The sequence below is a fragment of the Mytilus edulis genome, chromosome 14 (assembly GCF_963676685.1).
Source record: "Mytilus edulis chromosome 14, xbMytEdul2.2, whole genome shotgun sequence".
In the NCBI taxonomy this organism is placed as follows: Eukaryota; Metazoa; Mollusca; class Bivalvia; order Mytilida; family Mytilidae; genus Mytilus; species Mytilus edulis.
In genome coordinates this window covers 30200180-30272268 of record NC_092357.1, presented here as the reverse complement: position 1 = coordinate 30272268, position 72089 = coordinate 30200180, and the positions used below count along the sequence as shown (strand labels likewise).

Genomic DNA, 72089 nt, shown 5'->3' with positions numbered 1-72089 from the left:
CTGAAATCCGATTCTGAATTAAATTCTGAACAAGCTAATTTCAGATAAATCTTTAACAACTTAACAGAAATATTTTCATTTCTAAGTCGACAATCGGAACACTAAATACGAAATTCTCCATAATAAAATTAATATTTCATAACGGTAGATAATGAACTAAACTGACGCTTCCACGCTAGATGGAAATGCACAGACAATTTTTCAAATCTTTAATTATTGTATAATTTCTCAAACTGTTTCCATTGCTTCTGCAAATAGAAGAAAACAATCAAAAACTTCATATATACATTTATCTAAATTAAATAAACAATAAACTTCTAAAGATAAATGCATACTACATATCTACATACATCAACTTCTAATCACACTATGTGATTCTTTATGTTACACTGTGCAACATAGCTCATGAAAGTCGATACATACATACATATCTCATATCTACATACATCAATTTCTAATCACATTGAGTGATTCTTTATGTTACACTGTGCAACATAGCCGATGACAGTCTATACATATACATATCTATATAAACATATGAAAAAACAATAGCCTTATGCGAACAAGAACTATTGTATGTTTGCCATGAATATAAACTGAATAACTGAATAAATGAATAATTCGATCATGAACTACCTCGCCACCAAAACAACAACAACCAAACAAACCTAGTAATGGGATCAACTTGAAACCTGGATCCGACCCAATGCGACAATTTGTCTCACAAGACATACTCAGACGTGTATTGTTTTAAAAACTTGCAAATTCATGTAGGGTTGTATATTCATAATATGAGTGTTACTTGAATGTTTTCCTATTTGCGCCCGGCTAGAAAGTGATAGTATCAGGGGGAAAATTCCCACTATTAAATGGTCACGTGTCTTATACTTCTAGTCACTTCAACTTATAAAAACTATACACGAATACGGTACAAACAACAATTTCTCCCTATACGAACGAAATGTAAAAAAATTTCTTCTAATCAAACTGTGATTCTTTATGTTACAATGTGCAACATAGCTCCTGAAAGCTTGTCTATACATATATACATCATGTACATCTCATATCTACATACATCAAATAATAGGAAGTATCCAAACTAATGCAGGTTTTAAATGCTGATTAGTCATATGCAAATGCATCAACGCTGGAAGTACAAGGTGTAAAATAACTTTTAAACAAATTAAAACATCTTTTTTCAACTGTCGGTAAATAAATCACAAGTGATTGAACCCCATAACAGATCAAATTATTTTAAATTAATATCTGTAACACCCAGATCAACAAAATCAAAACATTTGCTAAATTTGTCAGCTTTTATATTTTTATCTCTAAGAATCCATTCAGGTTTTGGTCGTTTCTAACTATTTACACCACTGGGTCGATGCCACTGCTAGTGGACGTCTCGTCCCCGTGGGCAACACCAGCTCGGTAGTCAGCACTTCGGTGTTGACATGAATCTATACTATTAAACGAGAAGACCTTATTTTGGGTGTCGCTTCTCCTCCTTCCACAATAAATTGATCATTGTGACTATATGTCCTATATGTACCATGCATAGTCGCATTTGTCATCCATTCTTATGATTATTCAGTTTCGGTTATTTTGGGAGAAAAACGGAAAAAAAGAAGTCCGGATATGTGTCCGTCATCAATCCGGCTTTTATTCATAGAAAACTTCCTCTTCCGTTTATATTTCCAGAAGTTTGGTAAATTTATATTACATACCCTATATTATCATGTTTTATTTAAGATTCACTGTCTGGATCGTTATATAAGAATGTTGTCCCAAGTGTAAGCAACGACCCAGGCTGTGTGAAAATAAACACAATCATTTTTGTTATTCATTGTCCGAAGTGTAAGCAACGACGCAGGCTGTGTGAAAATAAACACAATCATTTTTGTCATTCACTTATCGTCACGTAAATAACGACACAGGCATAGCCTAAATTATCATGTTTTATTTGTCACATAAATAACGACACAGGCATAGTCTATATTATCATGTTTTATTTAAGATTCATGCAAGCCATTTTCACACTTATCGTCACGTAAATAACGACACAGACATAGCCTAAATTATCATGTTTTATTTGTCACGTAAATAACCACACAGGCATAGTCTTTATTATCATGTTTTATTTAAGATTCATGCAAGCCATTTTCACATTGCCTGAATCGTTATATGTTGTCCCAAGTGTAAGCAACGACCCAGGCCGTGTGAAAATAAACACAATCATTTTTGTCATTCTCTTATCGTCACGTAAAGAACGACACAGGCATAGCCTATATTATCATGTTTTATTGTCATTCAATCACTTATCGTCACGTAAATAACGACACAGGCATAGATTTCGGGATATGCATTTTTTTAAATTCTGCATCTCAGTTTCATGGTTTTAAGCCCGGGATTTCGGGATCAGGACCCCTCCGATCGACAACCCCTCAAATTAGCCTTAGTCGGTATTAGTCATTTATACATGATTCAAATCCTACAATTGGCATGTTAATAAGGCTCTCAAAAAAAAAAGCACTGATGACTTTTCATAGAAGCATATTTTTTAGACTAATAATGGTCTATATATAAGCAGTTACATTTATTTCATGTTTGAAACGGTGCAAATTTTTAATTTGATTTGACTTTTACCAAAAGAAGCATTGTAGCAAAGGAGAAGAATAATTGTGGTCGTAGGCCAGAAACACGAATATAATTGAATTTAACAGAGAGGAAACAAATATCGGACTTTGGAAAAAGGGAGGTATACCTTCTATGTAATTCTCCATACATAATATCTTTTACAAAAAATCATCCTGCAACAGTTCACAAGCTGTATATGCCCGCGATTTCGCGGGTGTGTTCTAGTATTAATTATTTGGTCATTTTTATAAATTTCCTGTTTACAAAACTTGGAATTTCTCGAAAAACTAATGATTTTCTTATCCCAGGAATAGAATACCTTAGCCGTATTTTGCATAACTTTTTGGAATTTTGGATCCTCAATGCGCTTCAACTTCGTTCTTGTTTGGCTTTATAAATATTTTTAACAAAAGTTGCATGCTAAACAGCTGATTTTGTTATATGGTTAATGAATACAACATGGTTCATTATTGAATGTAAATTATATAACCAAATTCTATCGTATTTGAAATCAAATCAATAAAACGATTTTTCATTATATTTTAAATTCGCATTAACGTTAATAATTTGATCTCCAGACTTTATTTTTATAATTGTAAATAAAGTCAACACAATAATTAACTCCATTCATTGTACTTACATATCACATTGTTCCTCTTTCGCATCGTTCTTTTCCTCTGCTAATACCTCCAACGTCTGTACGTACAATAAACAACTGTAAATAAACCAATGTGACCAACTTCAATTCTACGCAACTGCGAGCACCTTCGATACTAATACATTTGAATGCCAAACTTTATATAGTACTATTAAAACCCGACCGAAGAAAGCGCCAAAACTTTCCTCGTGCCTTATGCAACCATAACATCAAACTTTATAAATAGTACACTGTTGTAAAACCAGTCTCAGAACTAGCTATACTGGTTCCAATCTATAAATGATTACTACAAATAGCAAACGGGAAAAGAAAAACATACTTTCAAACGAAATAAGATATATCTAAACGTTCAACAAGTGTTTTGTATATATTGCAAACGACTCAGACAAGAGGATGCTGGTGTATAATAGCTTGCAAGTTAAAGTTGGATTTCACATAGTTTTTAAAAATGCAATTGGCTTTGTATAATGCCCTAGTGACTGTATTTCTTACATTGTCCGTCTCTGATGAAGGACATGGGTAGTGCTGTAATGCTATCGGTTTTAGTATTTTGGTATGGTGTATCTGTTTTTTTCTGAGTTTTGGACCTAAACAGTTTATCATTTACATTTGTATCAAACGTTTCTTTGACATAATACTCGGACCCAAATATTATTGTTGTAAACCTTCGACGACATTCACTTGTTTTTTTCTTGGCATTTAGAGAACGGCTTCACTAATTGCTGTCGAGTTGTTGATCTCTGGAGTTCCTTGTTAATTGTGAAGTTGACATGTTAAAGCTGCTGAAATAAGCAATGTCACGGAGTAAATGCTGATTAACCAAAACTTTGTATCGGTTATAAAATGTTTATTACAATGTAGCGGTAACATGGAGGGAACTGGTGGTCGCCCCAAGACATCTAACAGTGTAGCTCCAGCATCTGTTTTGTTCGTGAAATTTATTGCCAAGAAAGTGATCATTTGAAATGGTATCTTTGAAAGGGGTGGTGGTCTGATCACATCTACATCTTCAATAGGTATATTTACAAAGGAAACTGCAGGTAAATCCTCTGACTTATCAAGATCTTCATTTTCTTATACCTGTCTAATTGGGGTCAGGTCTGGCAATGGTGTAGCTAAGTAGAAAGGAGATGATGGAACTGAGGTAATGATTGGTGAGTTTAATTCTTGTTGAATTGTATCTGATGAGATCAAATTTCGGTGTTAAACACTACTGAGGTATCTTTTCAGTCGGAGGATTCTTTATTGGCGCTGACGTTTGAGGACCATGCCTCATGAGGGATACAGTGTTTCCTAGTAGTATTTTCAAAATTTTTCCAAGTTTGCCTGTTTTGTTAAATCCCTGTCTGAATGTCTATGTTGGCAACAAACCTTTGAAAAGCTGATATGTTGAACCCTATATCAGATGGCAAGTCTGGTTGATCTAGAGATAAAACGTTTACTTGAGGTTGAGTTGAATCATTTATTGATGTGTTGGGTACTGGTACTACTGTTTTTTTCTGCGGGTGATGACCTGACAGGCTCTAGAATTGGTCCTCTACAACTAACACATCACAGTCAATAGGTATACTCAAATCAGTTTTGGTAGAGCAATCTCTTAAATTTGCGATCTTCTTCTTAATTATGTCAGTGGCCTTTTCTGAAAGTTGAAAGGTTAGTGGTTGTTTTGGATGTTCATGATTTAGAGATTGCTGTATTCTAGTTGAAGGAGAAAACACTGTGTTGACCTGGGTTTGGTTACTGTCTGGCTGCTTTACAGAATCAGATGCTGGAATTTGTGTGGAAGCAAGAACTTTTTTTTTCACCTTTATTTGATCTTGGAATTTTACTTTCGTATTAGAACTGGGGTATTAGTAGTAGAATAATGTTTGGTATTTACTGATGAAACTGATTGAAGAATTGCTTTTGTAGCTACTTTTATCAAACTTGGTCGTTTTTTTTTTAGGTTTCTGTAAAAACAAAACATAAAAACATAAATACATAGAACTTAAACATATCATGCTAATCTGTCTATATAAAATAAGAAGATGTTGTAGGGTTGAGACATTGAGACAACTCTCCATAAAAGAGCAAATGACACAGACATAATTAAGTATAGGTCACCGTATCTATAAAAGGCCTCAAAATGACAAATGTAAAACAATTCAAACAAGAAAACTAACAACCTGATTACGTACAAAATAATGGACAAGATACAAGAAAGTATGATACACAGCAAAAAACGACAACCACTGAATGACACGCTTCCAGCTATATACAGACATATACAGTATAAATTCAGTGAATTTGTAAATAAAGGTTATTTTTTTTTCATTTCATGCTTTGAAAAATTCTTTAAAAAAGTCTCTATTCAACAAACCTGAGTTAACATTTTAATCAAGTTTAACATTACTTACTAGTGATTGGGCTTCTGTGAGAATTGCTAAACAGTTTAACTCTTTTATATCACATCTTATTGTGACATGGAAATTAATTCCCTCCATGTTTTGACATGCACCGGAAACTGTAGTTGTAATGCAAGACTGGTACCTATGTCTGGCGTACTAAATTATTATCCTGGTACCTTTGATAACTACCTATGCATGTATTCAATCACACAGTGATAAATCTTTAAAAAAAATATACTTTCTGTTTTGTTTAGATCAAAATCAAATAAAAAATAAATATATGTTTAATTTATACACAAAAAACATGTAAGTATGAAGATTTTTTTGTAGAGATCGGATAAATAGTAAAAAAACAAACTGTATTCACCAAATGAAGATATCAAAATTTACGTATGTCTTGAAAACAACATACTTTTCTTGTTATCAAACATGTCATTTTGTTAGGAACATATGCTAGAAACCAGCTTGAACCCACTGATTTCAAGTTTTTGAGTCCGTCAGCTATGTTAAATGACAGGTCTTTTCGACCTTAAGTTAAACTGTCTTGCATTTGTGATTGACAATGTTTTTTGAAAATGGGGATGTTCATAAAAAAGTGGATGTACACGAACAATATATAGGTGTTTTGTCAAGAAGTAGCGCAATGATGTAACAGTTGATATCACCCAATACTCTTCAAAAATGTTTATTCAATACCACTACATAATAGTTTAAATTAGTATTATGAATTAAAACAAATATTTTCAAAATCGTTGGTTTATTTAATTTGTTTTATTAAGAAAAACATATTTCCAGTATCAAGTTTAAACTTGTAATCAGGGATTTTACAAAATCCCTAGCAATATTTTCAGTGATTCTGTATAATCCCTGAAATTTTAGGGTTAACAGGTAGTGATTTTACAAAAACGCTAATTATTTCAGGGATTTTACAAAATTACTGATTTCACAAATTCAGTGTAATATATATGTTGTGTACATTTTATTATTTTGTACAGGTTATTATTTGTACAAAATCTTTCATCATACAAGTTACTACTTGTACAAATATAATTGTACCAGTAATTACTTTTACAATTTTTGTAAAGAAAAAGATAATAATTTGTACAACACATTATCTTTAAGTTACAGTAGATATCACTTCTAACCTATCATTAAAACTGTCAGAATAATCTGTCATAAGCTGTTCTTAACTGTCCTAGAACAGTTTTACCCTAGAGCTGTTCAAAGAAAACTGTCAGAATCAGTTCTAGGTAGAACTATCTAAAACTGTCCTAGGTAAAACTTCCACATCAGTTCTAATCGTAGAACTGTCAACAAAACTGACTAAATCAGTTCTAACTGTAGAACTGTCCGCAGAACTGTCTAAAACTGATCTAGCCGTAGACTTGACCAAACATGTCAGGATTGTAGAACAATTGTAAATGACGTCAAATTAAAATGTGCTGTTCGAATCAAGTTCATCAACTATAACATGTATAAAATACTAAAAGAAAAACGCCCACTTTGCCAATGATTTATTTTGTCAATTTCTGATTTATTTAAAACACCATACTGACGTAAAAAATATTTCGAAGTGCGTAATTTGGCTTCCTTTACATTAATAAAAGAGGGACGAAAAATACCAGAGGAAAGGTTAAACTCATAAATAAAAAAAAAAACAAACTGAAAACATGGCTTAGAATGAAAGAGACAAACAGACATATAATACTACACAAGAAACAAAATAGAAAACAAAAAAATGAGCAACACGAACCCTACCAAAAAAATGGGGATGATTTCAGGTGCTCCAAAAGGGTAAGCAGATCTTGCTCCACACGTGGCACCCATCGTTTTGATAATAGTATTACAAACCCGGTATATAGTCTTATGGTGTCAGACCACCAATTACTCCCTCCAATTAAGAACGTATGTAAAAATAGCCCTACTCTGACACAAAATAGTGCTTTTGATGTCCTTGTTTACTTAAACTAACCAACAAATTTGCAGAAATGTAACTTTTGGTGAAAGAAAAATATATCAAGATCATTTTGATCCAAAATTTACTTGTCAATGAGTTTGCATTAAAAATTGAGGATTAATGCGCTCCATAGAGTACTAATTTTAAATTTCCAGAAAACCAGTTTATTTTTGGAGTACCTCTATTTGAAGGTCAGTTATTTTGTTAGAAGGCTTTAAAGGTATGGTGAAAATTAGCATGTAGAAAGCTGATACATGTACATTAAGGATATACCTGGTTTCTATGATGTTAAACTTAAGGTAAAAGAGGGACGAAAGATACCAAAGGAACAGTCAAACTCATAAATCTAAAACAAACTGACAACGCCATGGCTAAAAATGAAAAAGACAAACAAACAACAGCCCACACGACACAACATAATATAAAATAAAATATTTAGATAGCTGTGAAAATTGCAAATATTGGTTGAACAGATACGGATTTTTAATTGGTGGTCTGACACCTTTAAGAGAAAAGCGATGAAACCCAAAATTCAGAAAACAATTGATTTTTTTGGTCTTAACTGATTATTTGAAATAATAGTAGCCACATTTTAATCTTTTTTGGAGCAAAGAGTCACAAATTGCAAATTAAGAGGCTACTGACTGTGTGCTATTTTTAGCTTTTCCCACCCTGACAATATGCTTTCATATAAAAAATGTTATAAATTGTTATAAATGCACAGTAAGTTGTTTCTGTGGTGTTAAACATTTAAACATAGGTTGATTACTACCCCAAGAAAAAAAATTGTCGTCATGAAGATTTGATGAAATTATTTGATTTTTACCCCTTATATCATTGCGCCTTACCATGTATATGGCAGTTAACATAGCCTGATATAAACACTGCATAAACTCACAAAAACTTCATTTATTATCCCAAATGAAAGTTTTATACCTTAAATTTTATTGACTGATAGTAAATAAAACAGTTAAATGACCATGACTGCACTTTTGATCAGTTAATAGTCCCATTACTGACACCAGGTGTAAAAAAAGGGGGGGGGGGGTCAATATTCCTTGACCCTTCAATACCTTGGTTTTTTTTTATTAAACTCATTGTAAAAATTGTGGAAAGTCTTTAAACCGGTAAACAAAACAAGTAAAAAATCAACAAAAGCTGTTCTTGATATTGAAAGTTTATGTTCCTCTAGTCCAAAATGAGATTTTCAAGTATTTTCTATCAAAGGCTTACATTACAGACAGTTTAAATTGAGCTGTAAAATTTGTAATATGAGTCGCATTATGCTCAGAAAGGATGTTTTTAACTTCAAATTGACTAAGGATTAAGAATAAACAAAACAAAAGATTTCTGATCAACTTTTTTTGCTCTTTAGGTGTCAGACCACCAATAACTCCCTCCAATTTAGAACGTATGTAAAAGTAGCCCTACTCTGATACAAAATAATGCTTTTGATGTCCTTGTTTAGTTAAACTAACCAACAAATTTGCAGAAATGAAACTTTTGGTGAAAGAGAAATTTATCTAGATCATTTTGAGCCAAAATTTACTTGTCTATGAGTATGCATTACAAATTGAGGATTGATGTGCTCCATAGTATAATAATTTTAGATTTCCAGAAAACTAGTTTTTTTTTTGGAGTACCTCTATTTGAAGGTTAGTTATTTTGTTAGAAGACTTTAAAGGTATGGTGAAAATTGGCATGTAGAAAGCTGATACATGTACAATTAAGGATATAACTTAAGGTAAAATATTAAGAAAGCTGTGAAAATTACAAATATTGGTTGAACAGATACGGATTTTTAATTGGTGGTCTGACACCTTATTCGATAGGTCACATTCATACTAAAAAAATGAAAACAACACGTTTAATAATTCTATGCGTCCGGAGCACTTTTCTGGATTAATCTTCATCAGGAACGCTCAAAGCCAAACATTTGAAATCCGAAGATGTATAAGTACCGAAACCATTGAAAGGCTATATGACAAAAATACCCAAAACAAATAGCCAAATTTATCTAAAGTCAACTTTGCCTGAGGAAGTTGAAACCATAGTTTCTAAATAATTTTCTCTCTGTATCTAACGCATGTGAATACAAAATTGCTAGAAGATTTACTAATTTTTCATCATAATGTATTTTTTTCTAAACTGTTTTGCTTCTTTACAACTTAGTTTTGACTTTTTTAGTAATTAGTCATATATATATAAAAAAAGAAGATGTGGTATGATTGCCAATGAGACAACTGTCTACAAGAGACATGACACATATTTGTTCAACAAAAAGTACACATATGTTAAAAGTTTATACCTTTAGGTCTTAGTCATACATTATTTGTATTATATTTGTTTAAAGAGAAACGATTTGTCGAGAACATCAAATAGTCCAAGGTAGAAAAATGATTTGTACAAAGTATTATCTTTTTCTGGAAGTCCACCACTAATTCATGGTCCCATTGCTTTCTATGCTAAATTCCTCCGTTTCAAGCAGGCACACCTCTTTTGTTTTAAGTTCAAATAAAGTGGCAATCATTGCATTGCAAAGCAACACTTTATGGTGTCTTGTACTGAAAAAATCAACATACCTTTAATTGCATATAAGAAAGAACTGGTTCCCGGAACTTCGGATGTACCCAAACAGGTACTTCAGATCTGACAAACAGACAAAATGTACCCTCTTGTTAAAATTTGGTGCAGTTTTTTTAATATTCAAAATTAAAGTCCAAAAGTGTTCTAAAATGATCACCAGTCCTTCAGCTTTCATTTGATACCAGAAATACCTAAATATTCTACATATTTTGAAAGTTTCACTCATGCGTAGGAACTATTTTGTGTTAAATATGTACTACTTTCTGGTATGTGCTTTCTGGCCGGGCCCGAATTAGTGGTGTTACACCTTCTCAGTAAAAATTTTACTAGTAATTACTTGTATGAAATGTTTGTACAAGTAATAATATGTACAAAATAATAACATGTACACGACATATACATGTTTATAGGTTCGATAAATGTTAAGATGAAATCATAAAGTACCGCAGGTTATTATGATGTCAAAACTATTCATCAATAGCATTTGAACGTATAATATCGTTGTGTAATAATTAACTTTAACAATTGTTTATGTTTTAAACTGGTTGAAATTGAATAGTTGTGAAACATTATAATTTTGTTATGTAACAGATTCATGCATGTCTACGAAATATCAGTAATAATGAATAAGACGAGGAATATATAGAAAAAAATGACATGTCTTGGTATTTTCAATAAATAAAAAATCCAGGTAACTTATAGTAGAAAGTAGCCTATACAACCTCACAAACAAACTTTATTCTTATGTTGTTCTGTTATACCACTGTCTGATGTTAGGGGAGGGTTGGGATTCCACTAAAATGTTTAACCCCGCCACAATATGTATGCATGTATGTGCCTGTCAGGAGCCTGTGACATATAGTTGTTAATTTCTGTGTCAATTTGGTCTCTTGTGGACGGTTATCTCATTGACAATCATACCACATCTTCTTTTTTATATTAAAACTATATCAACCAACAGGACGCATAGCAAACAAATGGCATATTCCTGACTCGGAACAGGCATCATTTTACAAAAATAGTGGGTTTAATCTGGTTTCATGGATAGCTAATCCTTCCACGTGTATACCAGTGCTTTTTTATACATATGATGGGAACTTGTCATCAGACTGTTATTGAATTTTTAATCAAAAGAAATCTATACATATATTTAAAACATAGTATTCCGTATACTCACTAGCTCATTATATACATTGCAGACGCATCTAGAATAAGATATCAATATCATACGGAATGGTCGACTGTAATACTAAAGTGTTCACAATATATGGAATGGTTTGGACCTGCGGTACATATATTTGATTCATCAATGGTTGATATGCACAAAAGTCGTAGTGTGTGGTATGTTAATCGTTATACATCTGGACTATCTGTTTTTCGATTATTGCCTCATCACAGTAGGCTAGAAGTCACAGAACTAAAACAGATAGGAGAGCATGAACTTCGAATAAGTAATACTTCAAATTTTGATGACGGTCTTTACTTTTGCGATAATCCTGAGCTTGCTGGTTCCTACAATTATGTTCTTCAAATCGTTAGTAAGTAATTTTAATTAAAAACGTTGTTAGTAAACATGAGTATTAACAAACTGTAATTGGTAATCTACAATTTAGAGCAGAAGGAAAATGAAAATGTTTTGGCAATGTATTTATATTGATTGCTTTGTTACTGCATCTTGTCAGGACTATCGTAAATGTTGACTTTTTTTATCCTATAAAAAAGTAACATTTATCTTTTATGGTTGTAAATATAGTTAATGCATTTTGTTGCAATACTACCAAAGTAATCATTAGAGAAAATTGATAAATAATTATGAGCTGTAACGACAGTAAACCCATTTTAATGGAGTAGTTGAAATACATTATAAATTATCGTGCTAGGTTCATGTTCATACAGGTGTACTTCTTTGTGTGCTAGGTAAGAAGAAAGTAAAATCATAAAAAATACCGAACTCTGGGGAAAATTCAATTTACGGTAAGTTTCTTATCAAATGAAGAAAAAAAAAAAAACAATATCTATAATGCAATTTCCCATACGACTCCTTTTACGGCTATAACTGTACCTCTTTTACTATGAAGTTTAAAAAAAAAGTATATCCTAGAATGAAAAGTCCAAAGGCACTACTAGTTTTTAAACGTAAATATGTCCCGTACATCAATAGTTTAAACTTACACAAAAATTCTATACCGCCCCTACCTTGACTTAAGAAGCTCCACAGATTTCAATATAACTGATATACATTTGCATTGTTACTAGTTAAATTTCTAAGTTATGTCTCTACGAGATGAAACATAGAAATCATGACTGGGAACCAGTACGTAAAAAAAATAATCAACTATGAATATTGTATAGCTCCCCAAAAAAGGCGTGGTTTGAGAAACAGCTATGTTTACAAAGTGCAACCTGAATATTCGACACGTTACTGCGATTACAAGAAAATGTGCATACATGTGTTTGTACCGAATTTACAAAAAAACAGATTCGTATTGAATGGTCATTGTATTACCGACCCTGTCGTATTATTTGCACTAATAAATAAAATCGCAATAATTCCTGAATTAACAGTATTAAAATAATGTTTTTAAAAAGATATTACATTCTTTAACAGTTTGAATGCAGTAAATTTTGCAGTCTTGATTTACACCTATATAGATGCCAAACATATCGGTCATATAGCCGTTTACTTTAACAGTATAGCAAACATGTACATACATCGACTATTATACTTTCAGAAACTTTCAATTTATGGCTATTGACATCAGTCTAACCACATCATCTCTCTATTTACAGAATCAAAGACTTTTTTGCATCGATAAAACAAGAAAACATTGAGTCTTTCGATTTTTCTATTAGTTATAATACTTGTTAGAGAGTATAAATGTTCAATGCAACCACGATATTTTCTAAAGCCGTTTTGTTCATCGGCTAAGATATTATTTCTTCTAACCATGATGATAAACTTGTGTTAAGAATATCTACATTTACAGTACAGGGAATTGCCATCAGAGCTATCCCTCGATAACCTTAAGGATCACGATAATCGTTTGCATGGTTTTAATATTGGATTAATGAGTATGTTGTTCCATGTCGCAGGCACAACTCCATTATCACATGTTTACTTTACAATCTTGAATAGAATAATCACAGTTACGAAGAAATTCGGCACATATTTGGTCGAGCCAGTCAGTTTTATTAAGTTTTGCTCGATAAACAGCCTTCTACGCTATCATACAAATATCATTATTTAAAGTTTCTGATTCCTTTCATAAACGATCTGTTATTTCATTTTCTAGTTGCTGTTAGACAGTACATACAAAGTCTTCGTTGTACTTACAGTCAGTTACATTGAATACATTTTCATACTTGCGTTTCCAATTTATCATATACTGTCTTTACACACATCACCTTCTGATGTTAATACCTCCGTTGGTATCGAAGAACGTCTGTCATTCGCTATTCCTAATTTACCAAACGTCTTTCAAAAGTCTCTTGTGTTGTTCTCTGTCGAAAGCTTAAGTAGCTCTTGTTGTTGACGCATTTGATAACTTCGTTTTTCCTTCTTCAAAAGTTTATCGAACATATTTCTCGATGTAAGAAATTGTTCTCGCACACGTTTCTTTTTGGTACCACATCCTTTCAATTTCAGCCATATTTTTTCATGTTCGGAGGTTTTATCCCACATTAATTTGAGATTCTCAATCCAGCATGGTTTGTATCTTGATTTTCCTTTTGACTTCCTGTATTGGTTATCTCTTTCTGATTTTTCACCTATCTTGGATTTTACTTCATCAGATATAAGTTCAACAAAACAACCATAGGCAGCATTGACGTCTTGTGTCACTGTTAAATTATTTCCAATGTTTTGGATGACTTGTTCTACTTCTACTCAAACCGCATCGTCATTTTAGAAATTCGTTTGGTATGCTTCGAGATCTAGGTTTACTAGGAAGTTTTTGAATCTCGGAGTAAGACGCTTGCGGTGTTTTATCTTGTTGATTAGCCGATTCTCTCATAAAGAAACAGTGAGTATCGAATGGTCAGGTATTTGGTTCATGTCTTGTAATTCTTATTCATTGGTAATATCAGACATGATTTTAACATCAAAGTCAGAGCACAAAGAACTGTTTTCATAGGTTGTTATTATGAATTCAACCCCTGATGTACCTCGTTTAGATAAACACGTAACATTTTGTTTTCCTTTTCTTCCATTGAGCATGTATAAATTACAATCGACTAGGAAATATACTAATAAATCACCGTTTGCATTTTAACTACAATCAATCACCTCTCTTGGTGTTACATTATCAACTCCTTCAATGAAATCTGAAATGTCTGAGCATCTCCAGTTGAAATCACCTTCTATATACATTTGTCCAATGTTCTGACACATATATACATGATTATTAGGATCTACATAAACAGTTATTGGTCATTTGAGCGGCTTGAGCCAGTTGCTGGTAAATAACATACGCATACACAAAAAAGTATCCTGGTCATTATCGAAATTTAGCCAAAGAATGCCTTCGTCGCCTTTATCTAAAAATTTTATTTTGATCTTCTACTACTTTTAACAACTAATCCAACTCCACCTGAGCCACCCTTCGCTTTATGATGCTAAGTCAGTATGTTGTGTCCATAGAATGTATAACCGTCTATATCGAATTTGTTGTTTTCAACTAAAAAAGTTTCACACACACTGAATATATCAAAGTTCAGTTGTTCTAAAACACAATGACTAAATTTATAATTTTCACTGTCAGTGTGTTGTGACCATCCGCCAACATTCCATAAACCAAGCGTTAATTCCTGGCTTCTTTTGTATGGTTTATGATTTCTTTGGAAGTTTTTCTAGCTTTATTTGGAAAGTTTTGTAGTCGTTCATTTTTCCAATTTCTTGAAGTATAGTGCACATATTAGAGTTTTGAACCCTTGTCTCGTATGCAACATCACTCTCAATATACACGTTTCTATATTTTTTGCGTTTTCCTGAGTGCCATTTTCTTTTCAATAACTGTCGTTTTTTCCTGTTTGGAATTTAATCATGCCATTATTATCGTTTGAGTTGTTTTACATTGTCTTATCGGGGCCTTTTATAGCTGACTTGGCCGTATGGGCTTTGCTCATTGTTGAAGGCCGTACGGTGACCTATAGTTATTAATGTTTGTGTCATGTTGGTGTCATGTGGACAGTTTTCTCATTGGCAATCATACCACATCTTCTTTTTTATATTGTAAAACAAATACTAGAATAATAATTACATATTTGTACATGAAGGCAAATGTTGTGATTAAATTATACACGCAGATTATTTCTTGTAGTGAATGTTTTGTAACATATATGGACAACAACTGTTTTTGTTTGTTTATGTCGTGTAAAGTGTCACGAAAGTGGCTTTAAAGCAGATCAAGAATTCATTGCTTTATCTTTTTTAAATACTTTTTTTGGGGCTTGATTTTTGTTTGACGTGAAAGTCCTGCAAAATGGTTATTCAGGTCAGTACATATATAATTTATTAACGGGTCTACAGTTGCCCTAAAGCAAAACATATACATTTGATCTTCCTTTAGAAATTAATTCAATACTATGCATTAAGCTTTGATTATATAATACATGAAGTCAGAGATGTTATTGAAAAGTAATAACTTTATAGATGTAGTGTATATCGAAGTAGTGTTTATTTGTTTCAGCTAATGATTCATTAAAAGAACAAGAACACTCTTTGGAAATCATCGTCCTTGTGGTATTACTCGGAATAATTGTTGTGCTTGTCGTTGGAATATGATTTCTGTTTTGTAAGTAAAGAGTGTCGGCTTCATGTTTGAAATATACCGAATAACCCCTCCACCCGAAATATTAAAGATTTTGAAAGCGGTTCTAAACTAAAATATATAGAAATCATTAGGATTCATTACATCAGTCTCCATGAATGTATTGAGAATGATAATTATGTTGAATTCCCGACTTAAGAATATATTTGAGTTATAATGAAAGACGGTATTGTTTTAAATGTTAAATTTGTTTTATAGTCCCAAATGATATAATTTGATTTTTGCACGTTTGAGTTCAGTGCAACCTTGAACTGAAAGAAAAATAAAACATCAAATTGTTCGGCAAAATCTGTTAATTCAGTAAATGTAATTGTATGTTCAATGTTTTGATTTCAGTTCACCTAAAAAAGAAGAACAAACAGAGGTGCGTATCGATTTTTGTTTTATATATAAAACAGACATTATGATTAATTCCCCATTCAAACTACATGTACTATCTTTTAATTGTTGTAATGTTTTGTTAATTGATAAATACAAAATATATCCACCTATGGAGGTGCAGTATCTAGCTTTATCGTTACACAATGGAAATTGAATTCGAAAGTTGAAACGCCCAAAACCTAAAAATAAAACCAGCTGGACTCATACATGTCTTATAACATAATTTGTATCAGATTTTGGTACACCATATTAAAATTTCTATAGTAAATGTCTCCTAAGTGTTGAAAATTGTATTATGAAATGTATTCACCCATCTAACATAATTCTAGGATCATATCTACAATTAATCTTGAAACAGTCAGGGAAAATGATGTCGAAAGTGGTCATTATATGGAGATATATATGATAGATGAAAACATTTTGACTCCATTGCAAGGTATGAAGTGTAAAAAGATAACCCTTAAAACAGTAGTAGCATTGGAATATCATATGCTATTCAGATTAATGAAGACATTGTTCATAATTTGGCAATTTCAAATTAGGTGTTTCTTTCCTGAGCAGAGGACAAAGAAAATCAAAACAGTATATAACCTGTTAAAATCTGAATAACACTTTTGCAATAACTTATAGGCAGTAGTTAATTATAATACATTAGTGTAGTGGGTAAATAGCAATATTAAAGAAAGTTCCATCGAAGGTCACTCGATGTAGTGTTCCCCATTATAAAGCTGTTTGTATCATTACTTGAACCGTGTCATTTACTAACCATATGACATTAGGTATTGAGGTTAACATTCTGGTTAAAAGATGTCTTATATACTTTGTATGGATTATGCTACGAGTGTTCTGTGTATTTATTTCAATCCCAAAACTAAAATCAGAATTACGATCCGTAATATTGTGATATACCTTCTACTCCTTGATGAAATTATATCAAAGAGTTCTTTAATCTAGCGTACTGTTATATAATGCAAATGTGATTGCATTGATACTTTATGAATAAACTCGTTTTTACTTTCACGTTTAATGGCAATACACCGATCCCTATTACCACTATTTTCAAATTTATTCTTAGATATAATGACTGTATCGTTACGACCCTAAGGTTAAATGGGTCCAACCGTTTTTGTACATTTAGTTAACTACATTTGAAGAACTACATGTATATCATGAAGAAGGTAATTATCATGCCCACTGACATTTCACTACTGTACATTTAGGTATTGTTTTTCTTTCTTCAAATACTGGAAATTTTCTTATTTGCAAATTTGTATGAATATGTAAAGAAAACTGTCGAAAAATAAAACGTAATCTGAACATGGTAAAATATAATGAAACTGCATATACAAAACACTGCTGCAATCTGACATAAAAATTTTAGTTTTAAAAATATATAATTCTTCTTATGTGTTTTAAGATTTTTCCGAAAACAGTTACCCGAATGCATCAACAGTCGAAGGAACAGTTGTTGGAAACAGAGATTTAGTACTATGGTGTCTGCATGACATTCATCAACATCATCTGACAATGACAGGAATGCTCAGGTATGTTTGGAAGATGAGTATGAGCATCCATACAACACGCTGTTGCCAACAAATCGAGATGAAGATGAACATATGTATCTCAGTCCACAAATGACGTCAAACATTGAAAACGGAACTCCTTTTGAGAACGCTGCTTGTGGCTGTTCATATGAATTAACGGAACACAAGACTCCTTACCAGATCAAGCAAAAACACATTGTGAAGAAAATGATGGTGATAAAAATAATGAATCCGAAATATAATGAGATTGAATGCAAGAAAACAGATAACGATTTTCTTCAATCACACATATATTAACGGAAAAAAAAGATTACATTACTCTGTCACTAAGAAATGAGTCTATATTTAGTTCTGTGTAATTCTATATCAATTATTAAATGGGGCCTGTGTACATATGATTCAATTGTAAATACACAACTAAACTGATTGATTGACGTTATGAATTGATTTTTTAATATGTTTGATTTATTTGATATATTGATTTTTTTCATAAATCTTATCATATCATATGTATACTTTGTAAACTCAAATTTTGACTAAATTGTAGATATTTATCGACTAAAATTAAAACTAAACGACAAAATTGATGATTTCATTTTCCCATTTGTCATCCAGCAGGGCTTGCATACATGGAGTATATGTTTTTTTTTTCTTTCTTGTCGCTGCATATATATAAAGAGTTTCTAATAGATGGTCAAAGTATACCTTTTGAGATCAAGGTTATTGTATGCTGACCCTTATTATCTTTTATTTTATGTAAGTCAAGCTATAAGGCAGACTTAACAGTGTCGTTGAAATCCTTCATCTGAAGTTCGTGAAATCATTGAAAAAAAAGTTACCAATCTAGGAATTAGTCTTGAGGAGACCTATACTCAACATCGAAGAGGGAAGTCAAAGAATAATGCTAGCTTTATTTCTATTAGTTCTACATAAAACTCCTATCTCTCGTATGCAGACTTTATTATTCACTCTAGTTTGTCTACCTTTCGTTTAAAACACGTCTTTTAAACTAATATATAGATTGTCAATCCAAAACTAGTAATCAAGCGTTTTGATAATATTAGTTCTAAAGATTTATTCTCATCTAATTGGTTAGAAATTTAACAAAGTCCTTCATCTAATAGCAACTTGACGAATCATAGCACTGATTTAAGTGAAAATTGATCCCGTTATATAAGTTCTTATTAAAAAAACACAACTACGGGTAAAATCAACTAAAGGAAACATTACATCTGACAAAAACTGACAATCCCGTCAAAAGTAATATTACCGCAAAATATGTCTACTATACGAAATATGAACAAAAACACATATTTTTACTGCTCATTTGTTTTAAAAATGTACATTAGACCAACTGTTCGTAATATTTATCAATAAGCATGAATTGGTTATGCATATTAAAAGAATTAAAATCGGCCGAACGACTGGGGTATTGTGAATTAATACAGATGTCATTTAAAATGTACTTATACATTATCGGTCGGCCTTGATAGGTTTGTCTCAAAGTATATTTTCTATTATCTTTTTAATGATTATTATTATCAGGAAACGGATTTTTAAAGAAATGTATTGATTTATTTATTTAGATACGAGGTTTCTTCCGATAATTGAAAACAAAAATATTTTATTTTAGGGCAGATGTCGATTTTACTCTTCTTTATAAAAAGTCAAATAAAAACTATTGGTGATATATGGGACCATAACACGAAAATTTGTAAATTTTGCAGTGCAATACAATGACATCTAATGCATACACGTAACTGATTTTCGAAATACTCACTAAATAAACATTACCTACCACACATATTCTTGCAAATAGAAAAAAAAAAATCAAACACAAAACAAACAATGTTGTTCAACTCACTATACAAATCATGTAATTAATATTAGTTAACAGTAAGTTTCGAAATCCATGCAATGATTTGACATTTAAATACAAGCAGTCAATCACCAACAGAACTAATACCCTTTAGTTGCACACAGAATTGGAAAAGAAAATTATCGAGCACATACGCATGCATTGGGGTAAATAGCTGAATGTCAGTAAAAAACTCTTCATAGATACCAGGATGGAAATTGTATATTAACGCCAGACGCGCATTCCGTCTACGAAAGACTCATCAGTGACGCTCGAATAAAAAAATTTAAGAAGGCTAAGTAAAGTACGAAGATGGAGAGCACTGAGGACCAACAATCCCTAAAATGTTTGCCAAATACAGCTAAGGTAATCTACTCCTGAGGTAGAAAAGCCTTAGTATTCCAAAAGTTTTGTTAACAGTTAATTTTTAATCATGAGCATATCAATGATAAAATTACATATAAGTTTAAAAGTAAAAGACTTTTTATGGAAATTGACACATCGAAAACATACTTCAAATAATGCATAAAATGGAACTTGTCACTTATATGATCAAAATAACAATACGGATCATTTATCAATGTAAAACCATGTTAAAAATAGTTCTAAGAAAAACTTACAACTTTGTTACTTATAAATGATGAAATACTTGTTGAAAGAGATACTCTATTAGGAACCTATACAGGAAATCCAAATAATACAATCGTTAATACAATATCAATGTTTCTTAATTTGGAAATGATTTTGGAAAATATGTTATAAATATAAATCGTTATTGTTTGGAAATGTATGAATGAAGTCTCTCTTTCTCTCTCCTTCGAGATAGATTTTGTGAACTTATTTGTTCAAAATTACAATTTTTCAATTGATGGATTGAATGTAAGTGTTCACTTTATTTTATTCACTATAAACATTATCCTAGCAGCCTGAAATTCTTATTGGTAAGACATCGGAATGCCCGGAGAAAGAACACCTTCCCCTGTCAGAAAAGTTCCTGGTTTGTTTGTTATATCTTTTTTTAAATTTTAAAATACCAATATAGATCAACATACTTATGAATCTTGAGTGACTTCATAAGAAGGGTTAATAAGTTAGGTCTAAAGCGGGAAACCACTTACACTTACACTGACACTTCACAATCAATTCGACCTTAACCTTTTATGTCTATTTCCTTTACAAGTTGGAACGTGTCATTAGGTTGAAACAACATTTTATTCATTAAATCATTTAAGTTTTTTCATTGTAGAAACAAACCAAGATTGCTCATTCTAATATATCTCCGAAAACTCGTCATTTCAACTGAAAATTAGAAAATAACAAAACGGCGAGGTGGACTACGGAATCTTGTGTGAATAAATAATTAGGCATTTAATAAAAAAACAAACTGATGAGTATGTTAAAATTATTCTTATAAGTAGATCATGTTTTAACGATGTATATATAAATCTAACCATTGGTAAAGTGACATGCTTGAATACAATCGATGTTGATACAAGTTTATTGAAAATTCAATTAAGCGAATGGGGAAATAATTAATATTCGTTTATATTCTTCATTATATTGATAACAAATAACATCATAAGATACACCATTAAACAAATAAAAACAAATAGTATATGTATTTAAAACAAATAGATTTCACAGAATTAGGAATACATTTGTCACTGGTTTACACATTATTTTCCAAATTCGGTGCAAAAGACACGAAGGAGGATAGTGTTAAATTTATTAAAAGGTCAACTTTACATTTGAAAATTCATTCAAACAGGAAATTGTATCATTATTTGTTTTTTAATTACTGGTGTATCATTTGAACTGCCATTTGCTTAAATAAGAGGAAATAATTGGCAAAGTTTATGCAAGCTTAGTATTATATGGTAAGTTGATGTGTGATGTGCAACTTTAAACAATTAAAGAATATGACTTACCTTTGTGATAAGTTCAAATCAGATTTCTTTTAAATGTGGAACATGAGGTCAATCTTATTCCTTTCCTGAAGTAAATGTTAAAAAATAGGTAGATCGAATTAAAGCCGGTATTTTTTTGTGTTTTAATGGTCTATGTTCAAGTGTTCACGACACGTATTTACTAACAAAGCTTCGTTGGTCATGTTAGATTTAAAATAATTTGAAAGTTTTAATTATTTAAAATAATATGATGCATCAAGTCGTTTGATATCTTTCAAAAGAGTTACTGATTGCATTTAAAAAGATCTAGACTGGATTTACTTTTTATCTGTTAAATTTACATTTAACTTGGAGTAATATAAAATATTTGGTGGAAAAAACGTTTCTTTCTATAACTTTTAAGTGTCATCGTGTTAAAGTATAAAAGATAACAATAATTGATTAAATTTGCTGGAAGTAGTGTTCTTGATTTATCTTCACCAGGACCACTCCTCGGCAAATAGTTTGGAGATAGCGACAAGTGCTGAGCTATATTATAAAAGGAACTATACATACAAGCTAAGTCGACATGCTTGAGAGAGTTTCTAAATAATTCATCAATCTATAAACAGTTCAGTATATTTCAGAAAGGCAGTTCATAAATTCTATCGTTAATACTTAACTAATGATATCCTTTGATTATCCACCAGTAGCGGGAACGAACTTGTGCTATACCTATGTAAATTACACTTCTTATACTTTATACTTCATGCTTCTTAGCATTCTGAAACTTGTCGGCTCATCAACGGACGCAAAATATACACCCCGCCGCATTTTTGCGCCTGTCCCAAGTCAGGAGCCTCTTGCCTTTGTTAGTTTTGTATTATTTTAATTTTAGTTTCTTGTGTACAATTTTGAAATTAGTATAGCGTTCATTATCACTGAACTAGTATATATTTGTTATGGGGCCAGTTGAAGGACGCCTCCGGGTGCGGGAATTTCTCGCTACATTGAAGACCTGTTGGTGACCTTCTGCTGTTGTTTTTTGTCTATGGTCGGGTTGTTGTCTCTTTGGGACATTCCCCATTTCCATTCTCAATTTTACCATATAAATTCAAACAATTATTAACATACGTTTCTTTGACGATTAAAGTCTAAAAATGTAAAAGAAAACTATATCATAAGCAATGCTTTAATACATTGTACTTGTTAATGAGAAATTATGTTTATATTGGAAAGAGTTTCAATCAAAGTACATTTCATTTGTCATAGAATCATATTCAAAACAGTGTAGCTGTGGCCATTGATTGACAACCTTGAACTTTTCAGTAACAAAGATGAAGAATTATCGCCTAGCGTGTATATCATTCTGTCATATTTTACGTCTCATAGAGTCTGGTAAGTATGAGTGTCATTTGTTGGACTGACAACGACATATATAATAGCGGACATATGAGGAAGCAGCTAATCCAAAATTTTGGGTCTTTAAGTACATTTTGATCATTGTTTATATTTGGACAAAACATCTTTCCACTTCTTTTCTATTCTTCAGCATTGTGTTTTGACTGCGGTATTTCCGTTGTGATTTCTAGTTCAATCACAACTTATAAAGACGAGAAGCTTTAATGTAGACTACCGTGTGTTATTCGAACGTTTGAATTGTGCTGTTGTTTTGTAGTGGTTTCACATGTGTACTACATATTCATGTATATTTTCATCATGTATTAGCTATATATAATGTTTTTTATTGGTGTATATTATCTTCGGTCACTATTTGAAATGTAGAAACAATCTTGCGTTTGCAACATTCACGAAACCACCTAATCATGCTAATATTAAAGATAAAAATTGGGCGTTCTGAAATTATAAGTCATAGAAATACAAACAATAGAATGCATACAGCTAGCTTCACTAGTATCACGTGTGTAGTCGTTGAAGTGATAGGTAATCATGTTGTTTGATAATTACTCATACTTATAGATTTTTTTTTAATTTTGAGTTTTTAGAAATATGAAGTACATTACCGGAGCGGTATTTTGCGAAAAAAATATTTTTGAATTTCGGTTTCTTACTGCTCTTCAAATTAGTGCCTTAGGCCACACCAATTTAATTTCTTGTTCTACGGATTTTTGGACTTCAAAAATTAGGGCGAGCGAGCGATTTGAAAATTTTAATAAAAAAATATTTATTTTGCAAATTTTTGAGGCAAAGCTTGAAAAGTAAAGGCGAGCGATTATATTTTTTTTTTGTAAACATAAAATAGTAGGTTTTGACAATATTAAAACTTGATTTATCACTTGTACTTTGTATTTCTTTAATTTATGAAGTATTTTTCCCTGTTCACCAATAAATAATTGAATAATTAGATTTGGTATATGTATGTGTGCCAATTAATGAGACAATTTTCCATCCAAGTCATAATCTGGTTGGGAACAACCCCTCAATTTTATAAATATCCTTTTTATGAGGGGTCAATATAAGTTACAATATATTTTTTTGTAAATAAAACTTTTTAGTACAAAAGACCTCATATTTTCGCAAAGAACTACATATCTATCTGGTATTAAATGGTCAAAACATGCCCAAGAATTTTGTAATATTCCTGGACTTAGGCCATGTTAACACATTTACTTTAATATTATTCAAAATAAATAATATCATAAATAATTCTCTTTAAGAATATAGTAATGTTGTTTAAAATTATTTAAATATGATGTATTTCTCCTCTCTTTTAGTAAATTTTTCTAAGTTCTTCAAAGTATTTGTATAGTAACACTATGCAAACCCTTGGTATTTCTTCAAGTTTCTTTTTTACAACAGTAAAATGACCCCATATGTGCCCTTCTGAGGGATAATAGCAAATACAGGTCATAGTACGTACGACAGAGCTTTGACCCAGACCAAACAGCAAGCTATAAGGGACCCCAAAATTATAAGTGTACACAATTCGAACAGGAAAACCAACGATCTAATTTATATATAGACAAACGGGAAAATACCAAATAATATTTATGAACATCAACGAACGATATCTAACTGCTGAACGACAGGCCCCTGAATCAATCAGGACAGGTGCATAAACATACAGGGGGTATGGATAGTTTTGTATCGCCAGCATATTGCAGTTGAAGGCATTTCTTTCCGAAGTTCTTTGAAGTTTATTTTTAACAACGAACATGTTTTGATAGGGAATCTAAGTAAGGGGGAAGGAAACCAATGTTTTGTTCTGTACAGGTATTTTCTATTTATATCGGAGCACTCCCATTCGGGATAAATGGGCTTCAGGTTGAATCAAATATTATCACAGACAATGACACAGTGTACTTGGGTGCTAATATGTTTAAAATCGTTATAAATACATGTTAGATTGTGATTATAAAAACAAGTGCAAATATCTGTTAAGGTAGCAATAAACAGTTAGGAAAAAATATTAAAATTTGCGCTCATAAATTTTACCATCCCCTTTTCATTGCTTTCTTGCAATACTAAGCTTACTGTTTGTGTCATATATGTGCATATGTATGTAATCAGAATCTTCCATAGATTTTATATCCAGTATATAAAATGGTAAAATATAATTTCTTTTGGGTGTATCCATGGCAACAATCTGCACTTATTTGCTATAAAATATTGCAAAAAGGGGGGAAAAGATGTCACATATTTCCCCAAAATTTGGCTAAAAGTAGAATTTCAATTGCTTGAAGTAATACCTTTTCTGAAACTGTGTACATATATCATTCAGTAGATCCAATGAAAATCATATGTCTTTCGTCTCATTTTTTTGTAAAATTGCGTCAAAAACTTCGTGTAGAAAAAAAGTGTTTGTAAACATTACATTAATTTCTGGACCGATGGCCGGTCAAGCTATGAAAATACGGATTGTCAAACAGAAAATAGCCCATAAAACATGTTAAAAACAATCTTGATGCTGTTATAAACCATCTTTGAAGGCTAAATTAGTATTCAGCTGTCTAAAAATGAATTTTATTACACAATAACTTTCCTATTTGAAAAATCCACAGGGGCCAAAATGCGAAACTAAACTCCTAACTGTGTATTGCTACCTAATAATATTTACCAAAAAAACGGTGCGGGAAATGGACACGATTACATATCCGGATGCGGGAAGCGGGAATATAAAAAAAAAAAAAAAAAAAGTGCGGGCGGATCCGTCGAACACGGAATTAAATTGGTGTGGCCTTATTTGATAATTTAATATTTTTGATTCGATCGTCACTGGTGAGACTTTTGTAGACGATCGCGCAATTAGCGTACAACATTTTAATCCTTATGTCTACGTTTAATTAATGAAATGTTAACTTGAATAACATAACAAAAAGTTATTTCTTTTGCAGCCAGTTATACTTTACCAAAGGAGAATATTTGTGAATGTTCCACTATCACCGTATTGCTGATTACATTTGTGGTACTAATTGCTGGAGTGGCAGCATATGTTCGTAAGTACTGTTTGTATTGTACGGAATTAAAAACATTTCGAACAACCAAAAATAGATAATTATCAATCGACTGTTGAAATAGGGCTTTGACGTAGCTCTCAGTTACAAAAACGAGTATAATTGAATCAGTAATAGGTGTTTAAGAAATTTGTCATTTGGTTTTATGCTTTCATATTTGATCTCGTGAGTCAATTTATATTTTCAACTGATTTGTATAGTTAGTTCACATATTCGTTATTATGTTACATCCCTGTTTATTAGTCGTGCAATTTCTTGTTTGTGCAATGTAAGGAGAACTGTACCACGCAAAAGTGACCATATTAATATAAGTAAAACAATCAAAGAACAACATAGCCAAATAGCAACAGGAAAATATCGAAACGACCACAAAAATAACAAAGACATTGCAGAAACATATGCAAATGGAGCAATACGAACCAAACATAAAATCATGGACTAAGTGTGTACTCCGAAATTAGTGCGCTCGACCCATTCCAAATAAAAAAAAAACGTTGTGGTAAAAAGTTATCAGACAGCTTTTCTGTACAACATAAAAAAATTAAAGCCATATACGGTTTACATCAAGTTATTCAAACGCAAACTCAAATTGACCTAGCGTAGTTTACATCTATTTCGCGGTTTGAATGAACTTTAATTTTGTATTTTTGTATCAAACCGCACTGGTGAGTTTAATTGAGACGAAACGCCCATATGGTGTATCAAATTAATTGCCTTGCATCTTGACTTCGTTAACTTCAATATATAAATATGATAAACATTTACATAGACTTCAACGATTTGCAACAAATACCAAGCTCCCGTTATAGTAATCATATATAGATATAAATCTGCATGACAAAGTTCCGAGCGTTGTTTTTATACAATTACAACATATGGCAAAGTTATTATCGTTTTGATTTACTCTCTTTTATTGTTTTTTTTTTTATTATAACAGGACATCTTAAGAGAAGCCACAAAAAGAGGTATGCAAGATATATAATAATCTTAAAAGAAACTGCATCAGTTACAATACAGATAAAATAGCTTTTCGTAGTATTTTTCAAATCGTGTCCGTTATTTTTAATTCACCATTCCAAAAATATCTATTCAAAATATGTAAAAACTACTAGCATCCTGGCATTTCTAATTATAATTGTCCTGCGTATAGAAGAATGTTTTCCATCGAACGTTTTGAAAACATTTCTTTAACTATCAATTAATTAACATTTGAATACAATCATAAACATAGAAATTTATAAGTTGTTTTATCATATGCTTGTCTGTTTAGAAAACCAAGTATTACCAAAAGTAAAATATACCTTTCTAGATTTCGTAAAAGAGCAGGCTAATGCCGCATTAATGCAGCAGTCGCACCCACAAAATTGAAAGGGATGAACATACAAATTTATTAAAATGACGATTGTAAAATCGTTTCTTGACCTTACTTGAAATTGTTTTTTTTTCTATATTTGTTGTTTTCCACTCTTTCTTGCTTAGTATTTTTTCTTTAAATAATCGTGATTTTTGCGAACTTCTTCATTTTTTCTATTAAGATGCCAGTTTCATTTCGATTTTGTTTTTCTCTTTTTCATATATTCATTTTACTTTTTAAAGATTATATTGAATTTCGTAAGTGCATCGTATAATGCATCAACAAACTTATCAGCTATTGTGATTTTTCAGCTCACCTGGCCCATAGGGCCAAGTGAGCTTTTCTCATCACTTGGCGTCCGTCGTCCGCCGTCCGTCGTCGTCGTCGTCCGTCGTTAGCTTTTACAAAAATCTTCTCCTCTGAAACTACTGGGCCAAATTAATCCAAACTTGGCCACAATCATCATTGGGGTATCTAGTTTAAAAAATATGCCCGGTGACCCCGCCAACCAACCAAGATGGCCGCCATGGCTAAAAATAGAACATAGGGGTAAAATGCAGTTTTTTTGCTTATAACTCAAAAACCAAAGTATTTAGAGAAAATCTGATATGGGGTAAAATTGTTTATCAGGTCAAGATCTATCTGCCCTGAAATTTTCAGATGAATCGGACAACCCGTTGTTGATTTGCTGTCCTTAAATTGGTAATTTTAAGGAAATTTTACTGTTTTTGGTTATTATCTTGAATATTATTATAGATAGAGATAAGGTGTAAACAGCAATAATGTTCAGCAAAGTAAGATTTACTTATAAGTCAACATGACCGAAATGGTCAGTTGACCCCTTAGGAGTTATTGCCCTTTATAGTCCATTTTCAACCATTTTACGTAAATCTTAGTAATCTTTTACAAAAATCTTCTCCTCTGAAACTACTGGGCCAAATTAAACTAAACTTGGCCACAATCATCATTTGGGTATCTAGTTTAAAAAATATGCCCGGTGACCCCGCCAACCAACCAAGATGGCCACCACAGCTAAAAATAGAACATAGGGGTAAAATGCAGTTTTTGGCTTATAACTCAAAAACCAAAGCATTTAGAGAAATTCTGATGAAATAAAATTGTGTATCATGTCAAGATCTATCTGCCCTGAAATTTTCAGATGAATCGGACAACCCGTTGTTGGGTTGCTGTCCCTAAATTGGTAATTTTAAGGAAATTTTACTGTTTTTGGTTATTATCTTGAATATTATTATAGATAGAGATAAACTGTAAACAGCAATAATGTTCAGCAAAGTAAGATTTACAAATAAGTCAACCTGACCGAAATAATCAGTTGACCCCTTTAGGAGTTATTGCCCTTTATAGTCAATTTTTAACCATTTTTGGTAAATCTTAGTAATTTTTTACAAAAATCTTCTCCTCTGAAACTACTGGGCCAAATTAATCCAAACTTGGCAACAATCATCTTTTGGGTATCTAGTTTAAAAAATGTGTCATGTGACCCGGCCATCCAACCAAGATGGCCGCCACAGCAAAAAAAAACCAACATAGGAGTAAAATGCAGTTTTTGGCTTATCAAAGCATTTAAAGGAAATCTGATGGGGTGAAATTGTTTATCAGGTCAAGATCTATCTGCCCTGAAATTTTCAGATGAATCGGACAACCCGTTGCTGGGTTGCTGCCCCTGACCTGAATTGGTAATTTTAAGGAAATTTTGCTGTTTTTGGTTATTATCTTGAATATTATTATAGATAGAGATAAATTGTAAGCAGCAATAATTTACAGCAAAGTAAGACCTTAAAATAAGTCAACATGACCCAAATGGTCAATTGACCCCATAAGGAGTTATTGTCCTTTATAGTCAATTTTTAACAATTTTCATAAAATTTGTAAATTTTTACTAACATTTTCCACTGAAACTACTGGGCCAAGTTTATTATAGATAGAGATAATTGTAAGGAGCAAGAATGTTCAGTAAAGTAAGATGTACAAACACATCCCCATCACCAAAACACAATTTTGTCATGAATCCATCTGCTTCCTTTGTTTAATATTCACATAGACCAAGGTGAGCGACACAGGCTCTTTAGAGCCTCTAGTTTTATTTCGCTTATTGTTTGATGATATTTGAACAGACTGTTTGATTTTTATGATCATAAGAGTTTCCAACATTTGACTTTCAAACATGATAGTTATTACATAGAAACGTGTCGTAGGCACAGGGATTAATATCTAACGACTCGGTCAGTGTGATTAATATCAACGCGTCTTACTTATGTTTTGTTGATGACGTATGCAATGATATGTTTATGGAAAATATTAATTTACTAAATTAGATTTGTTACTGGGTTACTAACATGGGCAACATGCCACATGCAACATGTGGAACAAGATCTGCTAACCCTCCCGGAAAACTTGATATCACAAAAAAATTTGGCGAAGTTTGGATTGCGAAGTCTTTACTTTTGTCAAATGGTTCGACGAGGATAATCTGTTATTTATAATTCTGGTACCTTTGATAACTGTTAATTCAATTTCAATTTTAGAATACGAACTTTAATGAAAAAACAGGTATCAGGGAGAGGTTCTGAAAATGCTCAATTTGTAGAAATAATTGACGGAATAGAAATGCAACCTATAATTCGAGGTATGACATTTAAAATTAACAGTAAGAGTATTGCAATTTTTTTTTAATTAAATACGGAAAAAACGATTATTGTAGCTTTGAACTTTGAGAATAAAATCATATTCAAAAATACAGAAATAAACATATCTCAAATAATATAGGACGAAGAATAGCAATTACAAAACATTACAACGAAAATTGAAGAATCATATTCGTGGGAACCATACCTGAAATGAACAAAAGTAATGTTGATGTGTACTGGTTGATTTTATAGTCTTAAATACATATTTGTTTTATCAGTTGTTATTGGCCTTGCACTAGCTGTCTTGATCTACGAGTACTTTCAGATCTGTACTTACTGTCTTAATTGTTTGTTAGGGATGAGGAATGGATATATGCCTTGCCTTGACTATGCTTTCTTTTTCTGTGTTTATTTTTGTACCGATCTGTCGAGTTAAGCCTTTTCATTAAACTCATCATAGATACCAGGACAAAATTTAGTACATACGCCAGACGCGCGTTTCGTCTACAAAAGACTCATCAGTGACGCTCGAATCCAACTAATTGTTATACTTTGATTTGTTATAAAAGGAGATGTTATTTTTTCATTTTAATTATTTCGTATATATATTTATGTCGTGGCCTTTTATAGCCTTCTATACAGTATGGGGTTTTCTTTGTTTATTAAGGACGTACTGTTGTCTCGATATGCTAAAATCCACGGTATTTGAACTTTGATGGATAGTTTTCTTGTTGGCAATCAAACAGCATTTCTTTATAATGGTGCACAACATTACTTGTTTAGTAAAAAATTAAGTCAACTTTATTCAAATAACTGTGAACTATCTCAAAAGTAACGGATGTTTTCGCAGAATCTGTATTCAAAGTAACAAAATGATTACGATATACGTATGCGAATCAGCAAGTTCCAAATGCTACAAAATTTCGTTAAAGGCCAGAGAATGACGTTTTTTTTTAGAATACAATTATTTTTTTCCCTACAAATTGACGATGAGTTATAAAATTGTACATGGTATGTATGTGTTGTTATTTTTCAATTACGATCAAAGCCGTGATTTCCCTAATTACAGATAATACAATGAAAGACGAACATGTTTACGTATCTTCCAAAACAGATAGTTCAACTGTTTCTAGATGTGTGAATGGTGCTTGTGGAAATTGCGTTGAATTCACAGAACATGATTCCAATCCGGATAAAACAGAAATTAATGTTTATGAAACTGACAGTAACATCAGAAAGAAAAATATAAAAGTGAAATATTCACCGAATAAAATAAAATGTCATGTTGATGTAAATCTTTGTGAAAAAAATACGAATCTGAAATACTTACCACATAATATAGAAACTCATTTTTATGAAAATGACGGTCAGGAAAATGTGAATCTGAAGTTTTTACCTGATACAGCAGAAGTTCATTTCTATGAAAATGACAGTTTTGAAAATATGCGACTTATGTCTTCTACGGATAAAAAAGAAACTAATTTTTATGAAAATGACGGCCAAGAAAATGTGAAACTTAATTTTTTCCCGGATATTACAAAAAATATCTGTAATAAAAATATAGAATTCTACAACGCACAAGATAATTCAGAAACTAATTTTTATGAAAATGACGGCCAAGAAAATGATATACCGTATTCCTCACCGGGTAAAGCAGAGATTCATTTTTATGAAAATGACGGTGATGAACACGTTCTCCCTTCTCCTGCTACAGATACAGCCGAAGATGCATTTTATGAAAATGTCCGTGCAGAAAATGTGTCCCATTCTTCTTCTACAGATAAAACAGAAACTCATTATGACGAAACTAAAGTTGATGAGAAACTTAATTCTACCTGTGAAAATAATTTGACACCTAGTTCTCCAGATAATACAGATATTCATTGTGCAGAAAATTACAGTGAGGAAAATGTTAAACTGAAATATGTTGAGATTGATTTCACCAAAGCAGATAACGATTTTCACCGGTCAAATATTGATCTACCACAGAATGATGAAGAATACATAAACTTGTCATTAAAACAATAGAATAAAGGTTTGACTAAAGTGAATCGTTGTCAACACCTTCATTCTTCTTTGGGTCACATTGCGCTTTGAAATAAGATTTCTTTAAATGTTGACTTACATGTTAAAACTTATGTTTTTGGAATGCATTATAAGACAAATCTTGCAATTTCCAAACTATTTCACATTTTATGACTTACATACACTTTTTGGTATTAAAAAAAAATCTTGTTTTCGTTTTAATTGATTAGAAACATTTGTCATTTCTTTTTTTTTATAGCTTGCCTTGACTATTGGTTTTTCTTATTGTTAAAGGTGATCTTGCTCATTGGTTGTTGTAAGTTGATGTGGTTCATAAGTGACCGTTAGTTGTCGTGTTTGAATTGAATTACACAGTCATTTTTGGGCCCTTTATAGCTTGTTGTTCAACTTTTAGCCAAGACTCTGTGTTGAATGCCTTACGTCGACCTTTAATTATTTATTTACTCACTGTGACTTGAACGGCGAGTTATCTCATTGAAACTCATACCACATCTTCTTTTTTATATGTGGTATAATTGCCAATGACAGAGATCAGATGACATAGAAGTGAGCTTATGTACGAAAATCAGATGCCGAAAACCTATCGTCAAAACAAGCTATATAAGGCCCTGGACAAAAGGCAAACAATTAATACGAAAATTACTCATGACCTGATTCAAGTACAAACCATTTTAGACTAGCTCTCCGTAGTGTACTTGGTGTCGTTTTGTTATTCGAATGTATAAATACCCTGCCACGTCTTTTCTGTGTTTTTGTTTGAATTGTATTGATAAGCCAAGTCCTTAAGAACCTTTTTTGTTGATTGTTCTTATTTTATACAGCTACACCACCGTCCAAGGTTAAGGGAAAATTAGCACCTCTTCAAACAATTTAACCACCACCACATTCTGTATATGACTGTCCCATGCCAGCAGCCTTCAATTCAGTGGTTATCGTTTGTTGCTGTACATCATACTTGACATTCGCTAATCATTTTGCACATAAATCAGACCGCTAGTTTTTCTCGTTCGATGTTTTTATGTGCCATTTCAGGGCCTTTTATCATTTTTATGTGGTATGGTTGAAGGTCGTTAGGTGACCTATAGTTGTTAATTTATGTGTCATTTTAATTCTTTTGGAGAATTGTCTTATTAGCAATTATACCCCATCGTCTCATTCATAAAGAATATACTTAGTAAGTATAACGGATTACTCTATCACAAAAGTCTATGGTGCTCCAACACTAACTATGGTCAATCGAAATTCCAGTAGGAATTCAAGGATACACTAAAGCAAAAACATCAAGGATAAAAGTGATAACCACGATAGTTCTGATTGTATTCAAAAAGAAAAAAGTTCAGTTTGTTCGTAGTCGTTGTGTCCAATAGTATAATCGAAGAAGTTAAAGTATGTTAGAAGATGTAAAATTGTGCCTTATTTTTATGGGAAAATCAATGTAACAAATTCCTTATGTAAACCAACTAATAAGTTTAAAAAAAATCCTAAATAATAGCCTAGTATGTGAACTTAGTATTTTTATTTAGTTTCAATAACTTAGTTTAGTGCTTGTAATTGGCGAGTAATATTTTAAACTTCAAACAATACCTACTTCAGAACAATATATTTTATATCCTTTTTTGACAGGAAAGGGTTTAAAACAATATATTGAACTGACCTCATTGATAATTCAAAAACAATACGTTCAGAACAATTTCCCATATGACAAATAGCGGGAAGTATTTGTAAATATATTGTTTTGATTAGGCTATTTGATTGATCGCTTTTGGAAACAAACAAGAGGACACGTGTGTGTTATAAATCTGTGATTAGGGTTAAAACGCTCTTAAAATTGCACACTAAGAAATATTTTGTAATGTTCCTGAAATTTCATCGAAAATAAAGCTTGCAAAGTCATTATCAAAAACTAAAATTACAAAAATATTGAGTTTCGAGGAAATCACAAAACGGAAAGATCTTTATCAAATGGCAAAATCAAAAGTTCAAACACATCAAATTAATGGATAACAATGGATAACAACTGTCATATTCCTGACTTGGTTAAGGCATTGTCTTATGTAAAAAAATGTTGGATTGGACCTGGTTTTATAGATAGCTAATCCTCTCACTTGTATATCAGTCGAATCAAATTATTTCTCAAATCATATAAGCATTGGCATGGAAACAGAGGTAGAAACAACTTACAAAATATGCAAGACCAATCATCAATATAACAATACGATGTGGTTTGATTGCCAGTGAGACTACTTTAAATCAGGGATCAAATGACATAGACGTTAATACCTATGTCACCGAACGGCTTTCAACAATGAGAAAACCCTATACCGCATAGACAGCTTTGAAAGGCCCCGAAAATACCAAACGTGCAAAAAAACAAACGAAACACAATCATGATATACAAAACAAACGACAACCGATGAGTTAAAGCTCCTGCTTTACATAATGTGACAATGTTAAACATGTTTAAAGGCCCCAAACCCTCAACTTACCTAATGAAGTATGTTGAGCACGTGACGCAATTTTCGTATACATAACAGAAAAACTCCAAATTCTATGATTTACATTTAATGAATATTTTTAAATTCAAAATCAGCAAAATCCATGAAAATTGTGGTACAAAATTTATGATGACGTATCTTTATGCCTACAATCAATTCAAATATTCATTATTAATTAATTAGCAATATTAGATAAACGTGGTCGGGATGTTAACAATGATTAGTATTAACATTAAGACAACAATTCTATCATTCTCTTAAAAAAGATAAAACAGAGAAAAAAATACAAATGGAAAATTTCAATCCAAAATGCACTCGTTAGACATCAGATTAATTTCTAACCAGACAATTAAATCAGTTGAGGTCAACCTGTGACATATTTTGAATAATTGTACTCATTGTACAAAAAATATTAACATGATAAAGGAAATAAACACTTCTACTGATTTTTTTGCACCAGAAACGAAACAAATGAATAATCAAACGTTATATTGAAAAACAAAAAAAAATTATCAATTTTATTGAACTGAAATACATTATTTATGACTCAAAGTTACAGTATTCCAATACAATAAAATTAGAGCATACTCTGTAATTATATTACACATGATCTAGCTGTTGATTGCTAGTGCCGAATTCAAAACTGTGACGTCTGGCTAATATTTTGAAAAAGTCAGATTAATTATGTATTAAACTATATATCAATTTATACTTGTACAGATACTTATATATCTGATTGTGTGATACATTCATGATAAATCAATGTAGAGTTAAGTACACATCATTAATATCATCTTACATATATATCATGAGTGTCATATCGTGTATTATTAATACAATACAATATAAGATGACTTTGGTAAATAGTACTATCTTATAAGGCCAAATAAATTATAAAAGAGGGACGACATGTTATGTTTTAAATGTCACCGAACAAACAATACGTACTTCAGAACAAAAAAGATTATTTCCTAATTTGATAAGAATGGTTAAAAACAATATATGAAACTGACTTCATTGATAATTCAAATACAATACGTTAAGTACAAAGTCCCAATTGAGAAATAATGGGAAGTACTTGTTAATTAGTTGTTTTGTTTATGCATTGTTATCGGGGGAAACGTATGTTATGTGTATGTGATTAAGGTCAAATTGATGTTAAAAGTGCAAACTATAAGTCTCATGGGATGTTCCTGAAATTTCATTGAGAATAGAGATTTCAAAGCCGTTATATGGTTGCATCATAAATTAGGAAACTTGAAAATTAACACAACCCGTTGTGCGTAATATGACTAAGGCTAATTGTACTTTTGGTTAAACAAAAAATATTTCGAATTTTGCAAAATCTATATATAAATATTGTTTTTCTAAATGAACATATCAATGATTATTAGTGCACCGGACTGATAATTTTATAAGGATAATTTGTTTTAGCATTGGCATTGAAACAGTGGTGAAAACAACTCACAAAAGATGCAAGACCAATCATCAATATGAAAATAAGATATGGTTTGAATGCCATTGAGAACTCTCAAGCAGAGTCCAAATGACATATAGATAAACAAATAAAGGTCAACATTCGGCATTCAAGACTGAGTAAAAGCCATACCACATAAACAGCTTTTAAAAGCCCCACAGATACAAATATACAACAATTTAAGCAAGAATACTTACGGCCTGTTTTCGGTACAAAACTAGGAACGCAAAACGATCTTGATATACAGCAGTATACGGCAACCACTCAATTTAAGTCTCCGTAGCTAAACATGTTGCAAAGCTCCAAAACCTTCTTTAGCTGGTGAAGTATATTTATGTCTAACACTTGATGCACGTTTCGTATACTTAAGAGTGGAACAACAATGAAATTCAAATCATTAAAGAAATTTAACAGCATTGATATATTCATAGTTATGTTTATATGTATATAAGGGACCCTATTTATCAAAAACAAATATATGTTCTCTGTCCCCATTAATTGTTCACTCATATATTTTTAAAATAGTGAAAATTAGCAAAGAAATGATTTTGAATTTTTCATTAAGATTCAAATGAATCTATTTTAGTGATTTACATTTCGATAAATATCTTTTAATTTAAAATATAAATCAACGGAATCCTTTCGAATTTTAACACAAACTAAGTGATGACATATCTTAATACATGAAATCAATGCACATGTTCTGACTTCTTGGTGTTTTTCCAACATTACAGGGTAACATATTTTGCCCCATAACACACATTTTTAAGCACTTAAACGGTGCAAAAATAAAAGCTTTTATTAGATTAATTTTCATTTGATTTGAGACATAAAAAAAACACAAAATTTATGCAAATATAGGCTAAAAGTCAGAGTCAGCCTTTTTCTGCCATTTGAAAAATCAAATATATCTGTAACACACCCAAACGTGTCCTCCCCTCAAACATGTCCAATTCCCCAAACCGTGTCTATTCTCCCCAGACGTGTCCGTAATATTCACTATTCACCAAACTTGTCCGATTCCATAACCTCCAAACGTGTCCGATAATTGTTATTCGCCAAAACGAGTCCATTATCACACGCCAGAACGTCTCACGTCTCACGTCTTTTAGCGCTAATACATGCATGTCCCAAATCAATAACGTTTACGGCAATTCTGTGATAGGGAATGTAGTTGATAAAGTGGTCATGTATTAGCATTAGTTTGTTCAATGCCAGTTGTTAATCATAAAAATTCAAAAATATTGCAAATTTAATCTGTAACATATGAATCGACTTTTCACTGACATTGATTATTGTCCAATTGCAAATATTTCATGCTCATTTAGAGCGAACATACATAGAATCTTTGTACTGTTGAATTAATCGTTTAATATGTAAATTATTTTGTACTAGTAAGCTCCGGTGATGCCTTTTATCTTAATCCAAATATTGCACATTTCCAAACAGACTTCCTTTCTTCCGACAGTTCTGATATTTAAAAAGCTCTTAAAATCATTTGGTTATCAGGTTTTTTAATAGATTTTAGGTTTCGAACATCATTAAAGACACACGAACAAGAGAAATAACGTCCAGTGCCAACTATTTTATTCATTTTTTGAAAGATATCATGTTAGCAATAAATACATTTGTCATTTCGGGGCCTTTGATAGCTGACTATGTGGTAAGGGCTTTGCTCATTGTTGAATGCGGTACGGTGACATATCTAGTAACTGTTAATTTTTGTTTCGTATGCAATCATCAACTTATAAGCAAGGACCGAAGCTCATAAACTCGGCAATCAATTCAAGGGTGTTAAACACAGGACTTCAGGAAAGTACGGAGAGTCGACAACCTTGCTTCGGAAGTTGATGCAATCATATACCACATCTTCTTATTTATACTGTAGATAGGTTATTTTATCATACCGGGAATTCAAGATTGGACCTAAATTCTAACGGTTATTCGGGATTAACACTAGTTGGGATTTTAATCTAAAAAGAATTAAGAGTTAGTAAAAACCAAGTTTTTTTTATGACTTCAGTAAGAAACGCGCTGAGAATTGGAGCTTCTCCCTACAAGAGATGTCTGATTTAATATCTTCATGTGTTTATGATATTGACACGAATGAAAATTCCAGTAAAACAAAATATGGATACATTTGGGGGATTGGACACGTTTGGGTGTTTTTTTTTTAAATAGACAAGTTTGGGCGTTTATTCAAATGACAAGCTTTGGTGCTGTTTTACAACTTGACATGTTTTGAAGTTCAGTGACGTCATGTGGACACGTTTGGGGGGGGGGGGGGGGGGGGGGGGAGGACACGTTTCTGAGTGTTGCATATCTTATCAGCTTCATAACCTATCAACATTGTTTGGTTAATTTGTTCCTTCCGACTTATCAGTTTTAAGTTCTACATTTTTTTTATATTATAGCGAGGTACATGCTAAGTTATACCAAAAACATATCTTTAATTCTCTTTAAAAAAAAGCACATAAAGTAATACAAAATAGAAAGTTTCGGTCAAAATGCACTCGTTAGACATTAAGATCATTTTGAATCAGAGTATTAATCAGTGAGGTCAAATTGTAACTTTGAACTCAAAAATATTTTTAAGAAATTGTATTCATTGTGTAAAATATATAAAGGAAATAAACACTGAACCGTTTGTACTAGAACGTAACAAATTGATAATCAAACGTAAAAATAAAAAAAACAATTACTTATTATTTTCATATAATTATAATACTTTGCTTCGGACTCAAAAAGATAGTATATTAAGTGGAAGCATGATATGTAATTATATAAACAATGACAAATAAATTGTTCGTGTCGATTTCAGACCTTAAATAATATCATTTATAAAATATTCTAAATCAGTCAGATTGGTTATGTATCTTAAAATGTTTATACTTTGTTAGTTAGTACTTGATTGTATGTGAAATAAATATGCTAAGTATAGAACTGAGAAGCTGAGTTAACATCTCAAATAACAGTAAATGTATCTCATGAGTGTAATAACGTGTACTGTGATATCTATACAATATTGTGATGTTTATGATAAATTATCACTTTACACCAAATGACAAATATTACATGCATATCAAGATGAGAATGATATAGTATAAACACCAGGGTTACAATTGTATACGACAAAAGACTCACCAAGGACCCTCAAATCATTTAAGATAAAAGATGACCAATAAAGTACAAAGTTGAAAAGTATTGATAACAAAAAATTCCGAGATGCTAAATAAAGAAATTTGCTTAGTATTAAAGAAAATGGAAAGTTTTATAAACATTGCATTTATTTTATTTCATTATCCAGTGAGACTACGATAAGGTTCATATATATTCATTGTTACTGTTTTACCATCCCGTGTTAAGAAGATGGTTGAGCTACAAAACACAAGATAAACACCAGCAAGTTTATATATGTGTCAGACCCAAGTTAAAAGCTAGTAGATTAGTAGTTGTCATATTTAGTTTCTTGTCTGGTATATTTGTTTTTCGAAAAATTATTTTGATATAAATAAGACCGTTAGTTTTCTCAATTGAATTGTCATATATTTTCATGTCGGGGGTTTCTATAGCCGACAATAAGGTATTTGATTTCTAATTTTGCAATACCGTAGTATTGTTTTCAATTGCTGAAATCCACCTCATTTGAAGTTTAATAGATAGTTTGCATTGCATTGGCAATCATGCCACATCTCCTTATTTATTTTTATGTTTGTGTACTCCTGTTTGCATTTTGTATTGTTTATATGTCGTAGTGTTGTCCGTGTTCAATAAACTTATAATTTGATATTTGCTTATTTGTACCTTTCGATCATTTTTAACAAGATGGAACTCTATTCCAAAATTTTTAAATAATAAAACTGGTCCACAGTAAATTTGTCAAATTGAATCCGACAATATATAATGATAAATACTTCCGAATAAACTTGATATTGCCTTAATATATAGTACTTTGATAGGGTATCTGTCACATTATATTACTATTGAAGGACCTATATCAATAAAGCGGAAACAAAAAGAGCAACTCAATCAATTTATGAAATGCAATTGATATCTTGATTATATAGTTTCATTGTAAAACAGTAAGTACGACGTATTTTCTGTACAACGTATGCATGACAAAGATATATCGTTGCTTGAATGATTATCTATACATTAAAACTTGTATTGTTGCACATATTACTTAATTAACAGCTTTTTTGTTGTTTTTATGTAATGAAGATGATCTTTATATTATTGCTGTCCACATTCAACCTTATAGTTGTCACAGGTTACACGGTTGTCACATTAATCAAACAAAACGCAACTTGGTCTAATTTTAGAGATTTATTATCCCTTTTATATAAAAAAATCTAATTCTGTATATAAGTGGTCACAAACAGGTGTTACAGATCAGTATGAAAAGATTTGATGTTTTTTTACACAAGAAAATATGTGCAACACAGATGGTATAAGTTTTTTTTTTGTGATGTTGTACTAAGAATAATGTGCTTTAGTAACACTCTGGTTGTAAAATGATCTGACAAAATCTAATAAAAATGCTTAGAAGTAAAGCTTATTTATTTCATCAAAACCATAGTGAAACATGTCCAACAAAAACGTTAAATTAAGGTCGACTTATCACATAAATTGCAGACAATTTACGTTGTGAACACACTTATGCAAACCAGGGTTGAGGTTAAAAAAAAAACCCAGTAAATGTACTTTTCTATATTACTATAGAGTGTCTTTTGAAAAAGCAACCGTTATTAATACTGACGTTTAAAGAGGAACGGTCATTAAAACCACAGAAAATGAGCAAAGTTGTATTACTCCATCATGTCCATCCATAGAAAACATCAAATCCTAAAGATCAGTCAAATTGTTATATGCAAATAATTTACTTTATTTATAAGATATTTAGTTATGCAAATAGAAGAATGAAGAAACCATGGGAAGTAGTTTTTATTCTGACATGGAGTTATTGTAACACTTTGACAACAGGTATTTATATTAAATTCCGATAGTAATGTTTGTACATATTATCTTTTTTGGCATTTTTCTAGTCTATAAAATAGGTGCATTTCTGATATTTTTGTTTCTACCAAGCACGTAAATTTGTGATGTTTACTCGTATTTGATGTATACACTTTGAAATAATAATATTGTTAGTAAACACTGGACGAAACCCTATAGCGAACTTGGTGTGAACTCAGTTTCTCTTGAAGGGTAAGCAGACCCGGCTCCACTTGTGGCACCGGTCATGTCGCTCATGTATGTACATACACGTGAATACGTCTAATCACGTAAGTGACATTCGAGAAAAGGGGATGGAATTGTAGTTAGGAACATATCTGCTATCATGCATCTTTGGAACTATAACGTTAATGAGGTATATGTCACCTTCTTTTGGTAATAAGTAGCTAATCATAATAGCTTTTAAAACTTACTTGAAAATGCATAAGTCATCTTCCAAAAAAAGTATGTTGTGATTTTCCAATAAACATGATAAGAAATATTGCAAAACAAAATTGACTCTTAAGGGGGCTTGCGGGTCTAAATCATTTTTTTAAATTTAAGATTTCGCTATATTTCTCTATAAATGAACTTTATCTTAAACTTAATAGAAAAATGAAATAAAAAAATGGGGTCACCGTTCATTTACACTTACAATCTGCCTTCGAAAGAAGCATATATTTTTGTTAATGTCCTTTTTTTCTGTTGGACTAATAGGAGAAATAGCGGTAATATCGAAATTAAAAAAGAAGTAAATTACAGAAATCGCTCAAATTTTACAGTTATTTATTTTATGTACAGCTTATTCGAAAACAACAATAAAAGACTTAGGTTACCGATGAGTTAAAAAAGATATTTCAATTTTAATGCCAAAAAATGGCATTTTTGCACCAAAGGGAGATAATTTGGCGAGTTTTTAATAATATCTACTTTTTAAAAGACACCTGCGGTCAAAACGAATTGATTTTTTGGAATGATTTTTGTACCATAAGATAAAGTAACAACTACTTAAGGTAACAAATAAAATTTGTAATGAAAAATAAATGTTTATCTTTTTTCTAAAAACCATACACCCGCGAGCCTCCTTAAGTATACACTAAAGTAATTTTTAAAGTTCAGTATATGTAATATAAACATATAGACCAATTTCAGTGTACACAGGAAGATAAAGTTTTCGTAAAATGTGCAATAATTCAAAGAGAGTCGAGAGATACCAATGGTATATTCAAACTAATCAGTCGAAAACAAACATAGCTGAAAAAAGAAAAAGACTAACTGTCAAACAAACAAACAACTGTAAACTTCGGGGTGATCTCAAATGAGTAAGCAGATCCTGCTCCACATTTGCACATATCGTGTTGATTATGTAGCACAAATGAGTATGAATAAAGGAATAGGCCCAATTGATAGTAAACTTCGTCAATCTTTTGGTTATATTTCATACCATATTTTGTATTCCTGAAATAGAATACCTCAGGTATGCATGTATATTTGGCAAAAACGTTCTGGATTTTGGGTTCCCGCTGCTGTTCAACTTTGAACTTAATTTGTGTCTTTTGACTGTTTCGGGTGTCACTCATGAGTCTTGTCCTTTTTCTAGAAAGGTTCATCGGAACCTTGTTGATGAATATTCCGTTTCAACTTTGAAAATACTATTTTTGGTTTTAGTATAGACTATATGTACTATCGACGCTGAGATGTTTATCATCGTAATTAAATGTAATAGTGATATTTTATTTATCATTGGAAATTTTTTACCTTTACTGTTTCCTTTTTCAAATATTATCATTTTGGTGAAGATCCTACTAATGCATCCCACCAGTTTGTTCTGCTGTGCTGTGGTAATTTTTTGTATTCTTGATTGATGTTTTTTTGTATGTGCTTTGTCTATATGCCATTTTTTTTCTTTGTCGACATTTTTTTTCAAAGTAGTTAAGATTATAGCAAAATGATGAATGCGGTACCCCTATTTTTGTTATATTTGTTTGTTTTGTCAGCATTACGGAATATTCTGTCAATCAAATGAGAGGTTCAACGAGTTTGATATTATATGTTTTATGTAACTATGAGGAGTTTATTTACTCACTAGTTATGCATTAATGAGATATGTCTGGATAATTGATCTATATATTAAAGGACAGATCGATACACTCTGATACTTAAGTACAGATATACCACTGTTGTAGTAACTCTGACGTCATAAACAAGTCGAATTTGTAAGATTCGATCTAAATATCAAGTTTACGAATACGGTTTGCACATACTGATATGAGCCAAGGATTTAATTAAAAAAATATTTTTCGTTTTAACATCGTTATAAAATACATCGTGTTCCAAAAGTTATGTTAAAGTAAAGCCAAAACTGATATATGTATATAGATTATACAAGATTCATGATGATGCTTATTTTGGACTCAATCACTTGCTGAGCTTAATGTTTTTTTCAGTCTATAAATCAAATTATAAATCCAATAATTAGGTAAAAAAAATAGACAATGACATAGTGAAAATTTTTAAATATGAAATCTCGAGTACAGTTGAATTATAGTATACGGCCAATATGGAAATAAACAAAATGTTAAAAAAAGTGTTGCAGATCTTGAAATAAACAAAATTAACTTTCGGAAAAAAAGCAGAATGTATGTTCTAGAATGTTAATATTGTGTACTTGTTTTCAATATTTCACCAGTGGACCAGTAAAAAAAATATGCTACTATAATATAAGTATAGGTGTCTATGTACAAAAAATGTATGAAAACACATGTAGATACATGTACAATGTATGTGAATGCATCTTTCTGTAAAGGTCTTTATACATGTTATATGTGTGAACATGTATGTATGTAGGTATGTAAGTTATGTATGCATGAAAGTGAAGTATAAAATTAATTTGGAAAGAAAAGGGGGATAAAGTTAAAAAAAATAAATAGTTTTTAGACAATATTCAACATGTATCCTATCATATATGTGCAACAAAGATTATGTACATTTTCATATGTTTAATGATGTTTTTCTTTTTTTTATGTGAAACTATGTGAACATATTATATATAAGAATAATAAGGATAATTCTAATGTTTACAATATAAAGGTCACAGACTGTTCACAGGTAATAAAATTTGTAAAATCAAAAATCATGACAAAGGTTATAAGAAACAAGCAAAAAGAATACTTTACTTACCATTCTTTAGTATTAACAAACACTTCCAAAGAATTGTATAAATCCAAAGGTACGAATTAACAAAAGTTAACAGAAACAGTAACCACGCTGTATCTCATTCATATATTCATATGTTTCAAAATTCTATTAAAAGAACCGATAACGGACTTTTCTCCGTAAATTTCACGACACATTGTCTGTAACATCTTTAAGTACTTCGATAAGATATTGTATGATATTATGTTTATTTATAAAGTAATGATAGAAAATAGAAATGTATTAAATGGCTATGTATAAAATAACATAAGTTTTACTGTATATTCTCCCTGGATATCAGTTATAATTGTATGTAACAGAGATACTTGATGGAATGCTGTACATTAAGTAATTTGTTAAAACAGCAAAGAGTGCAATAAAGAATTTATGAATGTTAAAAAAAAAAAGATATATGTTGAAATTGAAGTCTGGAGCTGGCATGTCAGTTAACTGCTAGTAGTCTGTTGTTATTTATGTATTATTGTCATTTTGTTTATTTTCTTTGGTTACATCTTCTGACATCAGACTCGGACTTCTCTTGAACTGAATTTTAATGTGCGTATTGTTATGCGTTTACTTTTCTACATTGGTTAGAGGTATAGGGGGAGGGTTGAGATCTCACAAACATGTTTAACCCCGCCGCATTTTTGCGCCTGTCCCAAGTCAGGAGCCTCTGGCCTTTGTTAGTCTTGTATTATTTTAATTTTAGTTTCTTGTGTACAATTTGGAAATTAGTATGGCGTTCATTATCACTGAACTAGTATATATTTGTTTAGGGGCCAGTTAAAGGACGCCTCCGGGTGCGGGAATTTCTCGCTACATTGAAGACCTGTTGGTGACCTTCTGCTGTTGTTTTTTATTTGGTCGGGTTGTTGTCTCTTTGACACATTCCCCATTTCCATTCTCAATTTTATTTTATATGTATATATTACGGATTACAAATGTGTCGAGGTTTGTCATTGGATAACAATACAGAGATGTCAGTATATCTTCAGGAAACTGCAGTGGTATATAAGACGATTTTATCACAAATTATAACCTAAAAACGTCATCATAAGACCGCTTACGATGTGACGTAGTCAAAAGGTATACAGAACACCAAGGAATTTCAGAGGCTGAAAGAGGGAAGATAATGACTTACATCATTCAATATTACATTTTCAATACAAAATCACGCAATTAACACTTGAAATACTTAAATTTAATGATAAAAGTGTTATTATGAATTATTACATAAACGATAAAATTATTTTCACAGCAAATTACAGAATCCTTCACGTATGCCGAACATATCAGGTTGGCTTTTTCAATATATGTGTTGTAAAAACCAAAGTATACAAACACAAAATATGAAATCTAAAAACTTTATTGAAAACATTTTCCTAAGGAAAAACAAATTGTTAAGATTAAAAAGATGCATTAAAATGGATTACTCAAAATATCAAGTGACAATAAACACGATGAAATAAATATCCATTCTGCATCATGAATGTTAAACAAATAGGCGTACCTGCACTGTAAAAACATTAAGACAGAGGTAATCGTAAATATACGTGTAATTCAGGTCTCAGACAGGGTATATACTGTGACATTCCAGGCTAAGGGCTTATATCCACTTCGTCTTCGGCTCAGGGGATATAAACTCTAAGCCGGGAATGTCACAGTATATACCCTGTCTGAGACCTGAATAACATATAATATTGATGTATATATATGAAAAAGTGATTGATTCAAATAAGTCTTCAGAAAAAATAGTTTTGCAGACACAATTTATTCATCTATGCTGATATTATTCCCTCTAATTTCGAATTGACGAATTAATCTTTAGTCTATTTTAATTCATAGCTCATGAGACGACTAAGTATATAAACTTTTCCGATGGAGAAACAGTTCTGCTTAAATGTATAAATAAATCTGACGAATATAGAGCAGTCTGGGATGGACCTGCACATAACAGCTCGAATCCGTCATCTATATCAGTTTCTGACCCTTTTGGAAAAGAAAAGATTTGGATGATAACAACATATACAAATAATCGGGAGATAAACCCTTTGATTCCAAACTTAAAAAGATTACGAGTTGTTGGGAATGAGGGACATTACGATCTAGAAATAAGTAATGCCTCGCTTTGTGACGAAGGGTATTATAGGTGTATGATAGATCCATACAAAGGAAATCATATTCAAGTGGTAACATACATTTTGCTATTAACAAGTAAGTGTTTTGATATAACGTAGAATATTACAAATGTCTCAGGAATGAAATGATTCTAATAGATATGTTCCATAAAGGAAGATTAATTCCATATTTTAATTTTTAATTAAAAAAAAATATAACTATCAAAAAGGAGTATATTTCATTAGCAATATGTTGCACCATTGTAAGAACATTTGTGGTGTTCGATGCTTTATAAATTGCTTTTATGTTCTTTCTATTGTTGTGACTTGATCGTTGCGGATGAGTCTTTTGCAGGCCAATTGGGTGTAACAAAGTAAAGACCATCATATTTGATGAGTTTGTTAAGAACCATTACTGCATTTACTGAAAAGAACAACAAGCAAAGTTATGAATCTATGTTTTTTTCCTTTGTAACAGATTCATTTGTTATTTGTACGTACTTTCTAAAGTATAGTATAAATAAGTTCTTATACAATGATGCTGAAGAATCAGCTAAAAACTGTATTAATCTTTTTTTAAATAAAATTAGTATTCGTCCATTTTAATAATGCCGAATGACCATCATCGATACGCAAAATATTTGCTTTGATCACTGTTCAACAGTTCTTGAAAAAATTTAATGCAGTCGTTTCTGCAAAAGGACACTAGAGGTAAAATTGTATTAAAATGTTATAAGGTCAGATATTGTATACAAATTATGATTTACAATTTAAAAACATGTACGAAGCACACATTGTTACATCGACGAGTTAAATTGGCAAATAATATCCTGCAAGATGATTTTTGTTGTGTCATAAACCTGTTAAACCTTGTCGAAATTAATACTTGTTCGACATGGTCTAGTTGATTTTATAATCAGCATTACCTTAATATGTAGATAACAGGCATAAAGTAATGAATAGAAAATTGATAATGTCATATTCAATATCGTTGCTCCTTAATACACTATATTAACAGTATTTCTGTTAAAAGGTTTAGGAACCATATTACATTTTCTGATTATGAAAATTAAAAAATCATACAGTGTCAGAAACTTATATTATTAAACATTGTTCTGACAATGAAAAGCAAACTAACAAGTTAAACTTTGTCTTTAATACCGAATACGTCCATCAAAACCATTCCCGATTTATGACAGCCGTTACTGTGTCTGTGGTATTTGATTTTAAGCTCGATGGAAAACATCCCTATAATATAGTTATCATAGGCTCCGTGTTACAGGTCGTACATTGACCTATAATGGTTTACTTTTATAAGTTGTTATTTGGATGGAGAGTTGTCTCATTGGCACTCACACCACATCTTCCTATATCTATAAAGTTTTACATTAAGAAAATGTTTTTATCGGAACGTTTAGTTAAATAATAATGATAGCTTCTGTTTCTTCAGTATAAGATGCTGCTGTATGAGGTCTGCATTATATGCAAAAAGACTCAAATCGGCAGGAAAAATGGCACAACGAAATACCATAGGAATGTCAATTGTCTCTTGGATAATTATAGGCCTGCCATGATTAATGTATATTTTGCCAAAACATAGTATTTATGAACTTTTTTTTAAATGAAACGACATGAGACCCGTTCTTTACATTTGACCTGAACTTTAAAAAGAGGAATATTAGGCTAGAAATGTGAAATATATTATGCTTTAAGGTAGATGGGGTGTCTAAATTATAATCCATAGAATCTTTTAATAATTTGCCAAAATGTAGTTCATATCCTGCTTGTTTAAAAACATTAATAAAAAGAATGGGTCACCGGACTTATTTTCACGCTACAGGTTGTTCAAAATTGTCAAGATTTTGTATAGATTATGCATGGAAAACCCATTTTTCCGCCATAAAACGCAAACCACACCATAGAATTTTGAGATAAAATATGAGAAGATAGCTTCAATATTATGCTTTCAGATAAGAAAAAGAAAAAATGGGGTCACCGGACTCGTTTTCTTGCTACATTTAAAAATGGGTAAATTCCTAACACATTCTATTGTAAAAGTAACACTATCTGGATTATCTGCCCTTGCATTTGAGTTGCCTCCCCTTATTTGACAAAGTTGGAAAAAACTGAATCAAACAAAAGAATTCTTAATTTTGTAAAATACAATCATAAATATGATCAAACATGGCATTTTCTATATTATAATGAAAATTCTTACACATGAATTACCTATTTCTATAAACATTTGCGCATTTCATCAAAGATCTAGACCTTGTTTTCTAGTATTTCAAAATCCAAGATGGAGGAAGACACCCTATCTACCTTAACACGAGGAAAGAGACGTTAACAAACCATAGACATTTAAGTATTCTAATTGGTTATGATTCACACTACATCTTTAATTGGTAGTTTAACACAATTTTGATATCAGGCTTTGATTGCTGATAAAACCAAGAGTTAACAATGTTAAAACAAGGGCATTTATGTAATTAGGTTAAATTCGAATCAAATAATATATTTTTGGAGTATTTTCTTCTTTTCAAAAGTTAAAAGGCGAAGAAAAAAAAACCCAGATCTAAACTGTTCAATGTTTTCTTATTTTCAAATACCATAGGTAGAGTTACTAATGAACTGTCACTTCTTAATCACTTTATCAAGCAGCTCATTTGTTTTGGTTAATAAGCAAAAATGAGCTGCTTGAGGCTTCGTCTACGAGACAACAACACATATTATGATAAGTAAGATAAAAGATAAACATAAAAGCTTTAAAACAAAATTCCCTAATGAATTCTTCTCTTCACCAAATGCTGTATTTAACTTACAATGTTATCTTCACTATTTTAAGAACTGCCATCAAATTTGACCATCGACAATGAAACGGATAATCACACAATCATTGGAATCGAGCACAAGTTATTACAATTATCCTGCAATGTTGTAAGTGGAATACCTCCTGAAATCATAATCTGGAAAAGAAATGGGATAATCTTGAAAATGGGCGGACCACTAAGAAATGTGTATGAATTTTATCCAGAACGAACAGATAACAATTTAAACCTAACTTGTGAAGTCATTAATGAGCTAACTAAAAAGCCGTTGACACAGACCATCCGATTGGAAATTAAATGTAATTCGTTTTAAGTATTATTTTTTCACAGTAGTCTTTTTTTATTATATATTTCACTTGTTAAATTTGTCTTTTACCAGGATGCATAATTTCCTCGTTGATAGACTTGGTAAAATTCCGACTAAATTTAAAACTCAAAATCTGAAAACTTCATATTGGATCAATTGTTCTCTAACCTGTTATTTCAAAATTAGACAATTTATCAAACAGGGCTATAAAGTATATTAATTACAAGGGTATCTTACATTTACTATTACTTTGTATTTCTATATCACAGGTATAATGTAGATGAATAGAAGTATAAACACAATGTAAAACCAATTGTTCAGAGAACGATTGAAGGTCTTTCCACCAGTAAGGATCTATTTTGATATGAAAATATTAAACTTTGGTTATGAATGTCAATTCCAGCGTCAAATGACAGCTTATTGTACGCTGATTCAAAAAAAAATATGTAAATAAGAAGAAAGTCTTCGGTTAAGTTGTCTCAGTATCAAATGCTTATAAACTGTTCGATATCATAATTTAGAAATTTTAAACGTGACCTGGACCTTAACCTTGACCTTTGACTTTGACCTCCATTTTCTCCAAATAGACCAAAAGCATCATATCAGACGACATTAACAATTTTCTATTATATTATATTTGTTTTGCCTTACATTTTCAGACAAACCTAAGGTATTCATAAACCAAGAACAAACAACGTTAGACATTGAAGGTTCAAAGAAAAAACTATGCTGTGAAGTTGAAAGTCATCCAAATATCAGTTTCATACTTTGGTTTAGGAATTACAACAGTCGTATATCGAAAACGAGTTCCTTGTGCTTACTGTTTGAACAATTGAATCCGCAAGACAGGGGCAATTATACTTGTGTTGCAGGAAATGAAATAGGAAACGGATCTTTCACGACATCATTTGTAGTATTTTGCAAGTTTATTTCGATTTTGTTGCCTTTTTTAGTTTGTTTTTTAGTCTTTACAATCACTACCTACTTAAAGTATATATGCTTTTTAACAAACAAACAAAGTAAAACAACTATATAGGTAAGGCTATCCTTACGGTTGAAATTGCATAATACTTCTTCTAATTCGAAACAAGGATGTGTTACAGGCATTTTCTTAGTTGAGACATTTTCTAAAACGACGTAAAACTTTAAGCATTTTGAAACGGGATACAGGAATCACAAATGCTGACTAATATTTTCAGTCATTTTTTGAAATGACTGGAAACTTTTAAAGGTATTTTATAATTTGCCTAAAATTCTATTATTGCAGATAAATTTACAAAAACTGAGCCTTTGAAAACAAAAATATATTCTAATACACAAATAAGAGCCAAATCTATTTTATTTTCATTAAAATCAAATTTTAGCGAAATCAACAGGATGTTGAGATCTACACAACGAATGTGATATACAAATAGCGGGAGATGCTCACCCTGCCAATGCACCAAGTCCAGTTTCTTATTGATGTCATTAAGTTCATCGATTTGGTTTCCAGAGAAACTCGATTTGTCTTACCTTTATCGATTTCTTTGCAACGCAATTAAACATGGCCTCGTGAGGTAAAACCTATGCTTAAGTGAGGAATCCGTTTGGATGTGTAAGATGTATAAATTCCTATTTTGTCTTTACGGGAACATTCAATATTAGAAATCATATTTCTGTATCTGTTCAAAATATCAACAGAATAGACAATTTTTAAAATAGTGATTACATGTTTTAGTAAGTTTACAGCGAATATGCTCCTTATGTCGTAATTTCAATGCCGTTTTTTTCACACGAATTTGACATACCGAATTATACGAATTACCGGGTTTTTACTAACATGAGCAAAATGACGGGTGGCTTATGAGGAGCAGGATCTCCTTATCCTTCCGGAGACTCTGAGATCACCCCCAGTTATAAGTTGGGTTTGTGTAGCTTAGTCGTTATTTTTCTTTGATGTGTTTAATGTACTATTGTTTGTTAATTTGTATTGTTCTTTTTTTAGACATGGCGTTGTCAGTATAGTTTCAACCTATAAATCTAAAGATTCATCTTCTTTCTTTCACCACTCTTTCACAAAATGACAAGGTAATGTTTTTTGTATTCTTGGTATGTCTTTTTTATATGAGCCTGTCAGGTTTTGGTGTTTTATAATTTTGCTGAAAATTCCGCCATTTTACAAAATACATAAGTGCAAAGGTGTAACGTGTATGGTGTAATGGCACAGGGTTATGTTGTAATAGTGTATTGTGTTAGTGGGAAGTTTATACCACCCAATGAGTGTAAGTAGATGCCTGTAACATACATGTAAAACTGAAACTGAAACTTAAAAGTATGACATAATTTTTCAGACCCACCTTTTGTATACATTACGAATAACAACATATCTATGATTGGAAACAAAAGAAAAGTTCGATGCAAAGGAGATGGATTACCTAATACTATAACATTTTTCCGTGTGGAACATAAATCCTATTTCAATGAGCATATACGGTATATAGAGGTCTCCTCGGATGGCATTGCCACACTGCCACCTGTAGACGCTTTGTTCAGGTACCAGGACACTGGTTTATACGTATGTAATGCTTCAAATAATATTCCTAATAGAGAAGGAAACAAATTTCAACAAGGTGAAGCATACCTGGTATCAGATGGTAAGTATGAAATTAATTTGATAACAATTACGGGATTTGCGTTTGTGAAGAATGGATTACAGAAATTGTTCTTTCCATTGTTGTGTTGTCTTATATGACGGGATTTGTATCAATGATAACGTAGATATAGCTTCTGGCGCTTGTTATTTATAGCGAGTTGTTTTTATTTTCATTCATAACTGTCTGAGATGAATATTAAGGAGATCAAACGTATACCTACTAACAATAAACAGGTGACAACGTTTCTGCATGTATCCCATGTATAAATGCTCTGGTTTAATCATTATATTTCAATTTAGTATTCATCTTAGACAAACAGAATGTCATCAACTGTCAGAGAAAATCATAACCATGTGCAATGCCAAATTATCGTTATCGCAATGATTAAAATGACAATAAATACCATGACACATTACACAGTTTAGTTGAATCCATTTCCATCATATATCGTGTGTAGGTGAATAGTTAAGCTAGTATCGTGATTATGTGAAACGTAGTTTAACCAGACAGTAATAACTATTAATTATATTTTCTGTCTTAAGATTTTCATGTATACATTATGATGACATTTAAAAATGTGCGTAATAAGTTAAAGGGAAATTTAACACACAAATACTTCTACATTAAAGAAAAAAATAGTATTTCATTTAGTTAATCCAAACACTTTGAATATTAAGAAATGAAAAGAATCTTTTGTACAAAGGACCACCAGTTTTTGTAGCTGACAACAAGAACCTTCAATATGGGGAAATCGGAAAACCAATGGATATAACAGTTACAGTTTACAGTACGTCAGAAATCAATTGTCTTCATTTGAATGCAATTGGAAGTCTCAATATAAAGGATATATTTAGAAAAAGTGTTCCCTTGACAATGAGTTTCCATGGTGTCAATATAACAGCAAACGGTATAGAAGTAACATTTCGTCTTGCCAAACTGCAAAGATTCCAATGGTTTAACATCACAGTGTGCAATAACTATTCCATGAACAATTTTATTTTAGAAGTAAGACAAACTGGTAAGAACACGAAAAGAACCATTAATAAGATAGAAGTTGATAGATATTTTCTGACAAATGTGACAAATGTGACAAATGTGACCAGTTGGACATAAACCACGCCATTATGTACATTGTATCGTAACAGATAATACACATTTGTATTCTGCAATTAAAAACAAAAAAGTTATATGTTCGTCAGAACTTTACTGTGACATGTAAACTTTCAGACCGAAGTGAAAACCTAATTAAAAAAGTAGAAAAATATAAGAGGAGCACAAAAAATTCCAAGAATCACAGACAGTATGACATAATAAAAACAATCTCAAGAACACGCACCAAAACAAAAAATAATACATGTTTCTAACTTTAGTAAGATTATTAGTGTAACAATGAGTATATTGTGTTTTAGCTAAAATCTCTTCAGAAGGAAAGGAAATATCTTCAGAGGGCATTGGCATCATAGTATTACTCATCCTAGTTGTGATCCTACTGGTTGTAATGGGAACATATTTGCGTAAGTAATTATTATCCTATTTACTTAAAATGAAATCTAAATTATAACCATACAAAAGACGATATGAATAATTTAATAAGAAATATCTGCAAAACTGTACGTATAAAAAAGAAGATGTGGTATGATTGCCAATGAGACAACTATCCACAAAAGACCAAAATGACACAGACATTAACAACTATAGGTCACCGTACGGCCTTCAACAATGAGCAAAGCCCATACCGCATAGTCCGATCAGACAATGTAAAACAATTCAAACGAGAAAACTAACGGCCTTATTTATGTAAAAAATGAACGAAAAACAAATATGTAACACATAAACAAACGACAGCCACTGAATTTACAGGCTCCTGACTAGGGACAGCCACATACATAAATAATGTGGCGGAGTTAAACATGTTAGCGGGATCCCAACCCTCCCCTTAACCATGGACAGTAGTATAACAGAACAATATAAGAACGAACTATAAAAACCAGTTGAAAAAGGCTTAACTCATCAGATGGACAAAAATACAAGTGGACATGGCCGGGTACTTATACATCCCGACACAAAAAGGCACAATGAACAGATCTGAGAGTACTCGCAGTTATCTGACAGCTAGTTCAAAGCAACTAACAACTAATAAAAAAAATCATGCATCTAAGACCAAACTATCAATCCGTACACATCCAACATCCAATGGATTTAGTGTAAATACGTCATAAACAGCCAGAGAAAAACATGACCTTGTGCAATGCCAAGCTACAGGTATCGACATATAGTAGATCCATGAATATGTATATAATATACTCGTAATACTTAGTTAGCTTTTAATTTACTGATAACAAAATCAATATTTATACCAATAAAAACAATATTCAATGATTTTATTACAGTGTTGAATAGGTAACCTTTTAGAATAAGTTTATTTAAAGGAGCGACAAGTTTACATAGATCATTTCTAAATTTCCGTAACATAGATTGCCAGTAAAAAAACATTGAATATCTTTGTGCATACATATATCTGTCCAAAAAAAAAAAGAGAAATCTTGGAATATAAACTCCAACATTATAGAATAAACAAAATATAACATGTCGAAATAAAAAAAATTTCGAGTTTCATGTTTAATTATGATATTTGTCTATTACAGGATACATTAAGCAAAGATATAGAAAAAGGTGTGTTACTATCTAATGCATTTTGATTGTTAGTTTTTTCAGAATTAAGAAGGTTTTTTACACATTTTAATGATTTAAAGTCTTTTAAAAACAATGCCATCACTTAATGGTATAATGAACCCAGTAGTGAGTGTTTCAATACTGACAAGATGTATGAACAAAATAGCTTACTGTATTAAAAAATACTAAGTTTGCGGACGCAAGAAAATATTAAAGTTATCAATATTTACTAGCACTGAGTCGACATCACTGCTGGTGGACTCCTTTTCATTTAGAGGTGTATAAACTCAGTAAATAGAGGTTCTGTACGGACATAATACTGGCATAATAAAGAATACCTTGACTGAAATTTTCCGTTGATTAACTAAGACAATCAAAGTGTTCTATACACCAATCTGAAAATTTTGAAAACTATTGCCACTGTCAATCCAATAAAACAAGCTTATGATTTAAATGATTCTGACATCTTCTTATGTGTACAAAAAATGGTAAGTGCCAAGGCTTTCCTTTATTGCTATACTACCAAATAATCCATTCAAACTCCCTAGTAAAACAGATACTGTACATTCAGGAAATATATAATGCTATTGTGTTTGCGATCATTTTAGGATGATAACAACCACAAATGTTCGAACAGCTAACGAGGTTGTCCATTATATCGAGATTGTTGAAGACAACAACGAACATGGTATGTTATTTCAGGGAATCCCTAACTATTATAAAACTTATAATAAATAACAGAAAAAAAATCGTGATTATATAACGGATCCTTCAAAATATTTTTTTACAAATACCTGTCAACTCTAAGCAAGCAAAAGACTGTCTATACTTGTAAAAAGCTATCTCATATGTCTCAAATAAATGAGTATTGTTAACCCATGTTAACTGTCATCCAAAATCGTTCGTTTTTGGTTTTGAAGTTGATTTCCTATGTTCATTATACTACCATTTTTAGTTGACTGGCAATCATGAAGAAAGTAACAGATAAATCATATCATATTCAGTTGATAAATATGTATTAAAACAAAACCGACTATATCTCCTGGCTCTGTATCAAATCATTTGATGTGTTTTGCTTTCGCCTCAACATACCTCATGATTGTTATTTAAAAATTTATGTTATTTTTACATTTGCTTTAGGTAGTTCAGGGGTATACCACAATCTTGAGTTGTACAATCACAGGGAATAATCGGTCTAGTTTTTGCACAAATCTGCAAATTAGGACACATATTCTCAATGTATTGGTTACACTGTTTATCTCTATAAAGAAAACTTAGTTATTCATTGCATTATTGAAAATGTTTTAACAAAAAACAAATATTGGTGCTTTTAAAATTCATTTTTCAAATAAGCCATTTAAGGGGAGATAACTCTTTTGTTACAAAATTTATATTAAGATATATTATAAAAACTTTTTTATCATATTTTATTCCAAAATTTTGTTTCATAGATTTCCTTTTATGCACAATAATGTGTTTTGTTTATGAACAATCTAAGCAAATTTTGCCATTTTTTTTGCTAATCCTCATTTAGGCAATGTAGACGAAAATTCTGTGATTTTTTTCAAAACCCCTAAACTACCTTAAATGTGAATGTACACCTTATTTTGATCTAGAAAAATTAATGTATATAGATATCAGCGAAACGACCACATATTGATTTCAAATATGGGTTATTTCGGAATTCTTCTGTTTGGTGTATTATTCAACGTTTAAACACGTTTAAGTCATTTGAACCTCAAATTAAAAAAAAAGATATGCATATGTTTTTTTATAACAAAATTGATATTTATCATTAATAAACTTATTTACATATACTTTTTTTTCTGAAGAAAATTCTTTGATTTGTACACATTTAGTAGAAGTTTACTCTTTTTTAATTGCTTGCTTCCAGGAAGCAATTCGCCGACAAATTTTCAGTATTCAAAGTGACCTTAGCGTGCCCCTTTAAAAAAAAAACCCAGTTTTCGAAATACGCATGGATCTGTTACTGAAATAATCTTTTATCTGATTGTACATGTTATACACGTGCTCAATATCCATGCTTCCTTGTTGATTATTTACTATAAGGTGACAATCGGTATACTACGGCTTCAAAACACGACAATTAATGAGCTGCCATAATTTCACCTTATAACAGACAGAGAAAAAACGAAATGACGATTTTACGATATTTTTGCGTAAAAAATGATAAAATCGTGCACAGAAGAATACTTTATGATATATACATGCATTGGTTCAAGAATTGGATAAACATCATGTTGTAATTTGTTGTAATTTCAAAGCACAATTATATAAAATGATTAATTCCAGAACAAAACAATCAGATGATTTCTACAGAAGCCAGATCAATTGTTGAACATAGGAACACATCTATCGTGTCTGGAGAACGGCATTTGGCATTCCAGAATAATGACCGCGATACCCCAGACCAATCAATAGCTACATCGGACAATGACAGTCATACTTCAGAACATTTGGACGACGGATATGAACGGCCATATACGACATTGATGGCACATAACTATGTTGAGGACGAACACGTTTATAACAATACAACACACAATTCACTCAATGAAACTTCTACTCCTTTTCCGATCGTAGCATGTAAACCTATCGTTGGGATTACAGAACAATATGCTTCGCAGGATAATATAAACACACAATTCTGTGCAGATGACGGTCAAGTAAATAGTATACGAAATACGGGAGAATACATTAATTTGTCTCTCAAACAATGAAATATTTGAAAAGACCTATTATATTTTTTTGAAAAAATTTAAGTATGAGCCATGACTGTGTACGTAAATCACATCTCAAAATGGACGTAAGCGAGCAATCGATCATGAACCTATCACCCTTAACACACTGTTCACAAAGATCTTATGACATTTAACAAAGCAGAATACAGATAAAAAATTTGAGGCACTAAAACCTCTCACAAAAATGGGGCTAGGATTATGACGTGTAGAGAATAAGTGGTCTGTTTATCTCAGTAATGTAATATTCGATGTAGAAACAGAGCGATTTTTTAAAAATGTATATTCGGGGGAAGATAACTCTAACTTAAATTCATACATATAATTGCTTATATCATCTCCACTTGAACTTTGGTGAAAAGCTGTCTCACTGGCAATCATACTACTTCTACTTATTTTTATGTAGATTTTTTCAACAGTTTGCTCTAAATAGAGTTAGAACTTTAATAACTTGAAAGTTTCTAAATTCATATAGATACAATTTAAGGAAGGTATATATCAAATTATGTAGGTACCAATGCAATGACTATGGAGTTTTTAGTACTCTCAGGGTATGATGATAGTCCATCAATAGCTTAGTCACGCAGTGCTTAAAAAAACCACACATTTTTAAATTTGATTTCTCACGGAAAGCCTTTCTGGATGCAACTTCTAAAGAAACATTCAAATTCAAATGTTTTTAAATGTTTTGGTGTTTTATCAAACTGTTACAATTTAGGCTCTCGATGATATTTGTTAGTGATTTTTTTTAAGTTTAATGTTTCAATTCTTTAGAAAAATGTTGACAGAAAACTTATTATCAGACTTTACATAATCTATTTTGTTTAACTACTACTGAATGATGCGCGATTCATTGTATTGCTATTTATAGTTGGTATACGTTTAGATTGATAAATGGAAGTTAAAAGTCCACAGTGGTTTTATTTTAACATATAAATGCAGCATGTTTGCATCAAAATGATTTGAGATATACTAAGCGTTGTACAAGACCAAACAAGTCAGAATTATATTATGTCTTCGTTTGAGGTAAACCATTTGGAATTAGTTTTAACAGTGTATTTTTTTACACCCTTGTCCCAGGCTAGGGAAAGCATGATAGCTATATAACATATTTATCCTTACAACATTTTTGATGTGTTTTTCGTAAATTTTATTGTATAAATCCTTACTTATCTCCCTCGTCGTTTTACTTTTAAATCAGTTAATGGCACTTTCATCATATATATACAGTACACAAATCCGGTACATGACTTCAAACTCACATACATATGAAGTATAAATACCACTAAGCTGTCGGACTATCAAACTGTCGGACTATTGAACTGTCGGATCATGGAACCGTCCGACCATCGAACTGTCGGACTATCGAACTGGTGGACTATCGGCGGACTATCGAAGCGTCGAACTATCACTACGGCCCCTATTTGTTGACTGCTCTCCTCTTTGTTTTCATCATGTGCTGAACCCTTGGAATACACCAATACTAGACAGCAGTATATCAACAAAAAATAAATAAATACAAACTTCAATATGTCAAGGTTAAAATGTAGCCTTCAATTTCAATAATGTGTAAACATTGCCTATCGAAATTGTCCTCTAGACCATAAATTATATAAGAGACCATCAATTTAAAACTATAAGTGCTTTAGATCAATCATTCTATTCCTGGTAATCATTAAACATTTTAAATATGTGATAGATTTTAATTATAATCTAATATAACTATTCCACATATAAGCATTCAATTCTCAATCCTAGTGTGCATAACACTAACAAATAGTCACAATATTGTTTCAGTTTTAAGTTTTCAATAATGTTAAGAGAGATTTCTACAGGGTACTCGTGCAAGTTAACTTTGACCTAGTTATAAACAAAATGTTTAATTGCAACTCTGTAACCTCGTCATATCGAGTATTTAGTGCATTGATTTTGTAATATTTTGGTCAAATTAAACATGGCTGTGTTTATTTTTTTTTAGAGGAGGTTAGTGTCTTTGTTTATAGCTAATATGTTAGTACATCACGATTTGAATCACATAGTTTATAATTTGAAATTGGAATACTCTTGCATATGTCAAAATTTAAAGTTGATATTCTTTTATAATGCATACAGAAATTTGGTTTTCTTGCTGTCTGTTTATACGTAACATATTTCGTGACAATATAAAACTGCCGTCAATCATTCCGAAAAATAGCTACTCTTGCTCACAGTTTAAGATTACAGAAAATTCGGTGTCATGGTTTGGTAACCTTGTGTCATGGTTAAGTCGATGTTCCACATGGTTCAGTTTTTTTTTATTCCTGCCGTGTATGAAGGAAGATCAAAATAAACAGACATTATACAACTTTGAAAAACTTTTTTATCAATTCGTTTTATTTGGAATACAAAAGGACATACGCACATACAATGTAGTATTATATAATAAGTACATGATGTTTGATTGCCAATAAAATAACAATCTAACTAATGACGTAGATGTTAGCATTTCATGTCTCCGTATTCTCTTCAACAATGAGCAAATTCATACCTCTTATCAAGCTATAAAAGACTCAGAATTAAATATAAAACAATTTGGAAAATCATTTTTATGTTGAAAGGTGTTATGGATTATTTCTTAAGACATTTTTCAATTTCAATTGGGATTAGTGGTATAGAGGGTTGAAAAATCAAAAGTAATGATCGAACTAAGTAAAATTATCAAGATGTTCTTTAGAGTTTGTTAGTATCCACATATGGTAAATACTACTACGCGAGTAAACAGTAAGACATTATTTCTGAAGACACTCTTTCACTGCGGAAAGAATATGTGTCGAACTAATGGAAAAGGCGTTCGTCGAACATGCAGATGAGAAGGCAATGTACGGTTTTTGTATGGAATTTTGTGAAGCTAAGGTGTCCAATATATACAAGCAAGGTATGTCCTCCGATTTGCTGCTCAATGTAATTTCCATCGAAGCCATGAAGGACTTATGATTCCCCAAAATCGCATTCTTGTCAAATGATGTTTTTGTATGTGTGTTTCATAATGGCCAATTTATTCCGAAACCCTTTACAAGACATTCGTACTAGTACAAAGAAAAGTCACGAAAAGTAAAAGTGTTTAATGTACGCTCTGGCGAAAACTCCCTCCAAATTTGATTTAAAAAGGCTTTTTTACTTCTTAGTTAGTTGGTAAATATTTTCTTAAGGGAAAATTACATCATACGTTGTACAGTACCAAGCTATCATTATAAACAATTTATCTTTTTGAAGAAAAAAAACCCATTGGATAATAGAAATAGAACATGAATTGCTTTCGATCCTGTCAATATCTCAATGAGGGTGAAGTAAAATGTATTATGTATATCTGATTGAAATAAATTATATCAATTGTCTCCATAAAAAACAATAAACATATGTATGTAAGATACATAAGTAATTTGACTGATATTTGTTAAATTTCTCTGGCTGTAATTTATCGCATTTAAGTTGAACAGACTGACATGAAGACAATGAGTAACCCTTTATTTCAACACTAAACGTAAGTGGCAAGTTTGCAAAAGACAATACCTGAAACGTTAAGAATTTATTCCGCCATTTACAATGGGTGTAAACTTTATCTATCTACATGTATATAAACAGAAATGTGGAAAGAATGTAAATGTAATACAAAGTGTTTTATTGTCAATTATGACGCCCAATAATTTGAGCAGTACAATTATCTTCAATTTCATTCAAGTGATTACATATTGATTGCATTGATTATTTAACAATTAAACAATAGTCTTTTTCAGCAGAATAATTTCTACAGGAATAATATAATATAGATGAACAAACTACCGGTGACTAAACTGTATCTAGAAATAAATTTCTCTCTTTAAATAAAGTACACAATAATAAACTTACTTTTTCAATTATAACATTATCCTTAGATGACATTAACCATATTAATTTTAATTTATTTGGGAGGCATTTTTTGTTAATTTTAAGTAATTTATATATTCAGATTTTGTATTTTCTAAAAACAGGACAGCAATGAGACAACAATGGTGTGAATGAATGAAAATTTAGGATTATTTGTTCACTCATTTGAAAATTGATATTGATTTATTTCAACGTGTTATTTTGTCGCAGATGAATATCAGTACCATCAGAAATGACATAATTATTTCCTGTGTATGGATGAAACAAATTTGACAAAACAATAGATGCTTTGACGACCAAATTTAGTATGTTAATACGCTTTTTGAGGAGGCATTTCCAGATATGAAGTACTCAGGAAATATTTACGGAAATCTGATTTTATTTGTATTCAAAAACGATTTATGCATGTGTAATAATCTTGTGATACAATTACAATACTATGACAAAGAAATTGAAAGGTGAATTTTGTAAAATGAATAATGCAATATCATATTTGCATTGTTGAAGGCCAATTATTTTAAGATATAGTTCTTCAAAGTGAACAAAAATTCGAATTATGACGCACTTGTTTTATGATGATATGTCTTAGTTAGGGCAGTTGTGATTTTTGTTCATTTTAACAAACAATTAATTCTAAAGTGCACAATTATATCAATGTTATTATATGTCATCCGAAAACAACTGTTACCATGTTGATTCAAAGATATTTTTGTGTTAATGCTAAAACGTATATTGACAAACTTTGACCAATTGTTTGGTAATTAATCATTTGGTGTACTTTTTATATATTTGTGTCGCCGGCGAATGTTTGAATGTTGAAATGTTCTAAAATGGACGATCGATTTCCTGTTCATGGAGGAAATTGATTTATAAAAAGTGGATAATTCATCCGACCTTTTAAATTTTGTGAATATTTTTTTCCAATGAACAAGGTCAGCAGAAACATAACCAGAGACATTTCTTTCATTAAAATTGAAATACATATATATCAAACAATGTTCTCCTGAGATTATTTGAATTCTATAATGATGTGTTAATTAAGTTTGTTTGTAAATTTCCTTTACATCTATTTGTAACTTGCAAACGACTTTTCCTGTTATTTTATTTAAAAAGAGACCCTACCACTTAATTCAACGTATTGTTAATTAGGTAATAAAAGAGAGGTAAATGATACTTGAGGAACATCCAAGCACATAAGTCGAAAACAAATTGACAACGCCATCGTTAAAGAATTAAAAAAAAGCCAACAGAAAAACAATAGTACAAAAAACACAACATAGAAAACTAAAGATTGAGTAATACGAACATCACATTTAATTGGCCGTGACCGCAGGTGTTCCGGAATGGTAAGCAGATCCTGCTCCACATGTGGCACACGTTGTGTTGCTCACGTTAGTACAAACCTGTTAGTACGTCTTGTTCTTTTTTTAATTATATTAGGGAAAAGAGAATAAGATAGGAACATATCCGCTAGCATTTGTGAAATGGATATTCCATAACGATCAACCAACTCGTGATGGCGTCCGTTAAATGCTTGTGATAGATAACTTCAAATCATCACTTAGAACTTGGAATGTTCAAGTCAGGAAAATGACAGTTATTTTGTCTAGTTTCATTGATTAAAAAGGCGTTTAATTTTGTCTGTTTTAACATTTTGTAGACCTTCCCGTTTAAAAAAAATGCATTAAAGTTCAATTTTGTTGTTATATTTTTTTAAGGGGAAAGTTTTGTAATAGAACAACAACCGCATAAAAAATACAAATCAATTGAAAGGACGTAAATCATCAGATCGATTCAAAGCACAATACAAAAACCTTATAACAAAAGACAGAATGGATTAAAACAGTCACAGAAGAATACAACCTTGTGCAAAGCCAACATACAGGTATCGACACAAATTGTACGACCGTGAATTTATATATTTTATTGCATGTGGTTCAACTAAAACGTTAACCGCATATTTAATTTTGAACAACGTCGTCAATATATCAGCTTCAAGGTAATTGACACTGATCGACAAAGATCAATCACCAAGATAGGCTCGCTACCAATACACAAGGTGAGGTAAAATAAGATTTATGTTGCATATAACAACTAAGTTTAAGCAGTATATTTGTCAATTTAGAAATTTGCATTAGACTTTTCAGAATACCCCTAATACGATAAAGTTATGAAGCAGTAGTTTAGTAATGTTCATATCTCTTATATCGATTAAGGTGACACAAAACAAGGTAACATAATATCTGAGGTAATGACATCAAGTCCAAAACAGACATATTGGCTGACCTTCTGACTCATGCATTATGACCGTGAAATATATGATAATGCATTAATGTGTATTAAAATACAGACACAAATTATCTTTAATGTATAAAATAGTCTTCTGAAATTTTAGAAAAAAATGCTACTCAATAGACATGTAGTTACATAAACCATTTGATGAAGGTATGTTCTCCTTTGATACGTAACATTATGCTCATTCCAATTCAATACATCTTTAAATAAGAGGTTCTCAGCTCGCAATGAAAGATTTGTTACAACTTATGAGTTCATTTGTCAATTGGACGCTTTATTTGTATTTGTTTTGCCATCTTTTCATTTTCTTTGGAGTTCGGTATAATTTTTATCTACTTATTTCCATGTATCTTTCGCCTGTCTCTGGTGCTTTAAGGTATAACAAACATCGATTTCTCAGACTCCTGATACCTGGTTTTTTTTTTTAAATTTGTATATGTAAATGTGAGGATTTTAGTAAAAAATAGGCAGTTTCTCTGAGTTTAGCAACCTATTTTTGTAGGTCCTTGATACAATTAAATCTAAAAACATACCACTGGAAAATATGTCCATTCATGAATTGATCAAGGTCTCAATGCATAATATACTAATTTTCAAAAGTATACATTAAAATTCGGGATTTCTGAATTAAATCAAATAAAACATGTAAGATTGTTTCTTTTCACCGTAGGACTGGTGACTAGAAATACTCAATAGTCTCTCTCAAAATCTCATTTTAAGATGCAATTTCATTAAATCTAAGTTTGTATATGGTACTAATGAGTCTGAATTCCAACTGAATTCCAATATTTGTTGAGTTTATTCTTTAATTTTCTGTAATTTTCAAAACTGGATAAACCTGAAAAACTTATGTGACTGTACCAGATTGTCGTTACCTTCTGCGTTCAGGAGAGGTTGAAATAGCCTGTTGTACTGTCCCATCATTGTTGATATTTATTTCTGTTATACTTAAAAGGTAATATTTGTTAATCTGTGTACCCTTATGTTTCAATAGAAGCAATGGGTAGCTAAATGTTGATTGATCAACGTAAAAAGATTTGAACAAAAATATGTTCTAAATATAAGACAATATCTGAAAAAGTATAATTTCCGTGTCCTCCGGTCTTTCACCAGCAATTATTTTTTATTCAGCCATCTTTTTGGAAAATTTTAATTTTCAGTATTATCTAGAGTATATAATGCACCAACTGCACCCAATTAAACATTCTTTTTAATATTTCTTGTAATAACATATTATAATTTAAATGGTCAACCCCCCCCCCCCTCCCCCCAAGAATATCTAAATTAAGTAAACAGCCTTCCGATTTTAACAAATCTGATAGATTATATACAAAACTTCTCCATTACTGGTCTGGTATTGTTATAACTTAAGCATGTAAGAGAATGTTTAAGGGTCTTTTAAATGTTGTCCCAAGGGGTCATTTCCATCCTGTTACCGCTGGGTTTTTCCACCTGTGGACACGTTTGAAAGACCAAACAATTATTTCTTGTAATGCAATGTGAACAGCATCATTTCCTGAATGTACGATTCCATATGTTTAGGTGAATAGCAACCAGTTTAAAAATCTGAACTCCACACAGATCAGAATTTGGAGAAAAATATTTTTGTTGTTCTCTCCTGTTGCAGCCTTTTTGTGTACCTTCTGAGAATATTTCATTGTCAGCACTATAACAGTCCATGTGTTTTTATAGTATCTTATCAAATTGATATGTAGATGGAAGTAAACTTCTACACAGTTTAATTAAATGAACAAAAAGTATTGCGTAATTCCTTTCTACTACGTTCTGTCATGTTACATAGCAACCAGTTTAAAAAATCAGAACTCCCAAAGATCAGTATTTGGAGAAAAATAATTTTGTTGTTCTCTACTTTTACAGCCTTTTTGTGTACCTTCTGACAAAATTTCATTGTCAGCACTATAACAGTCCATGTGTTTTTGATAAAAGTAACAGCATAACCATAATCAGTAACAGGAAGGATGTTCAAGATAATTTAACTGATGAATCAAAAAGTTAATCTACTATATGCCAACCATTTCATTTAATATAAGTGGTCATCACATACCATATTAAATAAATTTCAAAAAAATATACTTCATATTGAATGAAAAAAATGTTTTTTTTTGCTTTTGATAACCATGATAACATCAGCATTGATCAGAGAACATTGTGCAATTCTAGTATAGTAGATATTTACAGAAAGGAATTTATTTTATAATTTTTCATTACCTCGGCAGATTTTTCATCTTGCAAATACAGTTTCAAAGGATAAATGATATTGTTTGCTGTTATCTTCCAATTGTGGCCAATCTGAAATGATGTAGTTTTCTTAAACTATAAAATAAAGCATTTCTTTGAGAAAAATATTCCTTTCAGTTACCAACTCTGTCCTGTTACCGTTGTCCTGTTACTCAATATTCTTTCATAATACCGACATATCTAACTATATTTAAGTATATTTCTAAACTTTTTGTATTGCAAATGCTTAAATCAATAATTCCCATTAGAAACTTTTTAAAATGTTTCACTTTGGTAACAGGAAAGAACTGGAGTTTTTTGTACCATTTTTAAAATTGTCAATTGTTTGAATTATAGACAACAGTTCCTAGATCATCAATGTGTGTTCTTGATTTGTTTCTTTTAAAATACAGGGTCTAAAGACATTTTGTTTTTGTTTTTTCATATTGTCAAAAATTAGGCTTCTTCAGATATTGTCTCATACAATTACGAAATATGTGTGGTTTGATTTCGGCTGTGGCTTAGAGATAAGTCCTTTGTACGGAGAACAATGTAGAGATTATGTTTTCAAGAAAGATACATTATTTCTGCTTACTATCTTCCTTAAGAGATGTAGATTTTGAGATTTGATATGGAAAGGCAATATATACTATTTAAACAATCTTTCAAATTTATTAAGTTTAATGATTTCAAGATATAAATCGTAACGTCTCGCGTAACTAAATTAGTTGCCTCTCGATATGCGAAGTCATTAATGAATTTCACTTATAATTGACGATACATTTCAAGACAAAAACGTTCATTTGCACCATAAAAAATATCACTTATGAAAAAGTAATAACATTGGACTACGATAAATCTTTTTTAAAGTCAAAGACATATTAGAAAATATGTATGGCACTTTAATCAAAACTCGTGTCAAAATCATTTTAGGTACTATAAAGTGATTTGCATGTACGATAAAATGTTTAACATATTAAACCTATCAATACTGTATAAAACAATGATGCTTAAATATTGGTAAAAATAACATAAACGCTAACAATCTGTTCTGCACAATATGTGCGTTCCGACAATCAATGTGATGCTCAAGGTCAAAATATTTGAAAATCAAAATATGAAACGATAATGAAAACGCTTCTATTAGACGATTAATTATTGCTTGACGTGGCGTTTATTTTTATCTAATCAAGGGGTTGTTCGTTTTAAAAAAAGACAACCTTACATATATAGTTTTTGACTATGCATTGAAATAACAACTTTTTGTTTAGCTTTGGAGATCTTTCGAAAATATTAACAAGTTTGTCTGCCTATCGGATTCTAAATATTTAAAAAAAAACTCGATAAGCCTCGTGTTTAAAAATCAGAAAAAGTTTTACTTAAAACCTATTGAATCTCTGACGTGATAGAATGTATGTATATGTGTATTTGTTGAAGAAACGTGTAGCCATGAGTGACAAAAATGAGACTCGAATATATTCTTTTATATCTGTTACTAACATTAATCTTATTAAAGTTCACTATCTTCTAGTTTCTTTTTTAACACTAAGCAATATAAAACAAATCACACGCTTAGTGTTGCTTAATGTACACCGATGTACTTCTTAAATCGATCAACTGTACAATATAACTGTTATGCCGTCAGAATAAAAAAAGTCCACGTTAAAATCCATCATATGAATTTAGCAATTTTTTGAAAATATTATGAAACATATACACTTATTTGTTGAAACTGATAAATTATATACATATTCGATTTAAAAAAATGTATATAGATCTGTTTAATGAAGTGATATGAATGCTTGTTTATTTGCTGGTCAAATTTTCAAAAACATTGGTCTAGGGGTTATACAAATGTTATAAGGCATGATGTTTTTTAGTTTGCCATTTTTCAAAAGTATACAATTCACATTTAAACAACGATCGGGAAACCTACGAAACTATTAATTTGTCCTTTAAGCAAAATAACTGTTATTTGACTTCAGTTGAACAAGATATAATTCTTGCCAATAGTTTTTGCAAAATTATTGTTTTTATCGTGAAAAATCGACGTAACAGACTTATATTTTAGTACAATAGCACTGATTCACTTTAGGAATAGAAACATTTAAGGTAAATATTAACTTCTATAAATTAACACTGAAGCACAACGAATGACATGTTTTTATACAAAGGTAAGTTCAAAAAATACATGTTGCCTTCAATACCAAAAACAAAGTCAGGATGATGTTAAGTATGCCATTTTAACAACAAAAAAATTAATAACAATTAAAGATATGGTATTTATCGAGTAAACCAAGAATACGGAAAAACCATGCTACGGTATTGAGAATCCTTATATGATTTTGCGAGAAAAACTTTGCGTACCAAGTAAGTTTTAATATAGAGCATAAAAGAAAAGAAGAAAAAAAGATTTTGACTATATAATAGTCAAACAGATTTTAAACAAAAAAACTATTTCAAAATATTTGTTTTATTTATTACATGTACAAACAAAATTAAAACACGTAATATATTATTAACTGTCTTCAAGTCTGAATTTATATAACGTTAACTTTTCATATTTCGACGCTGATAATTATATAAAATATTACTTTAAAAAGCACGGCAGGTAGTATGGTGCTCTCTGACACCTAAGTTAAAGTACTTGGATGGATTGAATATACAGTTATTTTAAAATGTATAATCAAATTAACACTGTGATATTTTGATGAACGGATTTTGTCTTGAGACAATTGAAACACTCGAGATTTGTTAAGGGACACTAGCTGTCAAATTTATTTTTACCGATTTGACTCAAATTCTTATATATGATTTATAACTGTTCCGGACCATATGAGTTATTGGACGATAAGGGTATGGTCAGACCATATGAGTATATACTACCGAGTGGACCTACGAAGACCTACGATGGTCATATAAGCGATATAAACATAAATATAAATACAAATAAAAAGCGACGTTGTGCATTTGGAAATTTTCTAGGTCTGTTGATTTCATATTATAGGTTAAAATATATGTTAATCATCGTTTTTACCTTTTGAAATTCTTTTCCGATAAATATTTGAACACGCACATTGCATGCGTTGAAAAAAAAATCATACTTCAGATTTTTTATATATCTCGTAGCTAGCGTCCCTTTCAGGAAAATACTGTTCTTTTATAATTGAAGACTATAGGATGCGTTCTAGCATATAAACTATACACGGAATAATAAATTATGAAAACTGTATAAAAACACCCAAAAGAATCTTTTGTTTCAGAAAACAAAACGAAAAACTCCCTAACATTTGTGGTGTTTTGCTTTGTTTTGTGCTTTCGAGGATCAGGTAATTAGTTTAATACTTTAACTCGAAAGAACGATGATATCGTTAAATGTATATATGTTCAGAAGCAATATAGATATGTTGCCAATAAATGCAAGAGTTGTTTTTCATGTCTGTTTTCTCAACATTAAGAACTTGTCTGTTCCAGTTATTGTTAGTTTGAATATGCACGCACTATTTAGTTATGACTTGCATACACTATACTACACAATAAGCAAACCAAACGCAATCATTCATTGATAACAACCGAATGGTTCAGTTAGCTGTAAATATTATTTGATCCTCGTTGGAAAGTTCTTCCAATTACATTCACACTACCGCTTGCTTTTTCTAAAGTGTCAAATCGATTGTTATCAAAGGTAAAAATATGTAAACTACATTTCTTTGCTTAGAAGTTAAAAGTATTATTAACAAAAAAAATTAACATTTGATATTGGAGAGGAAAAAACTGAATATAAAAAAAAGTTTGAAAGCCCGGTATCTTTGATCAGTTATTTTAAATACTTATTTAGCATTACTGATGCGTATCATACTTCTTAGAAAAATAACAAACATGTGGTGACAAACTTATGTCATTATTCATAAGAGTTGCGAACCATGATAATATCACTTGCAACAATAACAGGTTTACGTGACGGCATTGAAATGAATTTAATTATGCAAGATGCACATTCACATTTATAAATCTATGCAAATCACAGTTTTGAAGATTTTGTGTGGGGTTCGCTTTGTTAAGTATTTAGTCTTCTGTTTTGTGTTATGTGTGATGTTGTTTGTCGTTTTGTCAATTTTCGCTCTGGTATTGTTATTTTGTTTTCGACTGATAAGGTTGAATATTCCATTGATTATTTCGCCTTACATGGATGTTGACATATCTACATAGATATAACAAGATGAGGTATGAGAGCCAATTAGACAACTATTAATCCAAGTCTTGGCTGCAACACGGAGCATAAGCTCACAACTAGTGAAAACCAAGCCAAACGGAAACACCAATGGTCTAATCTATATAAAAAACGAGACACGAGAAACATTTATGAACCACATCAACAAAAGACAACCACTGAACATCTGGGTCCTGACTTAGGACAGGTGCAAACAAATGCAGCGGGTTGAAACATTTTGATAGGTATCTATAAAGTTTGTAGACTATTAAGTTTTGGCACAAACTAGCATCTTTTCTCGACATTAGTTGATTTATGCTTTGTGATAAACGCTCACATATAGTATATGAATATACTCATTTGATTAAAAATGTGCTATTATTGTTATTTTTCCACTCAGTTATTCTTTTAAAAAAATAAAGGTATATCACTTCACGACATTATACAGAAGTTATATAATAGTAGAACAGTTGAGTTTGACTTTTAATTTAAAAAAAGGTGTGGCGTGATTTATAATCATTGATAAGGATACATCTCTCCACCAAAGATCTAATAAGTTATTGTTTAAAAATTATTGGCACTATTCAGCCTTTAACAATGAGCATAAGCTAAGACGCATAGTAATATAAAAATGGTCCCTAAATTACACAATATTAGTTTAAACAATTAAAATGAGAATAAATGAAATATGATATACAGCTCAAAACGACAACATATAGAATGTTATAAATGTAAGGATAATTGAAAGATTTGCTTTTTAGCAAACAAATTAAGACAAGAACAACGTATCTTCAAAGGACGTTGTCATCATGGTATAACTAATCGTTGTTTTTCTGTTATTGATGGGAATATATGTACGTAAGTGCTTACAGATGTAGTTATCGTCAGTTTTAAGATAAAACATTGAATTGCAATGTGATGCATTGTATATAAAACGCTATATCTAAATGTGCATGATTATTGAGACTAAATTAAACTTCTGTCAAGAAAAAACGTAAAATATAGTTACACATAATGCTAAAATTGACATATTTGCCTCTTTTTCAGAAATATAAAATAAAATATTAATTTGGAGTCAAGTTTAGCGAAATGAAAATTCGTTTACCAAAAAACTACCGTCACACATTTCATAAGACCTATTGTCATCGCCTTTGCCATGCTCATCAGGGTTGTTTTGAAAATTGCAGTTGTGATTTAAGAACTAGTTTTCTACTACGAGTAACAGTTTTAAATTATGTAACTGTTGTACCATTTTTATTACCGGCTACCTTAAACGAAGAAACAGTAAGAGGTGTTATGTTTCATGTATTTTATTTCTTATCAAAACAGACCAAAATCACTTGTATTAAGATCTCAATAGGTTGACGTATCATCAACTTATATCAAAATAATGCATCTGTTGCATTCGATGTGATTTTCTGAGTGCACTCAATATAATTTCAAATATACGAAAAATTTGTTGATGTGAGTATATGCATAACTGTGTCTGTTTGTTTTTTTACAAATGATAAATGCTTTTTCTAACTTCCTTATGTTATTGTTTAAAAAAAGGTTTGGTTTACAAAAACTAACATTTCTTCAATTACCGACATGGTATGTTATTACTCAATGACGAATCGTGATGTTGGAAGTGTAAAATATCTTTAGAAAAATAGAGTGCAACTCAGTATTCCTTATCGCGATAAAAAAAAAACGTACACAAACATCCCCCTTAGAATA

General features: G+C 31.1%; 2 protein-coding genes across 2 annotated transcripts; both read left to right on the top strand.

Annotated features, from left to right (window-relative positions):
- The first annotated feature begins 23049 nt into the window (after positions 1 to 23049).
- LOC139502619 (uncharacterized) lies at positions 23050 to 32446 on the top strand. Its single transcript, XM_071292151.1, has 5 exons — positions 23050 to 23120; positions 26078 to 26179; positions 27135 to 27162; positions 30098 to 30198; positions 31269 to 32446. Exons 1-5 carry the CDS (start codon positions 23060 to 23062, stop codon positions 32225 to 32227), a joined length of 1251 nt encoding a protein of 416 aa, XP_071148252.1. The 5' UTR covers positions 23050 to 23059; the 3' UTR covers positions 32228 to 32446.
- An 11901-nt stretch (positions 32447 to 44347) lies between these two features.
- Positions 44348 to 58891, top strand: LOC139504102 (irregular chiasm C-roughest protein-like). The gene is made up of 10 exons (XM_071294162.1): positions 44348 to 44441; positions 46253 to 46621; positions 49370 to 49651; positions 50319 to 50579; positions 51990 to 52292; positions 52996 to 53310; positions 53702 to 53806; positions 54938 to 54965; positions 55574 to 55653; positions 57279 to 58891. The coding sequence occupies exons 1-10, from the start codon at positions 44348 to 44350 to the stop codon at positions 57704 to 57706; spliced, it is 2265 nt and encodes a 754-aa protein (XP_071150263.1). The 3' UTR covers positions 57707 to 58891.
- Positions 58892 to 72089: the final 13198 nt, after the last annotated feature.

What these genes read in the sequence shown, in the direction of transcription:
- LOC139502619 (XM_071292151.1), top strand. Translation starts at nt 23,060, where the DNA reads ATGAAGAATTATCGCCTAGCGTGTATATCATTCTGTCATATTTTACGT. An exon ending in TGGAGTGGCAGCATATGTTC is followed by an intron (nt 26,180 to 27,134) that starts GTAAGTACTGTT and finishes TTATTATAACAG; the next exon opens with GACATCTTAAGAGAAGCCAC. An exon ending in AATGCAACCTATAATTCGAG is followed by an intron (nt 30,199 to 31,268) that starts GTATGACATTTA and finishes CCCTAATTACAG; the next exon opens with ATAATACAATGAAAGACGAA.
- LOC139504102 (XM_071294162.1), top strand. Translation starts at nt 44,348, where the DNA reads ATGACAAAGGTTATAAGAAACAAGCAAAAAGAATACTTTACTTACCAT. An exon ending in AGAATTGTATAAATCCAAAG is followed by an intron (nt 44,442 to 46,252) that starts GTACGAATTAAC and finishes TTTAATTCATAG; the next exon opens with CTCATGAGACGACTAAGTAT. An exon ending in AAGCAAAGATATAGAAAAAG is followed by an intron (nt 54,966 to 55,573) that starts GTGTGTTACTAT and finishes CGATCATTTTAG; the next exon opens with GATGATAACAACCACAAATG.